Source organism: Ascaphus truei, chromosome 2 (genome assembly GCF_040206685.1).
Source record: "Ascaphus truei isolate aAscTru1 chromosome 2, aAscTru1.hap1, whole genome shotgun sequence".
Lineage (NCBI taxonomy): Eukaryota > Metazoa > Chordata > Amphibia > Anura > Ascaphidae > Ascaphus > Ascaphus truei.
The window spans coordinates 485,396,400-485,464,537 of record NC_134484.1 but is presented as its reverse complement, the minus strand read 5'-3'; the positions used below and the strand labels follow the sequence as shown (position 1 = coordinate 485,464,537).

Sequence of the window (68,138 nt, the reverse complement as noted above, 5' to 3'; positions counted from 1 at the left end):
AGTGTAATTGTGGGTTTCTTTTTCTAGCAAGGATTCTCATCCGGACTAGTTTTCTGTGCTAATGTATATTTATTCCCTATGCACCATGGGTTTTTATGTTATTAGAAGTAATTATGGAGAGCGATAAGCATTTCTCATGTTCTCACCTGTCTCCCCTATAATCTATCCTAAATGCTGCTGCCAGAATCATACTACTCATTCCTAAATCTGATTCAGTATCTTCCCTGCTGAAATCACTCTCCTAGCTGCCTATTAAATCCCGTATCACATACAATTCTCCTCCTCACTGTTAAAGCTTTACACTCTTCTGCTCTCCTTACAGCTGCGGCCACCTTTATCCTAGTGTGGCCGTAGCGGCGCAACTCTGATAACCGCGGGCAGATGCAGTATTTTTTTTTTCCCGGAATATGTTCCGGAATTTTAGCGCTCGTAATATTAGCATTTTATTAGCGCTGTCTGCAATACTGCAATACCGTCTAAAAACCCAGGGGGGCGTTCGCAAGCTGTTGTCTTCAAAGTCTAATACTTTAGCAGTTCAACCTATGTCAGTACAGTCTGCGTGTGCGCGCGCAGTAATTGTAAATTTGCAAAATTTATACATGCATGTGCAGTGTTGTATGTCTCATTTGAACATTGTTGAAATGCATAGGCGTGTTCTGTAACAGTATTACATTTCGACATATAAAGCACTCTCCCCTCGCTCGCCCCTGCACACACACAGGCTAATTTACTGCACTGCAGAATTTCAACTTCTTATCTTATCTACAGTACAGTACACCTCTCCCACATCATTCCTTTGAATGTGTCTTTCTGGTTTCAATCACATTCCTGCTTGCTACAGTAGCTGATGATTACTGCGCATGCGTCTATAACTTCACCACTGCTTGCTTGCGAAGTTCAAGAGTGAGTGACCAAAAAAAAAAAAAAAATTCTCGTCATTTTTTATTTTTATTTTCTCCACAAGCCTGCCTAAACCATTTTGAAATTACGATATTCAATCTGTGCTGTAGTTTTTGACTGCACATGGTTGATTTGTGTGGTTTTTATGTATTTTGGTGTGTGGGGTTCAAATTATTATGATAACATGCCTTTTGAAAATATGTCATGTCTTTGAACTACAGTACAACTAATCCTTCATGCAGCTGTACCCTGTACCCCCCTCCCCCACGCACACACACACAAGGCTCGGTCAAGGATTTAAACCTCTTATCGACACCTCTCCAGAACCATTCCGTTTCTAAAGCTTGTCATTGTGCTTTTAATCGTCCGTCCCTAGCCGAGCATCACCTCTCTCTTCGCCTACGTGTAATCCTCTTTGGGAAGGGAGCTACATAGCTGATGATTACTGTACTGCGCGTGCGTCTATAACTTCACCACTGCTTGCTTGCGAAGTTCAAGAGTGAGTGACTAAAAAAAAAAAAAAAAAATCTCGTCATTTTTTATTTTCTCCACAAGCCTGCCTAAACCATCTTGATATTACGATATTCAATCTGTGCTGTAGCTTTTGACTGCGACACTGTGCGTTTGACTGCACGTGGTTGATTTGTGTGTTTTTTTATGTATTTGGGGGTGTGGGGATCAAATTATTATAATGAAATGCCTTTTGAAAATATGTCATGTCTTTGAACTACAGTACAGCTAATCCTTCATGCAGTTGTACCCTGTACCCACCCCCCTCTTATCGACACCTCTCCAAAACCACTCATTAATTTTCCTATTGTTGGCTTTGAGTCACCTCTCTGTGATACTCTTTGGGAAGGGAGCTAGCTGATGATTACTGCGCATGACTCACCCATCCACCCCCCAACCCTTTGAGGCTTTGTTTACGGTAACGCTTGTGATAATCCCTTCTCAAATTTGTTATGTAAATCTGATTTGCACAGCACTGTGAAATTGAGAGTTAAAAAAACCATAATCTGATTCATGTTTTTCATGCAGTAAGTTACCACTTTTTGTCATTCTTTCTTTTTCTTTGGTGTGGGGGGGGGGTGTCAATGATTATGATAATCATGAATGTAAAGAAATATTTATTTTATCAAGAACAAAAAATACAAATATACAAATAATCATGAATAATGCAAAATGCAGTCTTTATTCAGTTCTTCTGTCAGTTGAAAATTGAGGGCCGGTGAATAATCATGAATAATGCACATTGATAATAATATTAATTAATAATATATAATAATATATATAATATACATTTTTCCGTCTTTATCTTCTTCCTCATTCTGTGTAGTTCATTGAGAGAGGGGAGGTTTTGTGTAAATCATGACTGCAGTTTAGATACACTTAACTGTACACACAGTTCACAAACTTTACACATGATACCCACCCTCTCCCCCAGTCCATCCTTTTCTTTCTGAAAAGCCAAGAAAATAAAAAATGAGTGCAGTTATGTGTATACTGTATTATGGCATTGTTTAACTACTGTTAAATACTTTGCATCCAGATGGCTAGTGCTGCTATCTCAGGAAAGAAAAAAATTGTGCAGTTAGGTGCATATTATGGCATTGTGCACTGTATAGCTACTCCATATTGGACTACAGTATGCAGTAGTCTATACTGGAACTACTGTATACTGTGACTACTGTTAAATACTTTGTAACCAGATGGCTAGTGCTGCTCTGTCAGGAAAGACAAAATCTGTGCCATACTTACCTGTATCATACTGTACTTGGTGTGCCTGTACTTACCATACTACAGTACAGTACTATACCATACTACCTTCCTGATGCTTGCCCATTACACTCAATCACAATGGGCAACACAGTCGCAATATGGTCAATATATTTACTGCATCATTCCACAGTGAGTACATCGTTCCAAAAACTCATTATGCCTTGCGCCAACTCATCCTTTTTGGAGGGTTTTATGACTTTTCAGATATGGTCCTTCAGCTGATGCCAGACCATTTGGATAGGATTGAAGTCTGGCGATCTGTCATTGGAGGGGAAAAAAAAGGACAATTAGTTAAAGAGATACAGAACACAGTAAAAACAGTGGGGAAAAATGAGACATGATTACCGCACTTACTCTGCTAGCGTCTTCACCCAGTTGATACCGCGCTTAAGAATATGCGCTGTTGACGCGGTGTGCTTCGGATCGTTGTCCTGGTAGATTGATATCCCCGGGAACTCTACTATGCTGGTAAAGATAGATCTTCTTTTAGAGACCATGCTAAATATGGATCAATGGAGGGGGAAGATGGATCAACGGATGGAGAAGATAGAGACTGACATAGCGGGGATACATAATTTGCTCGCTGTTCATGCCCCTGTATCCCCGACGCCGAAGCAGGAGGGTGGCATGGATGTGATGAATGGGACCTTCGACCACCTTCAAACACCAAGCGCACCCCCTCCACCAGAAGAATTTGTGTACATGTATGCCGTTGAGGATAACATGACAACACCGTCAAGACCACGCCAGGAGACAACACGGCGACCAAGACAGGAGGAAACCTTCCTCTCGGACAACCTACCCTCGCCCGCCGCCACAAGCACACCCGCTCCCAGAAGCACATTCGCTCCCAGAATCCAACCTACATACGCTTGCATCGATACGGTGCCCGACATCATCCTGCGCAAGATGTCACCGGTACTCAAGGAGAAGTATAGGGTGATGAGTGCTGGTTTACCCCAGAAGTATGGTATGTTAATTTTTAAGTACCACGTGTCCTACTTGATGTTCTGCGGGTGAGCCAAAAATGTAAACTACTAAGGAAATCGTGAAAAAAGGGCGCTTCCTGAAAATTTAAGAAGGACTATTGTGGAGGAATTGCAGCACTATTTTTCAATTTCATATCCTTTAATGAAAATCGTTCGAGACTCCATTAATGACATTTTGCGTCATACAAGGCATCGGCCCTGGAAGGAAAATCTGGTGGGGATCGAATTTGCGTGACTATTCAACTGTTGTTTATTTTTTTACTTATTGCTTGTTTTAACTTGTATTAATAAAGAAATGTTTTTACTTACACAAGACCTGCACAATTCCAGTCCTGGAGGGCCGCAAACAGGCCCGCTTTTCAGGATAAAACCGGGCTTGTTTGCGGCCCTCCGGGCAGTTGTGCAGGCCTGACTTACTGTACTGTACACCATCCTACCGTAAATATTTTGACTTTCTGTACTTTAATAAAGGAGATGTTGCGTGTTTTAAATTTTATTAATAAAGAATTTTTTTTACTAACACCATACTGTTGTAAAAGACAAGAAAAAAGCGCAAAACGCAAATAGCGAAGTATATCAAAAACGTGTTTAGTATAAAAAAGGGGTAAGTATTCTGCGTACATCAATATAAAAGAACATTCGCATGTACGTGTATCAATACATGAATTTACCACACAGCTGGCATCAGGATGGGTAATGGAAGGAGATCTCTCCGGTAAGTAGTCTTCCGCAGTTTCCAGATGTCATCTGGGTCTCTCACGGTGACTGAAGCCTGTAACCAGTATCCAGATCGTCAGAGGATCGCGAATAGCAGGCACTTCGTTGTCGTCTCAGTCACACTTGTGATGTTGGTGAAAAGAATCCTCAGTCCGATAAAACACACTATGTGTGTGATTGAGGAGAGTCTCTGTGACCCCTTGCCATTGCGTCAATAGCAGGGGAACACAGAACACAGAGAGGTGTTCACGTCCAAGTCGAAATGACCGACGGCTGGTAGTGACAGTTCACCTCAGTGTCCGCACATCTGTGTGACGTCACATGGGAGGCGTATCTCCAGCAGTATACACCCGAGCGGTATAACTTGAGAATGGTGCACAGAAAAATAGCCTGATAACAATCCTGTAAACCACCCTACAAGGTAGTTAAGGGAGGCGTAAAAGGTACCAGTTTAAAACAAACAAAGAAAGAATAATCCTACGCGTTTCATAGCTATGAGGTGCTACTTCTTCAGGGATAAATTCATTGCCATTCCCACATTGGTCAGCTAATTAAGACCGGGAACCAATTAGATGTGTCGAAACAGTCACTGGGGCATGATAGTGAATTAAACATATAAGTACATAACAATTACAGCTTTAATACAATATATTTATAATCTGCAAGAGAGAAAAAACAAAAGAAAAAAAGAAAGAGAATAATTAGATGAAGAACAACATCTATTAACAAATAACAATATTACAGAATATGTTACAAAATATGCTTGTTCAATGGAGCTAAATTGCTAAGAGAGCTATGAATTAGAACAATAACATAAAGCCTAATGTGCCATACATATCATGAGGCTTAATAAAATGCCCAAACTTACTTACTTACACAAGACCTGCACAATTTCAGTCCTCGAGGGCCGTAAACAGGCCCGGTTTTCAGGATAAAAACGTGCCTGTTTGTGGCCCTCGAGGACTGGAGTTGTGCAGGCCTGACTGACTGTGCTGTAGACCATCCTACTTTAAATGTTTTGACTTTCTGTACTTTAATAAAGGAGATGTTGCATGTTTTAACTTGTATTAATAAAGAAATGTTTTTACTTACTGTACACAAGACGGTTTTCAGGATAAAAACGGGCCTGTTTGCGGCCCTCGAGGACTGGAGTTGTGAAGGCCTAACTGACTGTACTGTCTGTACACCATCCTACTGTAAAAGTTTTGACTTTCTGTACATAAATGTTTTCACTAGCAGTAAACCATACACCTGTTAATGTTTTGAATTGCTGTACAAATACATGTTTTTGTACTTACTCCACCAATAAAAGAAAATGTTGATTTGTTTTAAATTGTTCCATTGTCTCCTTTTATACTGTAACAAAATACAGTGTTTCTAGAACATACAGTACTGTCCAGGCATACTGTACAGTACTGTGCTGTATACTGTAGGTATGCTCAGTACTGTACATCACAAGAGTATTAAAACAATACTGTACGGGTATAGAATACACATGTACTGGAATACATGTAGTATAAATGCATACTTTTCATTTTTCAGGTGTATTATACAGTATATATAAAAATGAATTGTATACGGTCTGAAAACAACAGCATACTGTTTCAGGTTTTCTATGAAGCTCTCAGTTACAGTATTATATCCTAATCAATAACAACGGCCACTAAACTGTAGACTCCGGTACGTGGTTTTTAAATCCGATTCAGCAATGTGCAGGCATTGTTACACAAAGCGATATTATCCATCGAAATCCCTCCATTTACCGTTTTCCGCATGAGATGGCAAAGTTTTCTTTTCTGAGGAAAAACAAAAGTACAAGTTTTACAGTAATGGTCAGTCAGTCGCAAACCCCTAAAGAAGTTCCCACAGTCTCACCAATAATTTTCTCGGTTGGCGTCTCCTGTTCACATGCGCATGCGCCTACTGTCGATGTGATGACACGCATATGCGTTTCAAGAAGGTTCCAATGCGCATGCGCCTAGCTTTCCACCAATTGTTCAGTATCTACTGTAGAAGCTGCTCAGCCAATGATATTGCTTACAGGAGATATTGCTTACAGGAGAATCGCTTGACTGCATTGAATTGATATTTCAAAAACAGAATAAAATACGGCAACATTACTCACCATAGACTTTGCCAATCAGCTGGCGCCGAACCACTGCCAGTCACGTATTCTTGATTATACACGTAGTTGACAGGTGACAGCGGGACTACTACACCTGTAGTCAGCTGAAAAGGCTGGAAATTGCTTAGGTACATGCAAGCTTGCTGGAATCTGTACGTGAAATCCGGCTCAGCCTGCAGGTATCCGGGCGGGGACAGACAGCAAGGGTTGCCGGTCACCAGGTTTTCACTGACGGTCGGACCGTTATTGGAAGCTGGTGCTGGCGCATTGCTTGCCTGCGACTGACGTTTCTTAGTTGGTTTTAACATGACCTTTCGCCTTTTGAAGTCTCCATGATCATAGATACGGGAAAAATCCGGTGATACACACCAATACCCTCCAATAACACCGGGATCAATACGAAAAAAACATGGATCGATACATAACTTTTTCCTTATTGCACGCTTCCACACATGAGCATCTGGTGAAAATTTGTAAAAGTCAGTTTTCGATAAAATACTGATAAATTTGACCAACAGTTGCCATCTTATCTGTTGCATTAATCGCGGCCCATATTAAATAAGCGTACGTTCTGTCGGGTTTTTGGAACACGGACTGCGGTGGTGCACTCATGTCTGGGCTCTCAGGACAATAAAACACCAGACACTGTCCATGTATTTTTTAATATGAAAAGCCTAAATTGATACATTATTGTAACTTCTTCAGTACCAAGGCCAATTTACAATAGACCACTGTGGTATTCTTTTAAACACCTGCAAGTCAACACATTACTGAAGCACATGCGCATTACAATTCATGAATATCTGCCACCTGGCGGATACGCGAAGAATTGCAACCAATTAAATCCGAACCATTATCAATAAACACATCAACCGCGGGTGTGAATGCAACATGAACGCGGTATGAATGCGGCATGAACGTGGTGAAGTGCGGTGAAGTGCGTGACATTTGGAAATAATCCCCGAGAAAATTTGGAGATATTGGAGAATAAAAGGGGCCGCGGCTGTACATCTCAGCCCTAATTTCTTGCTGTACACCATCCCAACTCTTGCGTTCTGCTCAAGGATGTCTTCTCTGTACCCCTTTCGTATCTAAAGTCCTCTCCTGCCTTGAACCTTTCTCACCGACTGCCCCACACCTCTGGAAGGCCCTACCCCGCAGTATCCGACTAGCACCCTCTCTATCCACCTTTAAGGCCCCCCTGCTTAAGGAAGCATGAGTAGCTCCATGGCTGATCATTTACAACACATACATAAACCTTGGCCCCTTGCAGACACACTTACCAGAACGCCCTCCTACTGTCTCTGTACGTTCTTCCTACCAACCAATTAGATTGTAACTCTTTGGAGCAGGGACTCATTTACCTAAATGTTACTTTAATGTATGAAGCACTTCTTCCAATTATATTTTATTTGTATTATTTGTTATTTATATGATTGTCACGCATATTAGTGCTGTGAAGCGCTATGTACACTAATGGCACTATGTAAATAAAGACATACTGTAGATACCTACCCTGTGTAAACACTTGGATGACAAAGTTTTCATACTGAGAAACATTTTATACACTCTGCACATGGGAAAGGTTTCTCCCCTGTGTAAATGCTCTGGTGCCTGAGGACTGTCCTCCTATTACAGAATTGATAATGATGTAATCCCCTTTTATGAATTGTCTGGTGTGTGTTGAGGTGTCTCTCAGTGCTGAAATGTTTCCCAAATTCTGTACAATTAAAATGTTGCTCCCTTGTGTAAATCTGCTGGTGTAACAAGAGGGCCCACTTTGTATAAAATGGTTTACCAAACTCTGAACAAGCAAATTATTTCCCTGTGAGAATCATGTGGTGTGTGAGGTCATTCATCCAAGAAATGTTTTTCCTATACTCTGTCCATGTGAAAGGCCTCTACCTGCATGAATTTGTAGGTTTCTGAAGAGGTGACCCTTAACCCTGAACTGTTTCCCACACTGAACAAGCAAATGGTTTCTCCACTGTAAATACTTGGGTGTGACAGGAGGTCACACTTTGTACTGAATTGTTTCCAACACCCTGAACTAGGGTTAGACAATAACAAAAATACTTCCCACCATAAGAGTATTAAGTAATTTATCGTGATAACAATATTCAGCAATATATAAACACCCAATAGAAAGCAAAAAAGCAAAAGTCCTCAAAATGTTCGTCATTTATTGTGGAACATATTTCTTATACAAATGCATTTCATTGTTAATAAAATGTAAAAAAGCAAATACATTTTAGTATATTTTAATTTTAAGAATAACAGATGTTTCAATAAAAATGTTACACTAACAACACCCACACTAAAGCCCATTTCTTCACCATTTTATTTTTATTTATTTATAAAATGTGTTACCAGAAAGTAATACATTGAGAGTTACCTCTCGTTTTCACGTATGTCCTGGGCATAGAGCTAAGATGTCAAATAATACATGGTTACAAACACAGGTACATAAGTGAACAGGGTATACATTATATAGAAGACATTGCATGCACAGTTAGAGAACATATATATTATAGGCGTATGTAACAGTTACAGACCAGATTAAAATGTGATACAGGGAGTTGGAAAAATACCCGGGCGCTATCTCTGTGTGGTGAGTGTATGAGTTAGTAGATAAATGAAATAAATAAAAAGGTAAAATACGGCCTTTAGAATTCACGTGTTTTCTTGTGATGCCCTCCTGTGACTCGGACCCTAACAGGATCTATCCAGGACCCTTAGTAGCAATGGAACACAGAAAGATGGGGGAGCACAGTGTGAGGGAGAGAATGAATTAAGGGAAATGAATCTTCTTAACTGGTGACCAATGGGGTGAAGTCACCTCAATTGGTTCATCAGATTAGGGATGGACTCAGTGAGCAGGAAAATACATATACGTATATATGCTAACATTTTCCTGGCAGATTGGGAGGAGATCAATATTTGGTCTACCCATCAATTAGGCGCAAACCTGGTCTCCTGGCATAGATACATAGATGACGTAGTCTTCATATGGAGGGGAAAAGAGGACAAATTGAAGGACTTCATTGGATATATAAATAACAACAATGTGAACTTAGAGTTCACATCGGAACACAGCCAGGTGAATATTAATTGCCTTGATCTCACGATCTACGTGGACAATTCAGTCATCAAGACGAAAACTTTTTTTAAACCAACAGATGCAAAAATGTTGTTACTCACATCCAATATACAATATACCGTATGGCCAATTCCGAAGAGTTAAAAGGAATTGTACGGAAGACAGTGTAATTCAAGATCAGGTTAACACACTACAGGGGAGGTTTTTAGAAAGGGGATACCAGCCAGAACTACTCGAGTCTGCAGTAGAAAAAAACAATTCAATACCACGTAGTAATTTGCTTAAATCAGGATCAAAAAACGATAATACAGACTTTAAAATACCATTTATTACCACATATAGTACAGACGCAACGAAAGTTCAGATTATAAAGTGACATTCTCCCCTGTATGAATTCGCTCGTGTTTGAGAAGCTCTGTCTTCAGAGAAAAGTTTTTACTACACTCTGCACATGTGAATGGTTTCTCTCCAGTATGAGTCATATGGTGTCTGAGGAAATTTTTCTGAGTACTGAATTGCTTCCCACACTCTGAACATGTGAATAGTTTTTCTCTTGTATGAATCATCTGGTGTCTGAGGAGACTGGGCTTAACTGTGAATTGTTTCCCACACTCTGTACATGTGAATGGTTTCTCCCCTGTATGAATCTGCTCATGGATGAGGAGTTCTTTCTTCACATAAAAGCTTTTACTACACTCTGTACATGTGAATGGTTTCTCTCCAGTATGAGTCATCTGGTGTATGAGGAGGTTACTCTTAATACTAAATTGTTTCCCACACTCTGAACATGTGAATGGTTTTTCTCCTGTATGAGTCATCTGGTGTATGAGGAGACTACTCTTAACTGTGAATTGTTTACTACACTCTGTACATGTGAATGGTTTCTCCCCTGTATGAATCCGCTCATGGATGAGGAGATCTGTCTTCATAGAAAAGCTTTTACTACACTCTGTACACGTGAATGGTTTATCTCCAGTATGAGTTATCTGGTGTCTGAGGAGGTGGTTCTTAGTACGGAATTGTTTCCCACACTCTGTACATGTGAATGGTTTCTCCCCTGTATGAATCCGTTCATGGTTGAGGAGCTCTGTCTTCCGAGAAAAGCTTTTACTACACTCTGTACATGTGAATGGTTTCTCCCCTGTATGAGTCATCTGGTGTCTGAGGAGGGTTCTCTTAATACTAAATTGTTTCCCACACTCTGTACATGTGAATGGTTTTTCTCCTGTATGAGTCATCTGGTGTATGAGGAGACTGTTTTTAACTGTGAATTGTTTCCCACACTCTGTACATGTGAATGGTTTCTCCCCTGTGTGAATCCGCTCATGTTTGAGGAGCTCTGACTTCATAGAAAAGCTTTTACTACACTCTGTACATGTGAATGGTTTCTCCCCTGTATGAGTCATCTGGTGTCTGAGGAGGGTTCTCTTAATACTAAATTGTTTCCCACACTCTGTACATGTGAATGGTTTTTCTCCTGTATGAGTCATCTGGTGACTGAGGAGGCTTTTCTTGATACTGAATTGTTTCCCACACTCTGTACATGTGAATGTTTTTTCTCCTGTATGAGTCATCTGGTGACGGAGGAGGTGGCTCTTAGTACTGAATTGTTTCCCACATTCTTTACATGGGAATGGTTTCTCCCCTGTATGAATCCGCTCATGTTTGAGGAGCCCAGTCTTATGAGAAAAGCTTTTACTACACTCTGAACATGTGAATGGTTTCTCCCCTGTATGAACCCTCTGATGATTGAGGAGTGTCCTCTTGGTACTTAACTGTTTCCCACACACTGTACAAGTAAATGGTTTCTCCCCTGTATGAACCCTCTGGTGAATGAGGAGGGTCCTCTTGGTACCTAATTGTTTCCCACACACTGTACAAGTAAACGGAGTCACTGCTGTCTGAATCATCTGGTGGGAAAGAAGTTTCCCCTTCAGTGAGAAACTGCTCCCACCATCTGTACATGTAAAGGTTTGCTCTCTAGCGGGGACACAAAGGTGTGTGAGCAGGTCCCTGTCCAGTGAGAAGCTTTTGCCACACTGACAACAGAGAAAAGGCTGAGCACTGTGGCTTCTTCTTAAATCTCTCGCATACCTTTTGCTGGACCCATATTTAGAGTCCGTCTCTACTGTGTGCTGTACAAGGTCTGTAAATTCACCATCATGTGGCACTGGTGGTTCCTTGCACGTGTCTAAAATGTGGCAGTTTTTTGGTACTTCTGGGTTGCGAGGAGTCAGCCAGCTTCTGGATGTATCAGAGCTCAAGTTCTGTTCCTCATTCTGGCCGTTCTCTAACAGAAGTAAAAAAAAAAGACAGAACAAATGTTTTCAATCTGTAAATCAAATTACTGAACACAAATTACAAATCCAAAACACTGAAGAATTTATTTCACCAATACTTAATTAACAAAATATTCTCTTCACCCAGGGTTTTAAAATTGTAGCACATGGACATCCAGTGGCCCCTAATGACTTTGGTGGTGGTCCCGAAGACATGAAATTTATTTGAAGCAGCTCTCACAGTGAAATCATACATATATAAGTTGTATTTATTACTGTATGCGTTATTTAAGGATACATGTACATCCGCCAAATAATTAACTTTGAAAATGTCCATGAGAAGTAAAGTTAAGGAACTCCTGGTCTATCATATTAGTGCATTAATAATATCCACTAAACCAGACAGCAACCTATAGTGTAAAGATACTGTAGATGCCCATGTATGTATGTCTTTATTTATATAAGGCCCTGCAGTGTCTTCAGTGCTTTACAGTAAAAACAATACATTACAGGGAATTATAATACAATAAGTGCAACAAACACAATCAGACAATAGGAACGGAAATCCCTGCCCTGGAGAGCTTACGATCTAAGTGATGCAGTGACTACACTGCCCATGTAATCTTCTGCCATAAGACTCACATAAACTAAACTGCTCCATTTTGTGTCATATTTGGTCAGTCACAAATACTATTCATATAATTTCCCAAGCACGCGGCCTTGGTGTAATATTTGACTCCTCTCTTTCCTTCTCCTCTCACATTCAAAATAAAGAAAAAAGGAACACTGCAGAAAAGAAGAACTGGAGGCAAAAGTAGAAAAAATAAAAGATTTATTGAGACACAGCCTAAGTTAAAAGAGAAACCTCTAACGCGTTTCTCGCCATGGGCGCTTTATGAAAGAGTGGTTTCCTGAGTCTAGAGAGTGTCACGTTATAGACACTCCGCGCCGGAAACACTGCCTACCTGTATCCCAGGTAAAAACGTCCCATGGGAACAAAACAGTAAGGGGAAAATGTAACCACGGAAAGAAGGCAGTATAACTGTGGGGGAGAAATTCAGCAAAAGGACACAATAAAGAATACAATAACAAACTTACATAGACTCATAAGGACAATACAAATTAAATGAAAAAGCATAACATTTAAAAATGGATGGGATGTGGAGGGAATAACATTATCTTAGATTAATTAAATTAACTGTAACACCAAATAATATAATCATGTAATAATATACATATAATAAATGTAAATTCAATTACCAAGGCAAAGAACAATTTGAATCTTGATAAAGGGAATATACAGTTATGTCCGGAAATAATTGGACACTGATACAAGTTTTATTAATTCGGCTGTGTACGAAAATAAATTCAAGTTACAGTTAAATAATGAATATGGGCTTAAAGTGCAGTAATATCAACTTTAATTTGAGGGTATTCACATCCAAATTGGAGGAAGGGTTTAGGAATTACATCTCTTTTTTTTTTCACATCAAATTTTTTATTGGATATCTGGTACAGACAGTAAGCAATCTTCCATCCCATTATCCTGTATTGGTGTTACCAAATATCCCTTTTTATACAGTTTTGTAAATTCGGGAAACAAACAGAGCCGACAAGACATCACATATAAAAATAACTCGACTCACTGAGGAGGCTCACAGACAAACTCTGACACACACCACAGAAGGAAGGGGGGTGGGGAGGATCATAATCATAGATGATTTTTAGTTTTTTGTTGTCTCTTCTTAGAACTCAGTTATCAGTTATTTCCTCCGTTTTGGTTATGGTTCTGTCCCAACCTGTCCTTGGTATCTTAATAGTCTGCCCTGTCGTCTTCTTTCACAACTGGTTTGTCAGAGGAGAATGCACTTACACCTATTACTGCCAGATAGTAGTAGCATCTACCCCAGGGATATCTGATTTGTCTAACCAAGGGGACCATATTTTGAGAAATTTTGTGCCGGTGTCGTTGACCAGACTTGTCAATTGTTCCCCTGATGAAATCCGTCAATCGGAAGAAACGCGTACACGTAGGGCACGTGGTTTCAAGGAGCTACGTTTGGTGGAATAGCTCGTGCGTCTGCTGCCAGGAGAGGGAGGACGTTCCCTGAGCCACACACAGCATCTAATGCTGGAACAACAGACTGTATACCTGAATTTCCAGAGGGACATCTGACTGTGATGCACCGGTAGCAGTGAGGTCTGATGTACTGAAGTAAACATTCGGCGAGCAGCTACTTGTTGGCGCATGGATTTACCCATACAATGCTTAATTTGCATTGACAAATTGTGAGTGTGCATTTGTCTTGTGATTTTTTATTAAACTTTTGTTACCAGATTTTACACATGGATCGGGCGCTTTTTCTCTTGTTTCTCCAATATATATACATATATACACACATATATATATATATATATATATACATATATATACACATATATATCTATATATATATATCTATATATATATATATATCTATCTATATATATCTATATATCTATATATATATATATATATATATATATATATATATACACACACACACACACATATATATATATATATATATATATAACTGTAACTTGAATTAATGTTCGTAAACAGCCGAAATAACAAAAACTTGTACAAATTTTATTATTTCGGGCTGTTTACCAACATTAATTCAAGTTACAGTTAAAGAATGAATATGGGCTTTAATTTGAGGGTATTCACATCCAAATTGGAGGAAGGGTTTAGGAATTACATCTCTTTAATATGTAGCCCCCTCTTTTTCAAGGGACCAAAAGTAATTGGACAATTGACTCAAAAGCTGTTTCATGGACAGGTGTGGGCTATTCCTTCATTATTTCATCATCAATTAAGCAGGTAAAAGGTCTGGAGTTGATTCCCGGTGTGGCATTCTCATTTGGAAGCTGTTGCTGTGAACCCACAACATGCGGTCAAAGGAGCGCTCAATGCAAGTGAAACAGGGCATACTTAGGCAAAAAAAAAAGAAAATCCATCAGAGAGATAGCAGGAACATTAGGAGTGGCCAAATCAACAGTTTGGTACATTTGGAGAAAAAAAGAACGCACTGGTGAGCTCTGCAACCCAAAAAGGCCTGGACGTCCACGAAAGACAACAGTGGTGGATGATCGTAGGAACCTTTCCATGGTAAAGAAAAACCCCTTCACAACATCAAGCCACGTGAAGAACACTCTCCAGGAGGAAGGCATATCATTATCCAAGTCTACCATAAAGAGAAGACTTCACGAGAGCAAATACAGAGGGTTCACCACAAGATGCAAACCATTCATAATCTTCAAGAATAGAAAGGCCAGATTAGACATTGCCAAAAAATATCTAAAAAAGCCAGCCCAGTTCTGGAAAAGCATTCTTTGGACAGATGAAACTAAGATCAACCTGTACCAGAATGATGGGAAGAAAAAAGTATGGAGAAGGCTTGGAACGGGTCATGATCCGAAGCATACCACATCATCTGTAAAACACGGTGGAGGCAGTGTGATGGTATGGGCATGCATGACTTACAATGGCACTGGGTCAATAGTGTTTATTGATGATGTGACAGAAGACAGAAGCAGCTGGATGAATTCTGAAGTGTATAGGGATATATTGTCTGCTCAGATTCAGCCAAATACAGATGGACAATGACCCAAATATATTGCGAAAGCAACCCAGGAGTTTTTTGAGGCAAAGAAGTGGAATATTCTGCAATGGCCGAGTCAATCACCTGATCTCAACCCAATCGAGCATTCATTTAACTTGCTGAAGGCAAAAATTAAGGCAGAAAAACGCACGAACAAACAACAACTGAAGACAGCTGCAGTAAAGGCCTGGCAAAGCATCACAAAGGAGGGAACCCAGCGTTTGGTAATGTCCATGCGTTCCAGACTTCAAGCAGTCATTGCCTGCAAAGAATTCTCGACAAAGTATTAAAAACGAACATTTTATTTACGATTGTGTTAATTTGTCCAATTACATTTGAGCCCCTGAAATAAGGGGACTGTGAATGAAAATGGTTGAACTCCTAAACGTTTCATACAATATTTTTGTTCAACCCCTTGAATTAAAGCTGAAAGTCTGCACTTCTATTGCATCTCGGTTGTTTCATTTTAAAATCCATTGTGGTGGCGTACAGAGCCAAAATTATGAAACTTGTGTCAGTGTCCAATTATTTCCGGACATAACTGGACATAATGAATAAGATGTAAATAAATAAACCACACTGAGAAAATTGCCACAGTAAGGATACAATACTACTCATCAAATGTGACAAGAGAGAGACACATACTGTATGTATCTCAATGATAGAAACAAATGTATATGAAAAATACATAGGGGCTTATGCAGAGAGGATAGAGATTAACAGGGAAAACGGCAATGAAATATCCACAAATTTGGGATAAATTTCTGGCCGTATGCAGAAAGCGCCTTTACCTTCTTTTAGCAGATGGTAGTAAAATAGCCAAGTTTTTCTGGCTAACTGGAACACGCCATAGTAAAGGGCAGAATGGCGCGTTCCAGCGCTTCGGTCCTTCTGGCATTGCACGCTAAAATAGCATGGCGAGTTCCAGGTTCTCGCCACGAGTGTGGCGACTTTTACACTTTACAAAACTGTTCTGGCGGATTTTAAAAATCGCGCCATTTTCTCCTGACAAAAAGGTTTTCTGGCAAGTTATTTGGCCAGAAGATGGCACAATTCCCTTTCCGATCCTCTCTGCATAAGCCCCATAGTATTTTATATAACCTGAGAATGGCAAAGGAATAATATAGCTTAGAGAAAATGTTTTAGGCCCCATTCTGTATTAATCCCAAAAGGGGATAGAGTATTAAGTGAGTGGATCCAAAACATCTCACGCTGATTAAGCTGTTTAATTCCATCACCCCCTCGTGTAGGGACAGGTATAGATTCAATCCCCTTGTGTAGGAACAGGTATAGATTCAATCCCCTCATGTAAGAACAGGTAGAGATTCAATCGCTGAAAAATGAAAGGTGGACAAGTTTCCCAATGTACAATGTGTAAAATGTTTGGAAACTGGGAGCATCTGATCTAGTTTTTTAATAGAACGAATGTGCTCCATAATTCTGACCTTCACTGGTCTGATTGTCCGCCCAACGAATCCTCGACCACAACCGCAGGTTAAGTAATAAATCACAAAATTACAATGAATAAAAACTGGAATTGTGTGTGTTTTCTTACTGTGTACAATATCAATAGATTTGATAGGCTTGGCATAGCAACAAATACACATTTACCACATTTGAAAAAACACTGTGTATTAAGTTTGATTCATGAACACTGTCTGACCTGGAGGTAAATAAACTAGGCGAAAGATAGTTTGCCAAGGATTTAGCCTTTCTAAATGCAAATTTTGGTCCCTGTTCAATTGGCTCTAAGGTGTTCCTCCAAGGTTTCCCAATGTTTCTGGATGATAGTGTGGATTGGATCTATGCCGTGTAATAAACAGCGGATTGGACCCTTCGGGAGTGCCCTGGTCTCTCCTTGATTTAAAGCCCCCTGCCTAGAACCATTCGAACCATAAGACAGTAACTCAGCATGAGTACAGAGTTTGGCATTCATGTAAGCCTCCTCTGTATCCCCTGTTCTGTAGCCCGACAGAAAATCTGTTTGCCAATTCGGGGGCCTGTTGATCAAAAGAATCCTTGCTAGAGCAAAGCCGCCTTATGCGGAGGAATTGGCCCTTGGGTATACCACGGATGAGTGACCTGGGGTGATTGCTATCCGCTTTAAGAAAGGTATTCCTGGAATTCTGTTTCCTGTAAATGTAAGTCTGTATTTCTCGTGTAATGTTAATAAACAAAGTGATATCTAAATAATTAATGTGATTAATATGGTGTTCATAAGTAAAGTTAAGATTCAACATATTGGAATTAAGTGTATTAATGAAGGTGTCCAGTGAATGTGAATCCCCTTCCCAAATCATAATCAGGTCATCAATATAACGCTTGTAAAAAAATGCCAAAAAGGATTAAAATCACCAAAAATAAATGTGGATTCCCAGAGACCCATAAAAAGATTAGCATACGACGGGGCAAAGGAGGTACCCATAGCCGTACCCCGTGTCTGCAAGTAAAACTGCGACTCAAATAAAAAATAATTGTGAGTCAATAAAAATGTGATGGAATCTAAAAGAAAAGTGCGACGTGAAATAGATAACGAGGAGGACTGAAGGAAAAATGGATTAGCCTTAATACCCTAGTCATGATCAATGATGGAGTATAACGACATAACGTCCATCGTAACCCATCTATAGTTCTTATGCCATTTAACAGCTTTTATAGCACATAACAGACCTGGAGAGTGTCTCAAAAGGATGGTAAATTTGTACCTGTTGGTTGTAACAAACCATCAACATATCGCAACAAACTATGTGTAAGGAATCCGGTTCTGCTTTTGGTTATAGCCTTGCAGAATTGTGCAGTTTCTAATCACTCACTCTGGCAATCTATAAGCACCTGTGCTAGCTATCTCTGCTGCCCTAGCCGGTGCTCCGTCATTGGAGGAATTCTCACACACCTCCCTCCTGTGATTGGCTCACGGACCTTTATATACTAGGATTTAGCACTGATTCAGTGCCGAGCATAAATCCTTTATGGACGTTACATGTGTTCAGCCACAAGCCCTCTGACTTGTCTCGTGTGTTACTAACAATTTCGCTACGCTTTAGTTCCTGTCTCTAGTCCTGGATCCGAAGGCTTGCTGTTGCTCTCTACGCAGAGGCCTGTTTTCCTGCTTCCCTCTATGCAGAGGCCTGAGTTCTGTCTGCCTGTATTCTGCAACCTGCTGCACTCTTCCCTAGCAGAGGTTACCATTTGGATCCAGTGGCCTGCTGCTCTCTCCCTTCGCAGCGGCCAGCTTTGGACTTCTGTGCTGAAGCACTGGTTTACCAGTGCTGCCTGGCGGTGTGCCCACTCCGGTTAGCCTTCTCCTTGCTGAGACCGACCGGTACCATGGGTCGTGGTCGCCACTCGCGCAGAACCCGCTCCTGCCCTGCAGCTATTACGCTGAAGCGGGACCTATTTGACTTTCTGTTGCCGATACTCCGCTCGGATAACGTTGACCCTGATGTCTCCAATCCTGACCCTGGCTCGTCCACTGACTATGCTGCCTTCTCCAGTCCTGACCCTGCTATGTACGACTACGAACTGCGTGATCCGACTACGTGGTCTCAGGTCGGTGATTATATAATCCCACATCAGCCCTGCGGTTCGGTCACAACCGTGACACCATGTCCCAAAGATCCAAAGCTAGCCACAATGGGCCGCCTTACACTTTAATCTCCAGGACAACCACTGGAAAACATGGCAACAAGAATAGGAAAAGCCATCATGTAAAGCTGGGAGTGGGGGCTTTTCTTGTGATGTCACCTCCTCTGATATTGGTATAATATAATACCTCTTGTAAAGAAATGTATTACTAGCCCTTACAGCAGAAAATGACTTAAAGCGTTGAAGATATATTATCTTCTTACCTACTGATGGTCATGTTATAGAAAACAAAAAAGGCGCTCCAAGAAGGAGGTGATAATAAATGTTCTAAATAATCTTAACTTAATAAAGTGAAAAACGTGATAAATTCTGTAACTTAGTCCCAGGATATTAGGCAGCTTTCTGCCTGATTTAGGTCAGAAAGTGCAGGAATAGTGCAAAAGGATCCATCCCACAGCTTCACATTGACTCAGGCAGGTGGATGGAAAGTCCAGGCCACAGTTTACAATGGGTCTAGTTCTTCCTCACCTGCTCTCCTAATTACAGAAACAGGTATATATGGCGGCTAGCCGTGCTGCTTCCTTCTCTCTTCTAGAGCCTGGGGGCTGGGGGCACGCTGCGTCCCTGTATCCAGTTCGGGTAGAATGCCCCCATCATGACTTTCACTGTCCGGAAGAATTGCCTGGACTCTTGGGACGCTGTCCCCATCTATCAATTAAGCTATGTCTAAAGACTGGATATTATTGTGTATCTAGTTACCCAAAATGAGAGGGTATTGTTTAAGCTGGGGAACCAGGTTAGTTGGTCCAGCAACTGTTAGAGAGGCTGATACTACTGTATAGTTAGATCCCTAAAAAAGGGATAGGTGTTACTTTTATGGTTTCTTTAGTTTCTTAAAGTGACTGTTTGAAATGTTTAGTGTCACTTATTTATTATTCATTTATAAAACATTTTACCAGGAAGTAATACATTGAGAGTTACCTCGCGTTTTCAAGTATATCTTGGGCATAGAGTTAAGACATTAATATGAGTAAACCGCTGAAGGTTAATGGCTGAGTGCCTCCAACATGTATCTATTGAATCTGTAGTCCCTTATTGGGACGAAATAAAACAGGCAGAAGCCTGGAGTTACGCACTATACTGCTACCTCTTATTCTTGTGTTTTTTCTAAATAAACCCTAGAAGACTCGTAAGAGTCCAGACAGACGTCAGCGCTACGCAAGGGTGGCGTTTATCACTTATGGTGGAGAATGTGGGTCGACACTAAAAAGTCTGTGGGTTTGCAAATAAATGCGGGGGTTTAAAATGGCCACCCAGCCGAAGTAACATGCAGACTCTGTGAGTAAAGTCTGTCCTACTGTGTATGACTACCAGCTCTGCATACAGCATACACAGGGAAAAGTGTGAAAAGTATTGACGCAATAGCACCTCCAGAGGTCAGGGTGAAGAACACACATTAAAGTGCAAAAATGGAGGAAAAAATGTGTTTAATGTGTCATGTGTCTGACCACATAAAGTGGTGTCCTTTCAGGAATGAGTGTCTGAGTACCCAGTGTGTCCCCTCAGAGCAGTATGAGAGGGAGCACGAGAAGGTCCAGAAACTGAAGCAAGCGCTAGAGGAGCAGAGACGCTGCTCCATCTCCAACAGTCAGGATGACCAGGAGAAAGAAACCTGGGAAAGGTAAGCTGATGGGACCCTAGCAACGGGATTTGTAGAGGCCCTAGACGTAATGATGGCAGAGTTCATAAATGTAATGAGGGATGCGTTCATGCACACAGAGCCAGCGCCAGGAAGAGATGGAGGCTCTGAGAGCAGAATTGCGAGATGTACACAAGGAACAGGATTCTCTCACAAGTGGACTAAACATATTAAGGGAGCAAATCATTCAAATTATTCAAAAGCCCTGCAAATCTCTTATCCAAGGAAGAAGGGAAAGAGAAAATTATCGGCGTATACGCGTCACAACTGTCGTCCTACAGGCTGCCTACAGAGGGATGAAAACTTGTCAGTTTAATCATCTAGTTCTCCCTCAGCTGCTATCCTAATTAAGGAACAGGTATGTAGACGGACGTTCACAGAGGTACACAATTGGAGACTTTATAAGGTGACATTATAATGAGGGTTTATTGTGCCTTTTCCTTAACATCAGGAAACCATCCAAACAAGGGGGAAACACAGCTTCTATTCACTTGTAGTTTGGAGGGAAAATCTTCTCTGTCCCTGGTTGCTACCTTTTCTTCAGGGTTTGTCAGCATTCAGGTTTAGAAGTTTCCCCTGTGTCTTGGAAGCAGCTCTGCTGTGTCTTCTGGCAGAGCTCAAGACATGGTCAGCTCCAGAGATCTGTGTTCTCTTGGTCAGTCTCTCCTGGGAGACTCAAGAACCTCTGCTCTGTCTCCAAAGTTCAGCTCACACGTGAGCTAAGGAGTCACTTCCTGTCTCAAAGACAGGCTTTTTCTAAGCCATCTAAATCAGGCAGGTGGTGTTAGTTAATTGCCTACCAGCAGTTAACCACCACACTGCTGGATTAGAGGCACATTTGTGAACAGGGATAAGTCCCCTGTTACAAGGTATTTATGGCAGCTAGGTTTGCTGCTTCATTTTCTCTCCTAGAGCTTGGAGGCTGGGAGCACGCTGCTCCCCTGTATGCAGTTCGGGGAGGACACCCACATCATGATTTTCACTGTCCGGAAGAATTGCCTGGACTCTTGGGACGCTGTCCCCATCTATCACTTAAGCTATGTCTAAAGACTGTGGCTATTATTGCGTATCTAATGACCCTGAATGAGAGGGTATTGTTTAAGCTGGGGAACCAGGTTAGTTAGGGAAGGGTCCCTTGAATTTGTTTTCCCAAATGTGTTTTATCGCATTTATTGATGGTCAGATACCCATAACTCTCATTTCCAACCTTTATACGTGTTTGAGAGCCATATTGCACTTTTAACTCTGCTGCATGTGGCTTGTCCCAGAACACCCAGCAGGCCTGGGGACTTCCAATGAGAGGCAATGAACCATGAATATTCCCTAAATGTGACCATGCTCTTTGTAACAAGATAACACTCCTTTGTGCAGACAAAGGGGAAAAGGTACTCACCAGAGACAGGAAATGGAACAGTTTCACTCTTTATTGGGGTCAGATGTTCCTCAGTGTTCGTTTCTTCTTTCTCCGACTTAATCTCTAAACTCTCCGGTACAACCACAGGGAAACCTGGCAACAAGAAAAGGAAAATCCATCATGTAAAACTGGGAGTGGGGGCGCTTCTTGTGACATCAGAATACAGAAATACTCTATACTGCTTCCTATGGGGGAGGGGTGAAGTGATTGATTTTACTTTGTTATTAACCCTTTGAGTGCTGAAGAAGTTTTTACCCCCGAATGCTGAAAACATTTTGGAGCTACCAATGTTCAAACCACAACAACAATAATATCCTCAATATAACCTTAGACAATTTAAAAAAAAATTATTATTAGAAATGTATTACTAGCTATTCTGGACCCAGGGTCATGTCTAGGGTATGAATGGACCCAGATAGCTTCAACTCAGCCCCCTTTCTAAAGCACACCAAGTCGTGTTATATTTTCTTCACTTTATTAGGAAAGCAGCAGTAAATACAGGCACTTGTGGATGTTATTTAGTTGTGAGTTTGAAGTTAAGGGCAGGTGAAAAGGATAAGGCCTTGCCGGGAGGAGTGTAACAGAGAGGGGTACTCACTCAGCCAGTGGTCAGGAAGTAAAAGACTGTGGGTACTGCTTGTGACACAGGGATAGGGGTTAAGCCAAATCAACTGTCAGCAGGGACAGGGGGGAGGGCAGAATAGCCCATTCTGAGAAAAATCTCAGAGGTTGCTATAGCAACTCACAGACCTCATGAACAGAGGCAGGAATAGCAACATTGTATAAATCACAGGGGCACAGTGTGTGTGTTCAGAGCAAATATACATGCAGCTGAAATAAGGAACTGACAGGCAAAAGCTGCAAAGAAGGGGGGGTGCACGGAGAGAGCAAAAATGGGATTAATTGTTCCATGACACTCCCTGTCTGGTATCTGGAGATACCACTATATTGAATTATGTGGAACATATGTGCAATGCAAACATACCATAATAATGCAAAAGTCCATGTCCACATAGCGAGGCGATACCGGCTGGTATCACTGGCGTCAAAGTCCTTTGGCCAAAATCTTCTGGTAAGGGAGGCCAGGTGGATGCACTGCTCTAGATTAGCTAGTTGCACCACAATGTCTGTGTGCAAGTCTCCGTGCAAAATTTGTAATCCTTCACGTGGCCCAAAGAAATTGGTTCCCCAGTCAGAGCATATGTCTGGCTGGTCCTCTGATGGCAAAGAATCTTCTGAGGGCGTTTCTGGGATATACTCGTGAGTAACACGGATACTTGAGGCCTTGTCTCTATGTCTTCCTCTGGATCCACAAGTTCAGAGTCGTCGACTGGGGTTGATGGCGTTTCCGCGGGCTGCGTAAGAAACGTTTGTCCTGTGAGTCACGACGTGTTTTGGAGTTGCGCTGCGAACACTGATCTGGTGGCATGATCTGCAGGATTTTGGTCTGTGGGTACATGGTACCATTGTTCTGGTTGGGTTGGCTTCCTGATTCTTTCTACGCGGTTGGCCACGTATACATGGAGTCTTCGTTTCTCGTTGCTTATGCAACCCAGTACCACCTTGTTATCTGTGTAGAGCCTGTCAGCATCTGGTTTGCAGTCCATTTCATTTTTGACGAGTTCTGCCAGTTCTACCGCTGATACCGCGCCACATAGCTCGTCTGGGTATAGTGTGGTAGTGTTGTGGCGCCACTTTAGCCTTGCCGAGGATGAACCTGACATGGTCGCCTCCATCCGCATCCGTGATTGTTAAGTAGGCTACTGCTGCTATGGCCTTTGTAGAGGCGCCTTGGAACACACAAAGCTCTTTGCTGTGTGCAGCAGTGAGAGATGTGGGTGAGTAGGGGCGTGGGATCTGAAGCTGCTCTAGGATCTTCAAAGAATCCTTCCACGTTTCCCACTCTTTCCGGAGGAAGTGGGGTGTCCCAGTCCTGCTTCTCTAAGGACATTTCTCTGAGAAGAGACTTCCCTTGTATGGCGATTGGAGCCACGAATCCCAGCGAGTCGTAAAGACTATTGACCGTGGACAGGGCCCTGCGTCGGGTGTAGGGTTTTCCCCTCGATGGCCACCTGGAATGTTAATGTGTCCATTTTGAAATTCCAACTTATCCCCAGACTCCGCTGTATGGGAGGCGTGTCGGTCCCTGGATCCAAGTCCCTAAGGTTGCTTGCATGGTCGTCGCTTGTTGTTTGGGACGTCGTACACCCCAAGTCATCAGTGCATTCCTCTTGCACGAGAACGTCTCCACGTATTTTGGTGATACGCCTTTGTGTCTTTTTGTTAACTGCTCTCAGGAGGTTGTTTTCTCCTGGACATGACGAAGAACAGTCTCTTTTGTCCTTGTAAATCCTTTTGTGGAATGTCTCTGCGACTGTCTCTTTTTAGGCGTGTGAGAGGACAGTCTTTTTGCCCCTGTAGTTTCACCTGCAGGGCGCAATCTTTTGCGTCTATGCCAGCCGTGGCAGCTGGCTGCTTTGCCACTTGGTATTCCGTGGAGAGGAATGACAGTACGTCTTAGCTGTGCCATTGCACGCAGGAGGACCATCCGATTGTTTCTTTTCCTTTGGACGATCCTTTTGTCTGTCACCTTCAGGAGGTTACTTTCTTCCTTGAGTGGAGTCGACTCATCATCCTTAGTGGTCTGGACTACTGAGCATCATAGGCCATTGTCAAATTCCCCTGATGCGAAGATGGTTTTGTTGATCTCAGGGGTATGACCTTGTCTCTTCTCCTCACTTGGCCTTCCTGTCACTTGGAGATGGCCAAGACATGGTTCAGAGAGGGATGTGTGTCCGCATTCTGTTATCACCGTTCTGCGGGCGTCAACATAGTCTGGTTCGTGTCCTTTATCAGTACACACGTTGCCCACTATCACCCATCCTAGGTCAAGTATTTGGGCGAATGATGCGTTGTTGGGTCCGTTGCGCTGTTTACGGACATTGTGCACCCTCAAGATGTCCCTACTGAGCAGCAAGATCTTGGCGCCTTGTTCTACCGGCGGGATGTAGTTGGCTATTCCTCTGAGGTGTGGGTGATGGCGTGCTACGTCTGGTGTGGGAATCTCGTCCCTGTTTGCAGCCATGTAGTTGCACTCGATGAGTGTGGGGAGAGCTATCTTCACTCTGTTGTTCACTGAACATATAATGTAGCCATTCGCTCTTCTCCCTGTTGTCTCAGTTAACCCTGCACAGGTTCTGAGGGTGTAGGGTGAGGCATTGTCTTGTGCGTTGAATAAGTTGAAGAATTCCATCTTCGCCAATGATCTGTTACTTTGCTCGTCGAGGATTGCATACATCCGGATAGCCCTCTCAGGTTGTCCCTGGGGGTGCACTGCAACGAGGCATATTTTGAAGCAGGACCCTTGTCACATCCTTTTCTGCAAACCTTGGTGCATTGAGACGTGACAGATGTTGGCTCTCCTTCTCCTTCCTCCCCGCCATACTCCGCTATGGAGGACGGGTTGTTGAGTTGGTGAAGTGTCACCGCCTCTGGATGTAGCGATGTTACGTGCTGGTCACTTTTGTACACTACGCATTTGATAGCTTCTTTACAGTCTTTGGCTAGGTGAGTTGTGGAATCGCAGCACCTGAAGCAAACTCCGAATTCTCTGAGTAACTTCTTGCGTTCCTCTAGGGACTTCATCCTGAACCCAAAGCACCTGTTAAGTGGGTGTGGCTTCTTGTGTATGGGACATTCCGTTTGGGTCCCTTGGTTTCTTGTCTCCTGCGACCGATTGGTCGGGAGTTGTTTGGGTCGTGGGGGACACGTCCTGTGGACCGAGATAGGTGTTCTAGCATTACCGTATCTCGCCGCTGGCCTTTCATTCCTCAGGTTGCTTGCACTGTGTGTGATCTGCGCACCCAAGATGAAACTGGGATCGTTTCTTGTCCTTGCCGCTTCGGGGATGAAGCTCAAGAAGAATGAGAAGGGAGGGAAGGCGACTTGCTTCTCCCTTTTGTATTTTGAGCCTTGTGACATCCATCTTTCTTGGAGGTTGTAGTGTAGCTTCTCCAAGATTGGTCTCACTCCACGAGCTGAGTCTAGGACGTTAAGACCTGTTAGGGACTGGTCTGTTCTTGCAAACTCCAACTCCTGCAGCAGATCCCCGAGTTCTCGTAACTTCGAGTAGTCCTTGACTGTGATTCTAGGGAAGTCGTCGACTCTTTTGAAGAGTGCGTCTTCGACCACTTCAGGGCTACCGTGGCACTCTCCTAGCCGTTCCCATACCAAGTCGAGACCTACTTGGGGGTGGTTCACGTTCGCTGCCCTGAGTCTCTTCGCATGCTCTATAGATTCTTTCCCCAGCCATTTTGTTAGCAGGCTGAGTTCTTCCCTTGCGGAGAAGTCCAGACTGTTGATTGCGTCTTTGAATGTGGACTTACATATTCAGTAGTTCTCGGAACGGTCGTCAAAGTTGGTAAGTCCTGTTTGTACCATGTCACGCCGGATCATGTACTTGCCCATGTCTGTTAGGCCTGATGCATCGGTCTGTTGGTCGCATTCTGAGGTAGTTGCCGGGAGGGTCCTTGCGGTCGCCTCTTCCTTGGCGTGGACGTGTGATGACTGCCGGTCAGTGTGAGGGGCTACGTTTTCCCGTGTGGGTGTACCTGGATTGCGAGCCTGTTGTAGTGCATCCGTGTGCGCGCTGGTGTGTGGATCACTGTTGCGGCTGTGGCTATCCCAGGTAGCGCGTACCCTTGAAGGAACAGCGTCTTCTCCACGTGGAACTAGCAAGTCTTCAGTGTCTGTGGAGTCACTCCCGTCGTGTTGAGATGGCGCGCTGGTGTTTACGCTGAAGAGGCTCTGACAGTGAGCAGTGCTGCTCTGGAGGTGCTGACAGTGGGCAGTGCTGCTCTGGAGGTGCTGACAGTGGGCAGTGCTGCTCTGGAGGTGACAAGATAACATCCCTTTGTGCAGACAAAGGGGAAAAGGTACTAACCAGAGACAGGAAATGGAACAGTTTCACTCTTTATTGGGGTCAGATGTTCCCCAGTGTCCGGCTTTTCCTTCTCTGACTTAATCTCTAACCTCTCCGGTACAACCACTGGGAAACCTGTCAATAAGAAAAGGGAAATCCATCATGTAAAGCTGGGAGTGGGGGGCGCTTCTTGTGATATCAGTATACAGAAAAACTCTATATGGATTCCTATGGGGGAGGGGTGAAGTGATTGATTTTACTTTGTTATTAACCCTTTGAGTGCTGAAGAAGTTTTTACCCCCGAGTGCTGAAAACATTTTGGAGCTACCAATGTTCAAACCACAATAACAATAATATTCCCAATATAACCTTAGATAAATCATTTTTTTAAATTAGAAATGTATTACTAGCCCTTCTGGCAGAACATGACAGAGGTGAAGATATATTACCTTCTTACCTGCTGATGGTTGTATAAGAAAACAAGATTAGTTTGGGTGTTTGACTCACATAACTGCAAAATATTCAGATATTCCCCTCTTGCATATTCCAAAGACACCAAATTATCTCCTCTACTCACTTAACAAGCGTGGATCCATGCTGGGAGTGGGCAGCGCTGCTCTGGGAGGTGCTGGCAGTGGGCTGTGCTGCTCTGGGAGGTGCTGGCAGTGGGCAGTGCTGCTCTGGAGGTGCTAGCAGTGGGCAGTGCTGCTCTGGAGGTGCTGGATGTGGGCAGTGCTGCTCTGGAGATGCTGACCGGAGGTTACTTAATCTATGTGTGTTGGATTTTAGAATGTGCCTGTATATAAAACAGAATTGGAATGATCAGTTTTTTTTGGACAAATATACAGCATTTAGTATCAGCTTTTTCAAACCTAAATCATTAACCCCAAAGGAGTCGGAGAAGACAGGGGCACCAAAAAACACATATGGTCCATTCGCAAACAGGAACTTCATTTCAAACACTGCAAAACTTTAATGGCTCAGGATTGTGTCCCAACATAACTATCTAGAAAAGCATAAAGAGAGTCGGAGATTAGCAGCCAAAAGACCAGTAAAGTCCCCATAGTGTAACATAGTAACATACTGTACAGTTCCATAGTATGAATAAAAAGCAGATACAGTACGAGTGAGACTTTGATAAATGCTCCCGATACTCTCCCAGGTCCAGCAGTTCTGCTCCATACTGACACAGTCTCACTTTCCTATTTCATACGGTGAGAAGTGGGTAATGCAGAGGAACCAGTGCAGTAACTTCCCCTCACATTACCCCACCATAATAAATAGGGGGGTTTGATCCCTCACACCCTCATTAATTTGTTCCTCGATCACCTCCCGTTTCTCACATTCAGCTCATTTGTTGTAACTGTATTTGTAACCATGTATTATTTGTCATATTAACTATGTCCAGGACATACTTGAAAACGAGAGGTAACTCTCAATGTATTACTTCCTGGTAAAACATTTTATAAATAAAATAAATTTGTAACCTGGAAGGATATTATTATATAAAGGAGGGCCTGGGGAAACATTGACATTTTACTCGCTGATTATTTATTTTGTGTATGTGTGAGAGAGAGAAAAAGAGAAAAAAAAAGGGGGTTTTTCACAATGGCTGTGCTGAAGCAGGGAAACTAATACAGACAGTGACCCACGAGCTGTACTGATTCTGGAAGTAAAGACTGCCACACCACATGACACCAGATGTTATTAGAGTATATGCAGGAAAGTTGATGCCAAGCTGCGCTGAAGCAGAGTTAAGAATACCGCATGTGACCTATGTGAGTTACTGATTCTGGAAGAAAAGGTGGATGAAACGTTTTAACTGATGGTTTGCTGGAGTCCAGGCTGCACAGTGACAGTGAGACGCAAAAGCAAAATGCCAATAGGATGTACTGCACCGACACACTTTATTCGAGCAAATACCCAGTATGTACCTGGCAGATACCTGGAATGCGCCGCTCCTCACCTCTGACAAGCCCCGTTGCGTTTGCCTTCCCAGCCTGGGTTCATGCCTGGCTGACGGGCGGCTGATCTGTTAAATGATAATGATTAGGATTTAATAGGCTGCAATGCTTCGCGTGTCTACCAGATGGCATAAATTCATGAATTGTAATGCAGTATATATATATATACTGTGCAGTATTGCAGCCAGCGGGAATAAAATGCTTCAATCCCTGCCTGGAAAATACCTCAATGCACTCGGGCAGAAAACAGTCACAAACCTCAATACACCCGGGTATACCCGAATTCGTGGGACTAGCCGAGCTCGAATAAAGTGTGTCGCCAGTGTATGGAGTGCGAGGACCCAGGGCACTCGGAAGAGGCGCGTCCATACGTTCCAGTATGAACAGTACCGGCAGTATGAGGAAGATTGTCTACAGCGACAGCGAGCAATGCGTGGTGGGCGAGGAGAAAATACAGAAGTTTTGAGCAAAGAAAGTGAGTTCAGTACTGCTCACGCCTCAGAGCTACCAAAACAAAGAAAGAAAAGAGAAAAAAGAAAAGAAGTTTGCAACTGACAGCGGAAGTTACAGAAATGGTTAATGATGAGCCTGCGACATCAGGAACTCGCAATTCCGAAGGGAACCGAGAAGTTCTGCAGCCTATAGGGACTGGCGAATCCTCCAGTGAATGGCAAAATATCCAGTGGTGAAGGCGTGGGTTCAAAAGGAGACGGCAAAGGAAACAGATGAGAAAAAGGCTGATGATTCCTTGAGTCAGGTTAAAGCTGCATTGCGAAGTGCCAAGCATGACTATGATCTCCTCCACGAACAGTTCGTTAAGGAGCAAGAAGGTACGACAGATACAGAGCGGTCTGTCCGTAGCGATCACCAAGTATGTATATCTTTGTCTTCTCCAAAGCGTCACTTGCAGAGCGAGTTCCAGGACATGAGGACTAACCTTGAGCGGTCAAATGCAGCTGCTGCCATCAGGGATGAAGAGGCAAAGGCTGAATTGGAAATCTCTCAGAAGGAGATTCACCGTCTCACCGCAGAGCTGAATTTATATGATTACGCTCTTGAAGAGGTCGGGCAAAGTATAGATACTATAAGACAGGCCTGCACAACTCGTAAAGCGAGAATGGCCGAAATGCTCCAAGGAAAAACATTTTGGGCCGCACTGGTAAAATCATCATCATCATCGTCGTCATCATCTCTCCTCCAGCACCTCTCATCATCATCATCTCTCCTCCAGCACCTCTCATCATCATCCTCATATCTCCCCCAGAACCCCTCACTATCAACCTTTGCGATACTCCCCATCTATCTCTCATACCCCCATCTCTCCCCCTCACATAATACTCCTTCTCCACAAACACACAATACCCCATTGCACACCACACACATCCCACCCCCCCTGCACCTCACATCCTTCTCCCCCCTGCACCTCACATCACTCTCCCCCCCCTGCACCTCACACCACTCTCCCCCCCTGCACCTCACATCACTCTCCCCCCCTGCACCTCACATCACTCTCCCCTCCTGCACCTCACATCACTCTCCCCCCTTGCACCTCCAATCATCCCCCCCTGCACCTCCAATCATCCCCTCTGCACCTCCAACCACCCTCCCCGGCACCTCCAACCACCCTCCCCTGCACCTCCAATGACCCCCTCTGCACCTCCAATGACCCCCCCTGCACCTCCAATGACCCCCCCTGCACCTCCAATGACCCCCCCTACACCTCCAATCACCCCCTGCACCTCCAATCACCTACCCTGCACCTCCAATCACCCCCCCCGCACCTCCAATGACCCCCCTGCACCTCCAATGACCCCCCTGCACCTCCAATGACCCCCCTGCACCTCCAATGACCCCCCACACCTCCAATCACCCCCCCTGCACCTCCAATCACCCCCCCTGCACCTCCAATCACCCCCCCTTCACCTCCAATCACCCCCTGCACCTCCAATCACCCCCCCTTCACCTCCAATCACCCCCCCTTCACCTCCAATCACCCCCCCTGCACCTCCAATCACCCCCCCTGCACCTCCAATCACCCCCCCCTGCAACTCCAATCACCCCCCCTGCACCTCCAATCATCACCCCCCTGCACCTCCAATCACCCCCCCTGCACCTCCAATCACCCCTGCACCTCACATCACCCTTCCTGCACCTCACCTCCCCTGCACCTCACATCGCCCCCGGGACCGCGGGGAATCGCCGCCATTTTTTTTTTTTAATCTCATCGTGGGCCGCACAGAGAGGCCGGGCGGGCCATATGTTGTGCAGGCCTGCTGTAAGAGAAGAGAAGACACCACGTGGTGGGATCACTGTATCCCTGACACTATGCAGTAATGGGGAAGCGTCCCTACCTATGGGCCTTCCCTTGCAGCACACACAACTACAGTGAGTCGGGGCCTAGCTGGGACCTGCGGGAAATTTGGCCCAGTCAACCCCTTATATGCTACAGACATGGGACTACCACATGCTTGGGTTTCTATATGGAGGCGCATACAGAGACCCAGACACAGCACCCACCCCTATGCCTGGGGTCACCCTGCTCTCCCTCAGCTGTAGTTCTGCACTGCAGATTGGGGGAGGGAAGAGAGCTCTGTGTCTCACTTCTACAGCTCTGCACAGACCTCCCCTCTCTCTCTCCTCTGCACAGACCTCCCCCCTCTCTCCTCTGCACAGACCTCCCCCCTCTCTCCTCTGCACAGACCTCCCCTATCCCCCAGTGTCCCAGAAACATTATTTAAAACTAGGACATGAGGGAATGCAGCAGATATTTGGGACATCAGAACATACTGTCAGACCAGTTTAAAAAGGGAAGACAACTGTATTACCTAACAGATATTATCTTATTCTTCTCAGGTATGTTTGATTGGACCCCCTCTTTTAAATTAAGCCCATCTGCAATTGATCTGTATTTAACTTCTACTTGGTCAACACCCTCTTTAGAAAATCCCTCTGGTTAATGTCCCTCACATGTGCTAATTAAGTTGCCTGGGCTGTACTTAAGTCAGGTGACATTTTAGAGCTATAAAACCAGTCAGCATCGCAGCCTCTTGTCAAGTAGCAAGCAAACTGGAGTTCAAAAAGGAGTCAACAAAGTGGGCAGCACCTGCTGGTTCTGATTTCTGCATTAGAACTACGCTGGAAAGGAGGATATCATCTATCCCAGACTGCACCTCTCAGCACGTTGCTATTGTTGTGATGCCGCCTTTACTTTTTATATTCGCTGTGACCTCACTTATTTTCAAATTACGCACTTCTTCCACCAGCCTCTTTATGTCTCTAATGCTATTCATATATCTCCATCTCTCCTTCCTTCACCGCGTCTCAGTTCACATGAACTCCTTTCTTACCTGCGTCTTCTGACACCACACAGCTATACCCCCAGCAATAAAGCACACCCCTACAAATCATCCTCACACACACTCTTTCTATCCATGCTTCCTCTCATTGCTTCTGGAGATATTTCTCCCAATCCTGGTCCCTGCCTTATTTTTTTTTTTTTTTTGTAACACAAATTTTATTAGGTTTTTCTCTTTTTGATATCTTAACATGGTCTAGCAACACATTGTCTTGTACATTCAAATAAAACCTGTTTCGTAACATCCATATATAGAAGAAAACATTTACCACGAACAAGACGAACTGACAAACACACTTATCCACTAGACATGGGAAGGAAGGGTGGGAAACAACAGGCATTGTTATTCTGCCTACACGTATCTGACTTCGTTCTTTCGTCTCTTGTATTTGCCGATCTAACTTGTCTTAATGCAACTCGTCGTGTCGGTTGTCATAGGAGAACGCATTTGCGTTTATCAAAGCAAAGCCTTATTTTCCATGCTTTCGTCCTCGCTTCCCACATACAAATTCCACTCATTTTGGTGTCAACCACTCTAACCTCATACCCATCCCGCCACCCTCCCTCCTCTCTACCTTTCTCCTGTGCCCTTTGGAATGCTCGCTCCCTCTCTAACAATTCCGCTCTGTGCATGACTTTCTCACTCTCTGCTCCTATTTGCTATAACTGAGACCTGGCTCGCTCGCTCACTCAGTCTGACTCTGCTCTGGAAGCTGCCCTCTCTTATGGTGGCCTCTCTCCCACACTCCGCACCCTGATGGCAAGGGTGGAGGCGTGGGGCTCCTGCTCTCCTCTATCTGCCGTTACCGAACCCTTCCAATTCCTCCCTCTCTTGCTTTTCCCTCCTTTGAGGCTCACACTGTCCAGATCTTCTCTCTTCTCCCTGTCCACGTGGCGGTCATCTATCACCCACCCACCTCTACTCATCCCCCTTCTTCCTTTTTCTCTCACTTTGAATCCTGGCTCTCTATCTTTCTCTCTTCAGACTCCCCTGTTCTTCTCCTTGGGACTTCAACTGCCACATTGATGATCCCTCTCTCCCTTGGGCTTCCCACTTTCTCTCTCTAACCTCTTCTTTTGGCCTCCAACAGTGGACTGCAGCCAGCACCCACAAGGATGGCCACTACCTAGTCCTGGTTTTCACTAAAAACTTCTCTCACTGATTTCTCCATTTCCCCCTTTCCTCTCTCTGACCATCACCTCCTCTCATTTTCTCCATCTCGCTTCTCCCCTTCTCCGTCTCCATCTAGCCCTCGTTTCTGTAGAAACCTGCGCTCTATTAACCTACCAGCTTTTGATTCCACTTTACGCTCCTCCCTCTCCTCGCTCAGGCCTGCTTCAGACCCTGACAACCTGGTCAGTAACTTCAACTCTGCCTTATCCTCCTGTCTTGATCTACATGCCCCGCTTTCTCTCTACTGTCCTCGCCCTTCTAACCCCAGACCCTGAATAAATTGCCACACGTGCATGCTGCGTTCCTCCTCTCGTTCCTCTGAACGCCTCTGGAGGAAATCTCATAGAGCTACGGCCCACTTTATCCTAATGCGTCCGTAGTGGCGTAACTCTGATAACCGCGGGCAGAAGCATTATATTTTTTTTTTCCGAAATATATTCCGGTATTTTAGCGCTCGTATTATTAGCGCTGTCTGCAATACTACAATACCGTCTAAAAACTCAGGTGTGCGTTCGCGAGCTGTCGTCTTCATAGTCTAATACTGTAGCAGTTCAACCTACATCAGTAAACAGTCTGTGTGCGCGCGAGCAGTAATTGTACATTTGCATATTTATACATGCATGTACAGTACTATATGTCTCATTTGAACAGGGTTGAAACGCATAGGCGTGTACTGTAACAGTATCACATTTCGGCGTACACAGCGCTCTCCCCTTGCTCGCCCCCGCAGACACAGGCTAATGTACTGCACTGCAGTATTTCAACTTCTATCTTATCTACAGTACACCTCTCCCACACCATTCCTTTGAATGGATGGCTTTGTGTCTTCAATCACATTCCTGCGTATATAACGTGCAGCGCAGTGCAGAGCCTGGTTTGATTTATTCTTCGGTGTTGATTATTAATGCTCATTGTGGGAAAAAAAATTCAAGACTGACCAAAAAAAAAAAAAAAAATTCTCGTCATTTTTTATTTTTATTTTCTCAACATGTGCCTGCCTAAACCATCTTGATATTACGATATTCAATCGGTGCTGTAGCTTTTGACTGCGACACTGTGCGTTTGACTGCACATGATTTGTGTGATTTTTATGTATTTGGGGGGTGTGGGGATCAAATCATTATGATGACCTGTTGAAAATATGTAATGTCTTTGAACTACAGTACAGCAAATCCTTCATGCAGCTTTATCCCCCTTCCCCCGCAGACACACACAAGGCTCGCTCAAGGATTTCAACCTCTTATCGACATCTCTCTCAGAGCATTCGGTAATTTTTGCTATTGTTGGCTTTGTGTAATCCTCTTTGGGAAGGGAGCCAGTTGATGATTAATGCGCATGCGTGTATAACTTCACATTCGTTTTCAAATGCTTGGCTAATCCCTTATGTTAATCTGATTATGTAACCAATTAATAAAAATGTAACCAATTAATAAAACTGTATGTCTTCTTGAAGAATCCCCTCCACACACATTCACAGTGAATTTAAAGTTCAAAGAAAAATAATCTGAATTAAATATGTATTTTATTTTATCAGGAAAGAAAAATACAAATAATCATTGAGAGAGGGGGGGGGGGTTGTGTAAATCATGACTGGAGATACACTATTGAAGTATGCAGAAGAGAAATAACAAAATAGTACAGCACAGTTGAAAATTGAGGGCCGGTGAATAATCATGAATAATGCACATTGATAATAATAAAAACAGTTATACAAATTTTCCGTCTTTATCTTCTTCCTCATTCTGTGTAGTTCATTGAGAGAGGGGAGGTTTTGTGTAAATCATGACTGCACTTTAGATACACTTTATGTGTACACAGTTCACACAATTTACACATGATACCCACCTCCCCCTGCCCGTCCTTTTTTCTCTGAAAAAACAAAAGAAAAAATTAGTGCAGTTATGTGCATATTATGGCATTATGTGTAGTATAGCTACTCCATATTGGACTATGCAGTTAGTACTGTCAAACTAGTCTATACTGGAACTACTGTATACTGTAACTACTGTACTGTTAAATACTTTGTAACCAGATGGCTAGTGCTGCTCTCTCAGGTAAGAAAAAAATAGTGCAGTTAGGAGCATACAGTATTATGGCATTGTGTACTGTATAGCTACTCCATATTGGACTATAATGTTAGTACTGTCAAACTAGTCTATACTGTAACTACTGTACTGTATACTGTAACTACTGTTAAATACTTTAACAAGATGGCTAGTGCTGCTCTCTCGGGAAAGAAAACATTTGTGCAGTTATAGTAGGTGCATGCTGTATACTGAAAAAGAATCTGCGCCATACTTACCTGTATCATACTGTACTTGGTGTGTCTGTACTTACCATACTACAGTACAGTACTGTACTATACTACCTTCCTGATGCTTGCCCATTACGCTCAATCACAATGGGCAACACAGTCGCAGTATGGTCAATATATTTATTGCATCGTTCCACAGTGAGTACATCGTTCCAAAAACTCATTATGGCTTGCGCCAACTCATCCTTTTTGGAGGGTTTCACGACTTTTCGGATATGGTCCTTCAGCTGATGCCAGACCATTTCAATAGGATTGAAGTCTGGCGATCTGTCATTGGAGGGGGAAAAAAAGGAGAATTAGTTAAAGAGATACACAGTAAACAGTGGGGAAAAATGAGACACGGTTACCGCCCTTACTCTGCTGGTGTCTTTACCCAGTTGATACCGCGCTCAAGAATATGCGCTGTTGACGCGGTGTGCTTTGGATCGTTGTCCTGATAGAAACGGTGACCATCTGGGAACTCACGTGTGATGTATTCCACAATCTCAGGCACAATTTGCTCTTGGAAAAAAGCTTTATTCATGATACCTATAACAAGAAAAGAAAAGTGCTCAAAATACTGCACACTAATACAGTACAGTGCATAAGGCAAAAGCGTGTGATTTATTTTACCTTCAAAGATGACAATGCATCCTGGTCCACGACTAGAGATGGCACCCCACACATGCATCTTCACTGGGTGTTTTGGACGCGGCTTCATAGATATGCGACCTTTTTTGTGGAATGCAAAGGTGACAAATCTCTCCAGCGAAACAGTAGACTCGTCAGTGAAGATGCAATCCTGAAAAGTTTCTCCACTGTCGATCCATGCCTGGGCCTGGACCACTCTCTTGATCTTGTTGACGTCCCTTATCATAGGGTACGCTCTGTAATGACAAAGAATAATTTTATAGGTACAGTACAGTTTCTTAAACAACACTTTAACCTCCTGTACTGTCCAGTACTAACCTCACACGTCCATATTTCCATCCAATTCTGCGTCTCATCTTCTTTATGCTGGTCTCGGATACAGTGAGATTGTGATTTTTCAGCAGAGTGTATTTGACCCTTAAGGCAATCTTCTCCTCATTCTCTTCACTTATTTTGTCGACCAGAAGAGTTGTCTCCCTACAGTGTAAAGAAAAACAACAATCCTCTAAGTTACAGTGCAGTAGGCCACAAGTACAGCACATCATTTACAGTACACAATATTAGATACATTTACTGTATTTTATAAATATACTGCGATATAAACAATAATAGATATACTGTGTTTTATAAAGATACTGCGATAAACAATAATAGAGATATACTGTGTTTTATAAATATACTGCGAAATAAACAATAATAGATACAGTGTATCCTGTGTTTTATAGTTTTATAAATATATACTGCGATATAAACAATAATAGATAGATAGTGTATACAGGCATACCCCGCTTTAACATACACAATGGGACCGGAGCATGTATGTAAAGTGAAAATGTACTTAAAGTGAAGCACTACCTTTTTTCCACTTTACAATGCATGTACTGTACTGCAAACATCATATACGTGCATAACTGAAGTAAATAATGCATTTGTAACCAAAATAAATACAGTAGGCTTTATTCAAATAAAATGAATGGGAGCAAGCAAGGAGGTGAGAGGCGCGCACGCGGGTCAGTACTGTATAGCAGCTCTCTCCTTCTCGCAGTCTCTCTCTTCTACACACACACACACACACTCTCTCTCAGTCAGTCACACACTCTCTCTCTGTCAGTCACACACACACACACACACACACACACCCACTGACACACACACACACCCACTGACACATACTGACACACACACGCACACCCACACACACACCCACACTGACACATACTGACACACACACTGACACACACACACACACCCACACTGACACATATTGACACACACACACACCCACACTGACACATACTGACACACACACACACACCCACACTGACACCCACACCCATTGACACCCACACCGACACCCACACCCACCCCCACCGACACCCACACCCACACTGACACACACACCCACACCCACACTGACACACACCCACACCCACACCCCCACACACCCACACTGACACACCCACACCGACACACACACACACAGTGACACACACACACACACCCAAACTGACACCCACACCCACACTGACACACACACCCACACTGACACACACACCCACACTGACACACACACCCACACTGACACCCACCCACACTGACACACTGACACACACACACCCCCACACTGACACACACACCCCCCCACACTGACACACACACACCCCCACACTGACACACACACGCACCCCCACACTGACACACACCCACACACATCCACACTGACACACACACACCACCCACACACCCCCACACTGACACACACACCCACACTGACACACACACACACAGTCACACAAGCAAGCAAAGAAGGCAGTAGAAGAGCCCCTCTTCCTCCCCGTAACTCACATGCAAAGATTCACTCTACAGCATCAGGCAGAACTCTGAGGAGGGAGGAGGGGGGGGGGGGGAGAAAGGCAGAAGAGCCAGGAGCTGCGGTGCAGAATCAATGGTATAGTTGCTGATTTATTGCAACAATGTCCCCGTTCCCCCTACCTTCCCCCTCCCACCTGTCCCCGTTACTCCTTCTATCTGCACTCCCGCTCCGTTAGGGACCACAATGAAGGAGGTTGCAGTATTGATGGAGGCGCGCACGCTGCCGCCACATGCGCACGCCGCCCCCTGGTGTCCGTACTCGCGAAGCACGCCTACGTACACAGGGGTATGGTGCAATTAAAAATAAATGTACGTACTTGCGAGTGTACGTATAGCGGGTGTACTTAACACGGGGTATGCCTGTACTGTGTTTTATAGTTTTAAAAATATACTGCGATAACAATAATAGATAGATCTATAATATATAGTTATATTAATATGCAGCAATATAAACAATAATATATACACAGTATAATATACTTACACGTTAGTTACCGTTGGTGTCCTCGTGCGTTTTTTTGGTCTTTCCGTGTGCATTATAGCTCATGGTGGTTGCTGGTACGAGGCCAGAAGCACCTAACCAGCGTTGGATATCTGCAATTCGTTGTCTGCTCGTGTACATCTCCTTAATTCTCATGCTGAGATCCTTTGAAATCTTTTTAACAGGCATTGCTGCGAGTAGAAAGAAATACAAGCACAAGAATGTATATTCGATGTGTATTCAATGTGCAGTGAATCCACAAAATGGATGGTGTATTTATACGTTAATGACTCACATTAGAGTACGCCCACTTTTAACACCTGGACCTCGTCGCCTTGCATAAAAGGTTACACACTTTGCATAGCCTCCCACTCGATGATCTGTATCTGAACTTTCCCTTGTACAGATACTGCATTGTGCGATATGCTTCCATGGATCAACCCCGATTCTACGGACGCAGGAAGCCACTCGCCTTTGCCGTGCCTGTCACGCAGAAAAAGCGAAAGGCGGGAGCCATTTCCAAGCCAAAGCAAAAGGCTAAGGCTAATAAAGAAAACCTTCTGCTGACCCCAAAGGCTAAGGGTTTAAATACACGTAAGCCTTATTATGTCAAGAAGAAATTCGGTGATGTAAACTCAAAGCAAAACAAATGGCAGCCAACCCATCAAACCCGCAAGCCACTTCCTCCATTACGCTTAGATGACTGCCGCTGCTCTCCTGGAAACCCACAGCCCATCTTCTCCACTACTCATCCACAACGCTGCCGCTTCCCTCCCGGAAATCCACCAGTCACCTCCTCCATCCCTCTTCGACGATGCTGCCGCTACTCTCCAGTGAACCCCCATCTCATCCTCCGTAGCACCCATCCACCCAGATGTCCACAGCACCCCATGCACAAGACCCAGATCGTTAGACCGCATGCTGAATGGGTTAAGTGTCGATATCCCCAGGAACTCGACTATGCTGGTAAAGATAGATCGTCTTTTAGAGACCATGCTAAATATGGATCAACGGATGGAGAAGATAGAGACTGACATAGCGGGGATACATAATTTGCTCGGAGTTCATGCCCTTGTATCTCTGACGACGGAGCAGGAGGGTGGCATGGATGGGATGAATGGGACCTTCGACCGGCTTCCATCACCAAGCACACCCCCTCCACCAGAAGAATATGTGTACATGTATGCCGTTGACAAGGATGACATGACAACCCTGTGAAGACCACGCCAGGAGACAACACGGCGACCAAGACAGGAGGAAAGCATCCTCCCAGACAACCTACCCTCGCCCGCCGCCACAAGCACACCCGCTCCCAGAAGAAAACCCGCTCCCAGAATCCAACCCACATACGCTTTCATTGATACGGTTACCGACATCATCCTGTGCGAGCTGCCACCGGCACTCAGGGAGAAGTATAGGATGATGAGTGCTGGTTTACCCCAGAAGTATGGCATGTTAATTTTCAAGCACCATGTGTCCTACTTGGTGTACTGCGGGTGGGCCAACAATGTAAACTACGAAGGAAATCGCGAAAAAAGGGCGCTTCCTGAAAATGTAAGGACTATTGTGGAGGAATTGCGGTGCTATTTTTCAATTACAGATCCTGTAATGAAAATCGTGCGAGACTCCATTAATGGCATTTTGCATCATACAAGGCATCGGCCCTGGAAGGACAATCTGATGGGGATCGAATTTGCGTGACTGTTCAACTGTTGATTAATTTTTGACTTGTTGCTTGTTTTAAATTGTATGAATAAAGAAATGTTTTTAATTACACAAGACCTGCACAACTCCTGACCTCGAAGGCCGCAAACAGGCCCGGCTCAAAACCGGGCCTGTTTGCGGCCCTTGAGGACTGGAATCGTGCAGGTCTGACTTACTGTATTCATAAATTGTATTCTTAACTTAATTGAATTCATAAATAAATGTTTTTACTAACACCATACTGTACACCAGTGCTGTAAATGTTTTGACTTTTTGTACCTCAATAAAGGAAATGTTGCTTGTTTTAAATTGTATCTTATCATTAAAGAAATGTTTTGACTTACACAAGACCTGCACAACTCCTGACCTCGAGGGTCGCAAACAGGTCTGGTTTGCGGCCCTCAAGAACTGGAGTTGTGCAGGCCTGACTTGCGCACACCATCCTACTGTAAATGTTTTGACTTTCTGCACTTCAATAAAGGAAATTGAATAGTTTGAAATTGTATTCATACTGTACATAAATGTTTTTACTAGCAGTACACCATACACCTGTAAATGTTTTGAATTGCTGTACACTTCAAATGTTTTTAAATTGTATTTTTAAATAAATGTTTTTACTTACTCCATAAATGTTTTTGTACTTAATCCACCAATAAAAGAAAACGTTGATTTGTTTTAAATTGTTCCATTGACTCCTTTTATACTGTAACAAAATACAGTGTTTCTAGAACATACAGTACAGTACTGTCCAGGCATACTGTACAGTACTGTATACTGTAGGCATGCTCAGTACATCACAAGAGTATTAAAACAATACATGCTGTACGGGTATAGAATACACATATGTACTGGAATACATGTAGAATAAATGCATACTTTTTATTTTTCGGGTTTATTATACAGTATGTATATAAAAAAGTATTGTATACAGTAAAAATAACAGCATACTGTTTCAGGTTTTCTATGAAGCTCTCAGTTACAGTATTCTATCCTAACAACGGCCACTAAACTATAGACTCTGGTACGTGTTTTTTTTAAATCCGATTCAGCAATGTGCAGGCATTGTTACACAAAGCGATATTATCCATCGAAATCCATCCATTTGCCGTTTTCCACATGAGATGACAAAGTTTTCTTTTCTGAGGAAAAACAAACGTACAAGTTTTACTGTAATGGTCAGTCCCCTAAAGAAGTTCCCACAGTCAGTCCCACCAATAATTTTCTCGGGGGGCATCTCCTGTTCACAAGTGCATGCGCCTACTGTAGATGTGATGACACGCATATGCGTTTCAAGAAGGTTCCAATGCGCATGCGCCTAGCTTTCCACCAATTGTTCAGTATCTACTGTATAAGCTGCTCAGCCAATGATATTGCTTACAGGAGAATCGCTTGACTGCATTGAATTGATATTTCAAAAACAGAATAAAATACGGCAACATTACTCACCATAGACTTTGCCAATCAGCTGGCGCCGAGCCACTGCCAGTCCTGTATTCTTGATTATACACATAGTGGACAGGTGACAGCGGGACTACTACACCTGTAGTTGACAGCTGATGAGGCTGGAAATCGCTTTGGTACGTGCAAGCTTGCTGGAATCTGTACACGAAATCCGGCTCAGGTTGCAGGTATCCGGGCGGTGACAGACCGCAAGGGTTGCCGGTCACCAGGTTTTCACTGACGGTCGGACCGTTATTGGAAGCCGGTGCTGGCGCATTGCTTGCCTGCGACTGACTTTTCTTAATTGGTTTTAACATGACCTTTCGCCTTTTAAAGTCTCCATGATCAAAGATACGGGAAAAATCTGGTGATACACACCAATACCCTCATTTAACACCGCAATCAATACGAAAAAAACACGGACCGATACATAACTTTTTGCTTATTGCACGCTTCCACACATGAGCATCTGGTGAAAATTTGTAAAAGTCATAGTTTTCGACAAAATACTGATAAATTTGACCAACTTGCCATCTTATCTGTTGCATTAATCGCGGCCCATATTAAATAAGCGTACGTTATGTCGGGTTTTTGGAACACGGACTGCAGTGGTGCACTCATGTCAGGACTCTCAGGACAATAAAACAACACCAGACACTGTGCATTTATTTTTTAATATGAAAAACCTAAATTGATATATTATTGTAACTTCTTCAGTACCAAGGTCAATTTACAATGGACCACTGTGGTTTTGAACACCTGCAAGCCGACACATTACTGAAGCGCATGCGCATTGCAATTCATGAATATCTGCCACCTGGCGGATACACGAAGAATTGCAACCAATTAAATCCGAACCATTATCAATAAACACATCAACCGCGGGTGACGCCGGCATGAATGCAACATGAATGCGGCATGAACGCGGTGAAGTGCGTGGCATTTGGAAAAAATCCCTGAAAAAAAAAAATCGGAGATGACGGAGAATAACAGGGGCCGCGGCTGTACCCTCGCAGATTTCCTTCACTACAAAAATATATGCTGTTCTGTTTCAATTCTGCCCTCTCTCAGGCTAAACAAAACCTACTTTTCATCACTAATCAACAAGCACAAGTTTAACCCACGCCGACTCTTCTCTGTCATTGACTCTCTATTCAGACCACCCTCAGCTGCCTCTTCTTCTTCCATCTATGCTCAGGACTTTGCTGACTATTTTAAGGAAAAGGTGGAATCCATACGTCAGAACATCCCCTTTGTTGCCACCTTCCATCCCACAGCGCTTCCTAACGCTCCTCCTGTCTTCATTGACTCTTTTTCCGCTGTATCGGAGGAGGATGTGTCACTGCTGATCTCCTATTCTCCCTCTACCACCTGCCCTCTTGATCCCATTCCCTCCCATCGCCTAAAACCTCTTGCTCCTACTATAATCCCTACGCTCACACAGATTTTTAACTCTTCCCTCTACTCTGGTACCTTTCCCTTCTCCTTCAAAACATCCAACAGTTATAACTTTACTCAAAAACAACAAGCTTGACCCTACCCGTCTTTCCAACTATCGACCCGTCTCCCTCCTGCCTTTTGCCTCTAAACTCCTTGAACGTCTTGTATTCTCTCAACTGCTACATTTTCTCAACACCAATTCTCTCCTAGACTCTCTTCAATCTGACTTCCGCACTGCTCACTCCATGGAAACAGCCCTCACTAAAATAACTTATGACCTCCATGCTGCCAAGGACAGAGGTCATTACATTCTGCTCATATTACTCGACCTCTCTGCAGCATTTGACACCGTGGACCACCCTCTTCTCCTTCACATTTTCCATACTTTTGGTATTCATAAAGCTCTATCCTGATCTCCTCTTACCTCTCCCATCGTACTTTCAGTGTCTCTTTTGCTAACTCCTCCGCCTCCTCTATCGATCGATCTCTCTGTGGGGGTACCCCAAGGCTCTGTCCTGGGACCGCTTCTATTTTCTCTGTACATACTTTCTCTAGGTGACCCAATTACATCTTTTGGGTTTAAATATCACCTCTATGCTGACGACACAAAATGTACCTTTCAACCCCTGACATTACACCTGCTGTACAGATCAAAGTTTCTGAATGTCTCTCAGGGATATCATCCTGGATGGCCCTCCGCCGACTTAAAACATGGCAAAAACAGAGCTCCTTATACTTGATCCCAAACCTGGCCCTATTACCAACTTCCACATTACTGTTGGAAGTACCATCATTCACCCAGTAGCCCAAGCACGCTGCCGACTCCTCTCTCGCATTCAAAACGTATCTAAAACCTGTCACTTTTTCCTCCGAAATATAACAAAGATACGCCCTTTCCTCTGTTGCTCGACTGCTAAAACTCTGACTCAGGCCCTCATTCTCTCCCGTCTCGATTACTGTAACCTCCTGCTGTCCGGCCTTCCTGCCTCTTCTCACCTGTCTCCCCTACACGCTGCTGCCAGAATCACTACTCTTTCCTAAATTTGTCTCGGTGTCTCCCCTGCTAAAATCACTCTCCTCGCACTCAATTCTCCTCACTTTTAAAGCTTTACACTCTTCTGCCCCTCCTTACATCTCAGCCCTAATTTCACGCTATGCACCATCCCGACTCTTGCGTTCTGCGCAAGGATGTCTTCTCTCTACCCCCTTTGTATCTAAATCACTCTCCTGCCTTAAACCTTTCGCACTGACTGCCCCACACCTCTGGAATGGCCTTCACCTCAATACCCGACTAGCACTCTCTTTATCCACCTTTAAGACCCACTTGTTTAAAGAAGAATATGGAGTAGAACCGTGGCTAGTACTATACACGATACATAAAGCTTGGGCCCCTGCAGATGCACTTACCCGAATGCCCTCCTCCTGTCTTTGTACATTCTCCCCAACAATTAGATTGTAAGCTCTCTGGAGCAGGGACTCCTTTTCTACAATATTACTTTTATGTCTGAAGCTCTTATTCCCATGATCTGTTATTTGTACTATTCGTTATTTATACGATTGTCACGTGTATTACTAATGTGAAGCCCTATGTATATTAATGGCGCTATATAGATAAAGACATACATACGAGAGAAAGGGAGGTGCGCAAATATATCTAACAAACAGTATTAATATGTATCTGTGGATGCTGCCACAATGTAAAGGAAACACACAGTTACAATATATATCATGGGGAGAGAAAAAACAAAAAAGGCGCAAACCACTGACCACAATGTTTAAATTACTAAACACTAATAAAGTTGCAGTGCAATCTGTAGAATCCTGGGTGATACCTTTTGATAAAGTATTTTTAGATGAAACGCGCAGGGCTACGGTAGTCTTGTCCCTTGAATTTTACTAGCTTGCTGGAGTATATGCCTTATTCAAGGCAATTGGAACTTAAAAACCACTATTAACGGCATTTCCGAACGAGTTTACCCACAGAGGAGCTTCTGTCTATCTGAAGTGAAAGCGGAGCGTCATCAAGCTGACATCGCGAGATTTCTGCGGCTAACGGTTTCCGTATTATAGTTCCAGACAAGGATTTTATCCTGACATGCCCATTTTTATCTGTGATTTCGTAAGTAGGATCTGTGCTTACGTTGTCAATAATACATAAATAATGTGTCAATAATACATAAATACTTCACCATATCTGGCTATCTTCTCATTTATAGATCCCACTCAATCCAAAATTCTACAGATTGGACTTTCATTGCATTACAATCTTATTAGTGTTTAGTAATTTAAGGGTAGCCCTCTTTCCCCCCTCCCTAAGTGAGATTGGGGTGGGTGGTGTATCTGACTACTTCTCAGTGTGGTGCGATACCTGTTTGGCAACCAGGAGAGCTGAGATTCCGCCACGGGGAACCTGGGGTATGTACTTACACTCTGTGCTGCGCCTCCACCTGCGATGGTTCCCAGCAGAGCGGGAATAGTTCCTCGCAAGACACATGCAAATAACCACATACACTGTATGTATAATAACCAACACCTTTACTCGGGAGCATATGAACCATATAACATTCACAGAATAACAGGTGTCCCTCTCTAGAGGAGACACTAACTAAGGCGTCTCACAGGACACTTCCCCTACACCGGGTGATCCCACCCCGTGTCCAATAATCCCACACAATGTCCCGCACTCTTACAGAGAGAGGATGTGTGTGACTGCGCAGTCACTGATGGCTAATAGGATTGTTGGTGCACTTGTTGATAAAGGGGTTACCTGTCGAGCACTCCAGTGCTCAGGCCTGCAACGGGCTTCACAAAGGATCAGACTAGTTCCTTCACGACATCCAGGATCCACCATCCGGGGGATCACACCAGGATGGCCTTTGCAGCCACAATGAATATCTGCGCCCAACCTTCTGAACGGATGCGCAGCGTCTGCTGAGTTCCTAACTGACTATGAACTACGGTGATGCTCGCTGTACTATAGGCCGTCCCTACAGCACAGCAACCTTGAATGGCTTCAGGGAGAAATCTCCTATGGGCCTACGGGGAACCTTTCCTATGCAAGTGGGTCTTTGACCCCCTGCAACCGCACTACCTCTTCCCGTACCGCCCGAGTCCCCTCTGCCTCACTCCTACCTAACCCTTCCAACCCCTGTAGCAACGTACTGAAACCTTGCACGGTGCCCGCTTGTCAGCCCTCACAGCACTGACCGCTGTGACCTGACAAGAATGCACACCACGAACCTAAGGGCAGGGTCCCTAACTTGTGGCCGTCCTTTATCACTTACCCACTAACCTGGTGGGGAGTTGGGGCCTATCTGGGACCTGGGGGAACCTTACCTGGTGCAGGAGCTTCACTTGCTCCTTACACCCTTCCTTCCAGCTCCAACTGACGTTCTCAGTGCGCGAAATGTATCTATATCCCTGCCTGGGAATCCTTGGCCCTCATTGGCCACTATCAGGCACCTGGTGTCTCCCTCGCTATGCCCCATGGGAATTGTAGTCCTGGGGAGCTTGTCTGAGCATTGGGGTCGCGTGCGCGATTCTCCTGCGCATGCGCGAACACCTAATGGCCGCCGCAACTTTTCCCTGCCTGGTCCCGCACTCGCGCGACTTCTCCCTGGCTCCTGTGAGCTTTCTGCACATGCGCGATCACTGCGCATGCGCGAGTATCTGCAATGGCGGCCCCCGCTAGCCGGGTGCGCCGCCAAGCCTCCCAAGGCTCTCACCGCTCCCTGCTCCAGCCCCCACCCTTGGAAGCAGCCGGCGGGTCCGTCGCTGGCTCCGGCGACACCCGCGACCGCGCTGTCCCAAGGGAGGGGGGTCTCTAGGAGCCACTGGAGACCAGGGCTACACAAGCATTGTGGTCAGTGGTTTGAGCCTTTTGTTTTTCCTCTCCCCTTGATACATACATACCAGGATTGTCCCCTGTCCCAGACACATTATTTAAAACAAGAACATGAGAGAATACAGCAGATATTTGGGACATCAGAACATACTGTCAGACCAGGACTGTCCCCGGGCAAACGTGTCAGCCTCACACAGAGAAGCTATAGCCCATAACACACACAGGATGCTGGCCCCTGTGGTAATGAAGGAGTTAAACTCCAACCAATACTCCCTCAATCTAATTACTTTCTAACTCTATTTAATAACTTTCCCAATCTTATCCTCACTGATCCCTAATGTTAATTCCCAATGTAAAATAACCCCCATTATCTCCCAGTCCCTGTGATACAAGGAGGAGTAACCCCCCCAGTGCCAGAGGCTCCCCCTCACTATCAGAGGCTCAGCCTCTCAGGCTCCTGTGTGTTAGGAAGCTCAGAGCAGCACTGGGATAATGTGCACAGGTCACACAAGGGAGGGGAAGGGAGGAGGAGGAAAGCACTTACCCAATAACACAGGCTGAAGGTCTCTGTGCAGCAGGGGTGGGCAATGTGAGGGGGACACAGGAAAAGGGACTTAGAGGCTGCAGAGCCTATTCCTCAGTGTGTCCCCCCCCTCAGTGCCTGAGATGTGCACTTTATCCCCCCCTCACTGTGTGTGTACTTCCTATGGAGGGTGGGGGGAGCCCCTGTGATCTCTCAGTCCTTCCCTGTGGGAGTGACCTGGATTCCCCCCTCAGGATGTGGGACAGTCTGTGCTCAGGATCAGTGTTTCCTGCCGGAATCAGATCTCACACACCAGGACATCCGGCTGCAGCAGCGGGACCATAGAGAGGGAAGAGGGGAGGCCAGAGCGCCTCTAACCAGCTCCTCCTGAGCTCCTGTGGAACAGTGACCCCTGGTGGGCTCCCAAGCAAGGTGCGGTGAGTGCCCCCTGGTGAGAGCTGCACGTGGTGCTGGCTGTGGGCTGGTGAGAAACATAGTGACAATCTCACCCCCATCTCCCACCGTATATAGTGCGGTCTGGTCATATACTCTGTGCTGTGTGTCTGGTGATATACTCTGTCACCTGTGTGTAGTGACGTCTGGTGATATACTCTGTGCTCGTGTGTGTAGTGACGTCTGGTGATATATTGTGTACCCGTGTGTGTAGTGACGTCTGGTGATATACTCTGTTGCCGTGTATAGTGACGTCTGGTGATATACTCTGTTGCCGTGTGTAGTGACGTCTGGTGATATACTCTGTGCCGTGTGTGTAGTGCTGTCTGGTGATGTACTTTGTGCCCGTGTGTGTAGTGCTGTCTGGTGATATACTCTGTGCTGTGTGTGTAGTGATGTCTGGTGATATACTCTGTGCCCGTGTGTGTAGTGACGTCTGGTGATATACTCTGTGCCCCTGCTAGCTGTGATCTTCTTTCTGTGCTCACGCCTCCCCCTGCCACTTATTTCCTCTTTCTGCTTCAGCACGGACGATACTTCCTCTTTTACATGTCAGCCTCACACAGAGAAGCTATAGCCCATAACACACACATGATTTATTTATTTATAACATGTGTTACCAGGAAGTAATACATTGAGAGTTACCTCTCGTTTTCACGTATGTCCTGGGCACAGAGTTAAGACAAATAATACATGTGTAAAAACCGCAACCCGCAACCAGCTAATATTTCCCGCGGAACGGGGTCTCAAAATAGCCCAATTGGGCGGGAAACTAGCGGACCTGGCAACACTGACTAGCTAACTCACACTGAACTGACTGAACCACTGAATAGGAAATGACACTGCCCTAAGTAGCTTCAGCAGGCACCGCCCCTGTGTCTCTTGATTGGACACAGGGTCAGATGACCTACCTTCGATGACTCAGTGCAATGTCTGAAGCAGGGGAAATCCATGATAACTCCTGGCAACCCTGCACTTACACATGAATTACTGCCAGGAGGAAAGCAGAAATATAGCCCAAACCACACAGGGCTACACATGGTTACAAATAAAGTTACATAAGAACAGGGTATACATTATAGATGTAGCCAGGTCCTTCCTCTACGCAGGGCCGCCGAGGGAGTGAGGGGGCAGATGCGTGAGCCGTGCGTTACCTAGAGTTGCGGGCCGGTTGCCGGGGACGCGATCGGGCCGTTGTTAAGGCCGCGGTCGCGTTGCTGCGGTCCCGGCGGCTCGCGCAGCAGGGCGCCGCCATTGTTAGGTGCGTTGTGCATGCGCAGGGGCTAGGAGCGCCGGGAGGACTCCAGGGAGATCGTGCATGCGCAAGAGGGAGCAAAGAAAGCCCGCGAAGCCCTAGCCTAGCAGGGAAGGCTCTTGGAGGGGACTACAAGTCCCATGAGCCCCAGCAGCGCCCCACGTGACGCCAGGGAGCCAATAGGGCTGAAGAATCTCCCTGCAAGGGAGATTTAGATACATTTCGCGGGCTGGCAGCATGTTAGTTGGCGACCGGAGCAGCTAGGGGAAGGAGGTAGGGTGCAGGAGTCAGTGACTCCCTGCACTAGGCCAGCAATCCCCTAGGCCCCAGATAGCCCTGAGTCATCCTAGCTGAGTGTTGTAGGGACAGGCCATAGGTTAGGGACTCTGCCCCATTATCTATTTGTTAGTAGTGAACAAAGAATATTGCTTGTTTGCTGGGAGAGAGCTGGACTGTTTCCAGAGGGAGATCGCCCCTGAGGGATCATCTTGTGGTGGATCACGGATATCGTGTAGGAGCTCGTCTGGACCCTTTGTGAAGACCGTTGCAGGCCCGAGTACTGGAGTGCTCGGCAGGTAATCCATAACATCAAGTGCACCAACAAGGCCTATCACCAGACATAGTGACTGCGCAGTCACACACGCACATGTATATGACTTGGTAGTGTGAGACATTGGGGTTACTGGACACGGGGTGGGATCATTCCGTGGGAGGTGGCACATAAAGTGTTAGTGTCCGCCGTGGCGCATAAAGTGTTGGCGTCTGCCGTGGCGCAAGATAGCGTTAGCGTCTTACGAGACATGGTTAGTGTCCTCTAGGGAGGGACACAGGTTAATGTGGTATGCACGTATGTTCTATGTTCATAAGTAAACTGTATTGGTTATTATACATACAGTCTATGTGTTCTTTGTGTGATGTCCTGCGAGGAACAATTCCTGCTCTGCTAGGAACCGTCGCAGGTGGAGGCGCTGCACCAAGTACAAGAGTACTACTAGTCTTAATATATTGCCCCAGGTTCCCCGTGGCGGAAGCTCAGCCCTCCTGTGAGCCAACAGGTAAAGCACCCCACCCTGGTAACATTGTATGTCCTTTGCACCCACACTATAATCTGCGATTGGGTGGGGGAATACCCGTTACATTTGGAGGCGCTGCTGAGAGTCAGACCTGGGGTGCCCTGTTCCAATTTTTTTTGCAAATTGCCCGATTTTGCCGCCATCATGTCCGTGCCGTCAAAGCAAGACGTCCATGACTGGGCCGTAGCACGCCGCATGTCCCCAAGGCGCGTGGTTGCCGTGGTGGGCATATCCAGGAATACCGACTACCTCGCCGTACGCACCCAAGTACGAGAGTGTCCGGGGCTGGCCACGGCCCTGATGATAGACTATAGACTTGATAATGCCCGTGGCCGAGGAATCACTTACCTCATGGGCACAGAATATGACATATGCTCAAAGACTAGTCCCCATGTATTGAACCTGCCCGAGCCCTCAGCCAAGGAAGGTATCATGATCTATCCTGACCCCCAGGCTTCCGAAGAAGCCTCAGCCCCTACTGAACCCATCGCGAGCCACTGGGCCATCAGTACCCCTCATGGATCAGGCCCCCTCAGAGTCTCCTTCACCGCGAGTGGTGCCGGGGGAAACAGCAGCTGGTCAGGGAGCCCACCCACCTCACCTACTCCTGATAGACGGTCCGGCGGCGGGCCTTCAACCATGCCTAGTGTAGGAGCCGGACACAGTAGTGGCGACCTTTCCTTGAATCTGCTCGCCTCCCAACTAGTAGAAGCTGTCACCATCTCGACCCAAGCCCAGCACTACCGGAAGCTAAAGGCTTTTTCCGGGATTCTGCCGACTCCGGCGGGAGAAGAAGGGATCGAGGCCTGGAGGGAACATACGCTCCCAGCCATAGCGGAGTGGTCGTGTTCTGAAGCCAGCAAAAGACAAAGGCTGGTCGAGTGCCTCCGAGGCCCCGCCGCCCGGCTGGTACGGACGCACCGAAACGTGGAAGGAGAAGTTACTGCACAGGAACTAGTGGAAATGCTAATTCAGTCCTTTGCCCGAAAAGACGACGAGGATGAACTAATGGCTCAGTTCAAAGCTCTTCGCCAAAAGGAAGGACAGGATTTATCGGCCTTCGTTTGCGATCTACAGCTGTCCCTGGGGACTCTTCTGGACAAACATGTCATTTCCGCGGCCGAGGCGGATCAATACCGACTCAAACAGTTACTCAAGGGGTCGCTACCGGATCAGAACATAGCTATAATGATGTGGGCGGCACCGACCGTTGTAGTACCCCCCAAATACGGAGAATTAATGGAGTACATCAGAGAACATGAAGTGCAGCGACATTTCCATGAACTAAAGAAACCCAAAGCTACCATCAAGGGAAAATCGTGTTCCTGAGAGGTCATCACCCGTGTACAAGGGGCGCCCTGAGCGTCGTGAAGTAGTTTGCTACAACTGCGGGAAGAAGGGCCACGTCTCTTACAACTGTCCAGAGAGGGAGGACTCTCCAGAAGAAAAACCGCCTGACCGAAGAAACCCAGCCCAGTCGATGGTATGCCTAGTACAAACTGCCGAGTCGGACCCGGAAACCCATTCGGGAGCCACCGATGTCCCGGCTGACGCCAGCCCCGGGGATGATGCCCCCACCCGGGAAGCTCTTAGCCAAGTAGGTCCCGCGGCTATCGTACGGGTGTTACTGGAAGGGATCTATGCGTCGGCCCTACTGGACACGGGATCGCAAGTGACCATCATATACCGCCTGTTTTACGACCAGCACCTCAGACACTGCCCTCTGAGAGCGGCCGATCATGTGAAAGTATGGGGGTTAAGCAATGAAGACTACCCCATCGATGGGATTGTAAGGGTTGAAATAGAAATACCCCGGCTGAACACCGGCAAGAGACACCCCATGCATGTAGCGGCCCTGGTGTGTCCGGAGCCTCAAGACCAGTACAAATACCCGATCATCTTGGGCACCAACGCTGATATAGTACAAGCGGTGATCCGAGCGTATCTGAAAGAGACTAACGAGTTGCCGCTAGCCACCTCTCTCCTAGATCCGGTCCTACGAGAAGAGTGCAAACGGGTATATGCCCTGGAGCGCCACGTGGATCTCTACAGCCGTCAACGCGGACTGACGCCCATATTACCAGGGGGAGTGCAAAAGATGGCCGTCTGGTGTTGTTATCCCGAACGAGATGAGAGCGAGCAGCTGTTCTCTCTGGAGAGTTCGCCTGAAGAAGAAGAGGTTCAGAGAGGGTATAGGGTACTACCTGAAGTGAGGGAGTGGACGTCTAAGATCCCTCTACGAACCCATGTGTATGTGCAGAATCTTTCCCTCTTTCCGATGGAATTTGGTGCCGACCAGAAGTTGGGTTGCATATATCCGGTCAGCCCTGTAGAAAACACGCCTCAGGTGAAGGCGGCGGCCGTGGAAGAGCGGTTAGTCGATCTGGATTTCAACTTCGGTGAGTCGACGCTGTCCAGCAAGTGGAAAGAATGGCTGACAACCCAGCTGCTTCAACGACGACATGTGTTCTCCACGAGTGAGATGGATATGGGGTGCAGTCGCAGTGCCCAACATACCATTCGACTGAGTGATGCCACTCCGTTCCGGGAACGCTCTCGTCGCATCGCCCCATGGGATGTGGACGATGTGAGGAACGCCATACAAGACATGGAAACCGCTGGGATTGTGACGGAGTCCCGGGGACCCTACACGTCCCCCATAGTGGTGGTGCGCAAAAAAGAACGGGTCCATGTGACTGTGTGTCGACTATCGAACCCTTAACAATCGTACGATACCGGATCAGTACAACCTTCCGCGCATTGAAGAGATCGTGAATGCGCTGAATGGAAGTCAATGGTTTAGCGTGCTCGACCTCCGATCCGGGTACTATCAGGTACCTATGACTGTGGAAGATCAGGAGAAAACAGCTTTCGTCTGCCCCTTGGGATTCTACCAATTTACACGTATGCCCCAAGGTATATGTGGGGCGCCTGCTACCTTCCAACGGCTGATGGAGAAGACTATCGGGGACATGAGCCCGCGGGAGTGTCTTGTATACCTGGATGACATCATTGTCTTCGGAAGAACTCTAGAAGAACACGAAGAGCGGTTACTCAAAGTGATAGACTGTCTGGGGAATGAAGGGTTGAAATTGTTCCTAGACAAGTGCCGGTTTTGCCATACCTCAGTGACCTACGTGGGACACATAGTGTCCGCCCAAGGGATCGCCACCGACCCCGCCAAGGTAGAAGCAGTCGTGAACTGGCCTCGTCCCGAGAATGTCACGGAGCTGCGATCCTTCCTGGGATTCTGTGGGTACTACCGTCGTTTCGTGGAAGGGTACTCTAGTAGGGCGAAACCCCTGAACAATCTGTTGAAGATATACCCCGAGGAAACCGGGAGGAAGGCTGTATCTGCTCGCCAACCGTTTGGTGATAAATGGACGTCTGAGTGTCAACAGGCCTTCTCGAAATTGAAGAAATGTCTGACCGAAGCGCCGGTGCTTGCGTATGCTGATCCCGAACAACCATACGTTCTGCATGTGGATGCCAGTCTCAATGGACTGGGCGCCGTCCTACACCAGAAGCACCCAGAGGGCCTTCAGCCTGTCGCCTACATCAGTCGCAGTCTAACCCCCAGTGAACAGAGGTACCCCGTCCACAAGTTGGAGTTTCTGGCCCTCAAGTGGGCTATCACCGAGAAGCTCCACGATTACCTGTACGGTGTTACCTTCGAGGTAAGGACGGATAACAATCCCCTCACATACGTCAATACCTCGGCCAAATTGGACGCCGCCGGGCACCGCTGGCTGGCCGCCCTAAGCAACTACAGTTTCTCCATGAAGTATAAGCCGGGACCTTTGAAAATAGGGGCTGACGCTCTATCCAGACGGCCCGGGTTAAGTGCTATTCCAGATGATGAGGAATGGGAGGAACTCCCAGGACCCGGAGTGCGAGCTACGTGTAGCATGGCCGCCATCGTCAACGACCAAGTGGCCTTTTCAGAATTAAGAGTGGCCGATTCATTGGGATGCCGGTCGCAGGCTGTCCCAGCCGCCTACTGCGACCCAAAAGGGATGAACATCACGCATGACAAGGTGTTACGGTGGAAAGATCTGGTAGACTATCAAATACGAGATCCTGTTGTCAGTATCATCCGACAAGCCGTTGCCCGGAGGAATCCAGCCCTTCTGAAGCGTACACCAAATGACTTAGTGGCTTTGCTCATGCGGGAATGGGACAAATTTGAAATAGACAATGGCTTACTATATCGGGTGGTGCAATACCACAACCACCCGGATAGGCGACAACTAGTTCTCCCTAAGAACTTACAATACCTAGTGTTAAGGTCCCTACATGATGATCATGGACATCCTGGGATAGAAAAGACCTTTGGGTTGGTCAGGGATCGCTTTTTCTGGCCCAATATGCGAGAGGCCGTTGAACGACACTGTCGCCGCTGTACCAGGTGTATACAGCGCAAGACCCTGCCTACCTGAGCAGCCCCCATGGGCCATCTAAAAAGTTCTGGCCCCATGGACCTTGTGTGTATGGACTTTCTGTGCATTGAGCCTGATAGCCGGGGAATATGCAACGTGTTGGTCATCACGGACCATTACACCCGGTATGCCCAAGCCTTCCCCACGAAAGATCAGAAAGCCATCACAGTGGCAAAAATATTATGGCAGAAGTACTTCGTGCACTATGTTCTCCCCAACCGCCTTCACTCTGACCAATGGCGGGACTTTGAGAGCAGCGATGTACAAGAAAGCCCGGGCGCTACCCTAAAGAAATAAGTTGTGGGGTGATATAATTCTTATGATAGAACAATACAACCTTAAAGAGTACTTAAGGGTCCTCTCTACTTCCGAAACTCTTCCTGCTGCTCAAGACCCCAAAAAGGACCTATCCAGGATCCTTGATTGTACAGAAAAACAAACGAAAATGGGGGAGCACAGGTTGAGGGACTAGACAGACGTTTCAAACACTATGATGGTTAATGACTGTGATGTGAAATAAAGTGTAAAATAACGTGAACACTTACACGGCCTTGTGTAAATGCTTCACATCAAGGTGTCTTTACTTTTGCTGCTTTCTTTTCTGTGTTCTCTCCGCTTGTACTTTTCTTCTCCTCTGGTCTGAAGTAAAGCCTCTCAGGTCTTCTCTGCAGGAATGGCTTAAGATGTTGTCCTCAGAGTGAAATGAAATAAAAACAAATATGTAAGGGACAAGACAGAATATATATATAATTCTGGGGTAGACGATTGTATTTAAATCAAAAACGCAGAGGAATACTGCGTGCACTCACACGGGCAAGCGTGAGTGACCTCTGGAGGGAGGTGTCTTTGATGGCACCTCACTACAGGGCTGTCAAGCGCCCTTCCTGTTTTACACACTAAACAATAGGGGGAAAAGGGTGAAGGGGCAGAGGTAGGTTAAAATATAGCCATGTAATGTTAAAAGGAAACTCACACGGCCATGTGTGAGTGAGGACTGTAATGGGTATCTTTTCTCCCCTCTGTGGAACTCCAAATCCAAAACTTCAGCTGAGTGTGTTAGTCACTCAAATAGTGCCTGGTTCACACGGTGGTACAAACGGGTACACGGGTGAAGTAATCTTGATCTTTATTGAACACCAACAGAACAAAAGCCCCAACAAAACATTTAAAAGCACTTAGTCAAAACGACTAAGAGCTGGATAAGCATAAAAACAGCCAGTTTATCAGAAAAAGTTTGTGTAGGATACTCAAGTGTATTGAGCATCACCAAGTCACGAACGATCCCGTATCACCCCGAAGGAGATGCACTGCCCGAGCGCTTTAATCGAACCTTACTGGACATGCTCAGAACACTACAGAGTGCTCAGAAAACTGAATGGAGTCGACACGTGGAGGCCCTGGTGCATGCGTACAATTGCACCAGGCACGAGTCAACGGGATTCTCCCCATACTTCCTCATGTTTGGGCGAGAGGCGAGACTGCCAGTGGACGTACGTCTTAGAGTCTCGACGGATGGGATACACAATGCTACCCATTTCAAATACGTGCAAAGACTTAAAGACAGTTTACAGCAGGCCTATCAACAAGCTGAGAAGGCTACAGCTAAGTTGAATACTGGAAATAAAAGACGATACGACCATAAGGTCAAATATCGGGAACTCCGTCCTGGGGACGCTGTGTTGCTTAGAAATCTGGGAGTCCCGGGAAAACACAAGTTAGCTGACCGATGGAGAGATGGGGTGTATGAAATAGAGTCTCAGATGCCTGGCCTCCCGGTCTATCGCATCAAAGACACTGAAGGCTGGGTATAGGTATGGCACCGAAATCATCTTCTTCCCATCCCACAAGTGGGAGAGGAGGATGCAGAAATACTGGCCACACCGCTCAACGGTGAGTCCGACGTACCAGAGATGGGTCAAGAGACTGTCCATAACGAGACCCCCTCTGAAACGCCTGAAGACCCTATGGAAGGACCCTCTCAAAGGGACTACCCTGCAGATGGGGCATCTCCCGGAGGAGCTACGGGTAAAGGGCCCCGTAGGCCAATGCCTACTAAGGTGGCACCAACAGGCCAGCCTTTGTATGTACAGAGCCCGTGCTTTGTGCCTAACAGAGACTGTTCAGAGACATTTCTCCCCTCAAGGGAAGAGGCTGAGCCTCAGGACTGTGTTTATTATCCCCCAGAGGGAGTTGCGGAAGAACAGCTTCGTCGGAGTCAAAGAGTCAGGTACCCTCCAACTCGGGTAACCTATGATCAAATTGGGGCACCCCATTATGAGGCTTAGCAGTGGGCTCGTAGCAGAGTGCAGTCCGTCATTGTGATGTTCACTGAAATGTGCAATCTGATCTAGAGATAGTACGTGGTTGTTGCATTTTTTTATTATATAATAGTGTTGTGCATTTTCATTATATAACTTCTGTACATAGTTATATCGAGTCGTGTCCCAAGCGAGGACGTTGGGGATTTCACCAGGGGGAGGATGTAGCCAGGTCCCCCTTGTCATACTGACCCCCCCCCCTCCTTCCTCTACGCAGGGCCGCCGAGGACGAGGGAGTGAGGGGGCAGGTGCGCGAGCCGCTCGTTACCTAGAGTTGCGGGCCGGTTGCCGGGGACGCGATCGGGCCATTGTTAAGGCCGCGGTCGCGTTGCTGCGGTCCCGGCGGCTCGCGGAGCAGGGCGCCGGCATTGTTAAGTGCGTTGCGCATGCGCAGGGGCTAGGAGCGCCAGGAGGACTCCAGGGAGATTGCGCATGCGCAAGAGGGAGCAAAGAAAGCCCGTGAAGCCCTAGCCTATCAGGGAAGGCTCTTGGAGGGGACTTGCCAGGGTCGCCTAGACCTCCTGCCTAGCCATAGCTTCCTTGTCCACTGGGTGTGCTGCTGCTTTCTGTTGGCTCTGGGTTCCTCTGTCTGTCTGTCTTCTTGTTGCTCCTGTCTCTGTCCTTTATAGCTTGCTTCCTGTCTGTTGCTTTTGCCTTTGCTTCTAGTCAGACTCCTATGCACATGCCTGTCTTTGATCCTGATCTGTTTATGTACCTGTACCTGTATTAAAGTCTGTTCACAGTAAAGGCCCTTGCTAGTAATCTGGCTTGTCCCTGTTTGTTCCTTGCTCCCCGGTCTCAGTCCCTGCTCCCCGGTCTCAGTCCCTGCTCCCCGTTCTCAGTCCCTGCTCCCGGACCTGTCCTGCCCCGCCTGTCCTGTTCCAGTCTCCTCGTTGCCGACCTCTGCTTGTTACCTGACTTCGCTACCTGCCGCCTGCCTCGGACCCTTGCTTGTTACCTGACTTCGCTACCTGCCACCTGCCTTGGACCCCTGCTTGTGACCCCTACTACGCTCGTGCTGTTCTGGCTACCGAGATCCTACCCGCCACAGGAGTCTCCCGTGACAGGACTACAAGTCCCATGAGCCCCAGCAGCGCCCCACGTGACGCCAGGGAGCCAATAGGGCTGAAGAATCTCCCTGCAAGGGAGATTTAGATACATTTCGCGGGCTGGCAGCACATTAGTTGGCGACCGGAGCAGCTAGGGGAAGGAGGTAGGGTGCAGGAGTCAGTGACTCCCTGCACTAGGCCAGCAATCCCCTAGGCCCCAGATAGCCCTGAGTCATCCTAGCTGAGTGTTGTAGGGACAGGCCCTAGGTTAGGGACTCTGCCCCATTATCTATTTGTTAGTAGTGAACAAAGAATATTGCTTGTTTGCTGGGAGAGAGCGGGACTGTTTCCAGAGGGGGATCGCCCCTGAGGGATCATCTTGTGGTGGATCACGGATATCGTGTAGGAGCTCGTCTGGACCCTTTGTGAAGACCATTGCAGGCCCGAGTACTGGAGTGCTCGGCCAGGTAATCCATAACATTAAGTGCACCAACAAGGCCTATCACCAGACATAGTGACTGCGCAGTCACACACGCACATGTATATGACTTGGTAGTGTGAGACATTGGGGTTACTGGACACGGGGTGGGATCATTCCGTGGGAGGTGGCACAATAGAGCAACACCGGGTCTAAGCAAAGCTGGTAACAAACTGGTTGCTCATTTGCAACAGCCACGCGGTGCGAGATCGCAGCATTATGGAAACAGACCGAAATTCCACCAATTCCCAAGATCAGGAACAGAATTTGGTTTATGTGCCAGATGGAAAAATGAACAAGTTTAGTTAATGACACCGGAATTTTTTTTCTAAAAACCTGGATGCCATGGCTGGCCCAGACGGACATTCCCGGGATAGAAAGAGATACAATTTGGCTTTGACAGTAGCAGATGCGGTCTCTCTGGATGGAGGCCCGGCCGAGAGGATATGGAAAATAGAATAGAGGATGGACACTCTTAGGGCCTAGAAAAGCTCAGAACCTAAAACACTCACTCCACGACTCTGTGGTCTTAGGCCATAACTGCACGGATGGTAGATGTTTGATCCATAGAGATGGAAATAACCTTGCATCGAGGGGCAGACCCCCACACCCCCTCTTGTCTTCCCTTCCCCCCTCTACCCATTGTTGACTGGTGACTGGTGTTAATGCTAGAACAACTTCAATGTAAAAACTGTACTGGATGTCATAACCATTCCTGTATTGCATCATAAAACCAATAAAACCAACGTTATTAAAAAAAACAAACAAAAAAACATTCGGGATGCATATTGATACCCTGACATCCAAATCATTTGCTAAACTAGGTGTACTTTACAGGAACAAATCCTCCCTACGTCTGCTGGTCAGAAAGCATATCGCACAGCAGATGCTAATGCCAATTTTCGACTATGGAGACATAGTATACGGCTCGGCACCCCAAACCCACCTTAGCAAACTTGACACCCCTACAATTCAATATGCCGTTTTGTTCCCCAATGCAACTGGCACATATTATCTCTAACTGTGCATGCAATCTCTTGTATATGTAACGGGTATTCCCCCACCCAATCGCAGATTATAGTGTGGGTGCAAAGGACATACAATGTTACCAGGGCGTGGTGCTTTACCTGTTGGCTCATAGGAGGGCTGAGCTTCCGCCACGGGGAACTTGGGGCAATATATTAAGACTAGTAGTACTCTTGTACTTGGTGCAGCGCCTCCACCTGCGACGGTTCCTAGCAGAGCAGGAATTGTTCCTCGCAGGACATCACACAAAGAACACATAGACTGTATGTATAATAACCAATACCGTTTACTTATGAACATAGAACATACGTGCATACCACATTAACCTGCGTCCCTCCCTAGAGGACACTAACCACAACGTCTCGTAAGACGCTAACGCTATCTTGCGCCACGGCAGATACCAACACTTTATGCGCCACGGCGGATGCTAACACTTTATGTGTTTTTTGGGGCTGCGAGAACTGCTTGACTAAGGGAGATGTGAATTATTATAATTTATTATAATTTCACATTATAAACGACTCCAAGTGTGTACCTCTGTGAACGTCCGTCCACACTCCTATTATTTGGTTTGTAGTGACCCGACCTATCCAAATGTGGATTATGGGGCGTAGATTGTAGCTATCAGCTATAAGTTTTGTGGTGCTACGTGGTGCCGTTTGTAAGATTTCGATGCTTCTGACATACAAATAAACGGAAAACGAAATCCAACTTAGAATTATAGTATAGATTTGGGGGCGCTTTTGTGCTAAAATGTGTTTCTTGGAGTAACACTACATCAGCCTGTTTTCGTTTATAGTCTGCCAGTGCTATTCTTCGCTTGCCCGGACTCTTCAGTCCCTTTGCGTTATGCGAAACTATGATCACCGACATTGTGTCATCCGGGTGACTATCACATAGCCCATCTCAATTAGAGGGAACCCCCATTGGGTGGCCAGTTGGCCTGGTTCTAACTTCCAGGAACAGACCCAGCGCCACTGGGACAAGGACGGGATGGGACAAGGACGGGATGGAACAGGAAGGGAGGGTAAGTAACTGTGAGGGGACAATCCGGGAAGGACACCCCGGGCACCGCGTCACATCGGTGAGCAGGCTCCCTAGGGACTTGGTTGTGCACTAGGTGGAAACCCCAAGTACATATCCTGGGTCGCAGGCAATCGGCCAAGGTGGTGCCTGTGCCGGCACCTTTGTAGTTTTAACTTTGCTTAGTATACATGTAATGACTTATAACTCTATATACATAGTCCGGCGTATTTACTCTAGTCCAGTATTATAACTCTCTGGCAATCATCCCCAAGTATCTTCCCAGTCCTTGGTAGTCCGGATCACAGTATTTGTACCTCCTTGGCAGGCCCTAATGGGTCTGTGTGACAAGGGAAGGGGGGCTGGCCCGGTAATAAATGGGTTACACCCCAGCTGGCCACCCCTACACTCGTGTGGGAGGCGAGGAGTTAACTGCCATAATGCTTATATGTGTTTTTATTCCCCTGCCTCAGTACAATATGTGTTTCCACCTTTTGGTTGAATGTAGCCCACTGATTACATGTGTTTTTACCCTTACAGTATGTACACCAAGCACATACACTGGGATAAGGTCAGGAGGGAAAGGGTTAACTGTGTTGGTATGTTTATGGCCCTTTGTTCCCCTTCCCGCCTTTTTAACCCCCATTTGCAGCCCTATCCCATAGGTCGCCACTGGAGCTCCATAGAAGTCTATGGAGATTTCTAGGTTTTTGGCCCTATATCAAGGAAGACCAGCAGATGGCGCCCGAGAGGATGAGCGAAGCTTCCCCATTGAAATTAATGGCGTAATGCAGTGGTTCCCAAACTTTTTCCGCTCAAGGCTCCCCAAGGCGATCAGGATTTTTCCGCGGCACCCAAAGTTAAAACAAAGTTGTATATACATACCTAACAGTTGCAGTGCGCAGTTGGTGTCTCTCTCAGACACACTCACACACTCTCTCTCTCACACTCACACACACTCTCTCTCACACTCACACACACTCTCTCTCACACTCACACACACTCTCTCTCACACTCACACACACTCTCTCTCACACTCACTCTCTCTCACACTCACACACTCTCTCTCTCTCACACTCACACACACTCTCTCTCTCACACTCACACACACTCTCTCTCTCACACTCACACACACTCTCTCTCTCACACTCACACACACTCTCTCTCTCACACTCACACACACTCTCTCTCACACTCACACTCTCTCACAGACACTCACACTCTCTCACAGACACTCACACTCTCTCACAGACACTCACACTCTCTCACAGACACTCACACTCTCTCACAGACACTCACACTCTCTCACAGACACTCACACTCTCTCACAGACACTCACACTCTCTCACAGACACTCACACTCTCTCACAGACACTCACACTCTCTCACAGACACTCACACTCTCTCACAGACACTCACACTCTCTCACAGACACTCACTCTCTCACAGACACTCCCTCTCACAGACACTCTCTCTCACACACAAATTACCCCCACACCCACAATACATTTAAAAATTACCCCCACACCCCCAATACATTTAAAAGTTACCCACACACCCGAAATACATTTAAAAATTACCCCCACACCCCCAATACATTTAAAAATTACCCCCAATACATTTAAAAATTACCCCCACACCCCCAATACATTTAAAAATTACCCCCACACCCCCAATACATTTAAAAATTACCCCCACACCCCCAATACATTTAAAAATTACCCCCACACCCCCAATACATTTAAAAATTACCCCCAATACATTTAAAATTACCCCCACACCCCCAATACATTTAAAAATTACCCCCACACCCCCAATACATTTAAAAATTACCCCACACCCCCAATACATTTTAAAAAAATTACCCCAATACATATATGGGAACCACTGGCGTAATGCATTTCAATGGAGAATACCTCGAGCCCGCTCTCCAAGAACGGAGTTGGATGCCTGCCACACTGCAGTATCCGAAAATAGCTACAATCTCAAAGAAAGGCTTTGATCCATAAATTACCGTGGGAACTCGGTCACGGTCAAGTGTAAACCTATTAAAAATCCTAACTTTCTTTCTGCCCCTACCTCATGGGAACCCCCGCACTCGGCCCCAACAGGGTCCGACGGGCAATGGCCGTGAGAAAGGGCCGCGCCCGCCACGAGGGTTGCCGCTATTGACCACAATGGTGGAGGAAAGCCGCTAGTTTTAAAACGCGAAGTGCAAAAGTGCATAAATCTGATACCATTATCTCCGGTTCGATAAGGACTAGAGGACTGGGATTTGGCCACCATGCAGTCACAGCTCTGGCATGATTGCATGGCAATTTCCAACCCTCTCCGATCAACCGAACGGAGTAATGTGAACTGTCTAAATTGTGTTTCTGCCATTGACTCCAATAGCGGAGAAATGCAATCTGTGAAACATGTGGTTTTAAAATCTAATATTATATCTCCGGTTCGGTGGGTCGCAGCGGTCTGAAAATTGGCCACTATAGAGAGTCCCCTCCAGCATGAGGGCAGGGCAATTTGTAGCCCGCTCGGCCCAACCGAACGGAATATTTTTATATATATAAATTGTTGTAGATGTACTGTCTTTTGTGAATACGGTAAAGCCCGCAAAGTTACTGGCCCATAAGATATGTTAATGGCCAGGGGGTGACAGTGTGTCTACAGAAAGATCCCTGATCAAAGGCTCCCCCACCCTGATTAAGTATTCTAGGGTGGGGAAGAGCAGGACGTGGGTACTTGTAGTAAGTGTCACACCTTTGGTCGGAGTTTCCCGGACCAAAATCCCAAATTGCAGACTAGGAGACGCCAACCTTTTAGTGTGGGGTTCAGGAAATGGGACTCTTACTAGAGAATTGTGCGCATGTGCCAGGTACCTGAGTGCTTCCCACATTAGCTGGCAAAAGGCAATTGGGTGTATGTAATTGGCATCCAATAACTGAGACCCAATGTTAGAGTATAGAGCCCAAATCACATATAACCGATTGTAAGCTCTATGCCCAGTGTCTTCGTTACTTTACCTGAATGATAACTGATGAACATTCCAATATTTTACGGCAAGACCCCAACACACATATATATATATATATATATATATATATATATATATATATATATATATATATATATATATATATATATATATATATATATATATAAAAAACAGAGAGCGTACGCCCCATAGTGTAACACTGTAACATTTAATGTAGGGGAAGGGTGGATGGAGGGATTAAAAACACTCACAAGGTAAAGGTATATATTAAGCAATTTGTGATATATAATCACCACCAGGCATGTCCAAACTGCAGCAGGGAGTCCAAGATTCGCTGGACTAGGTCACTCAAACAGCGCTGTCCCTCCGGTTCACTTGAAATCTTCCAAAGTCATTTGGTATCAGAGTTGGCCTTGAATTCACTGCATGTGCTCCCCGGCCGTAAAGGAGCACACAACGTGACAGCTAGTCTTGGCTGAGTGGCGGGTGGCAACCTCCTACCTAATTGTAGCTCACCCCCTCCCACATTTAAATGGTTAAGGGCTCACTACATAGCATCTTCCACTCAGGGGAACTTGCTGGCTTGCAGTATGGTTGTGACAACTCTATTACAGAGTGCTTTTCCTGGAAATGTACAGGTTATTAAAAGCTTCAATCAGACTTAGAACTTTGCAACTAATATTGACAGATTTACTATAAATCATTTTTCCTGTTACTACACAGGTTATTAAGAATTTATATTAGCATTAGGGACCCCTGAATTGTGGTCTGCCGTGCAGTTGGCTCAGGGGCTTACAACAATTTTGGCCAAAAATGTTAAACTAAAAGACCATTTTACTCGATATTTATACATATATATTTAGGCACTGTACCGTGTATGAGTTTCACTGGATGTGCTAAAAACTGAGCTCTGTCTTTGTTTTATGTTCTGTCTCTGATTTTAAATATATATTGCCATGCTCAGTAGCACTCCTCTGTGACACTCATATGCTTATATATATGTTGTGGTTATTTTGGGGGTTCAATAGGAGCTTGTTGGGTGTCCAGTACATATACAAATGAACACATACACTAGATGTAAAATAGCAACGGTCTTTACTATATGCAGAATGTAACTTAACACATACATCAGAAATCCACAACAAGATATATGTACCACCCTCTGCCACAAGCTGGCAACTATAACCGTGCCCCTAACTGGGCTATAACCTCCTTCCCAACCCCGTGTCCAAAGAGTCCAAGCCCACCCAAGTGTGTGAACAGGCCTGTCACATGTGAGGAGCAGGTTAAAGTTGGTGCACGTGTGGAAGGTTGTAAATACCTGCCCAGGTGTCTCTACACCTGGGTGTCTTCGCAAAGGGTCTACCGGCGCCGCTTGGTCCAGCGCTGATCTGTACCTCCGCGTGGGATGGGGTCCAGCTGGACGTCACACCGTAAGGACAGTGTCTGGATCAGCAACGCAGCATACAGGAACATGCAGCATACACTATACTGGGTCCCTGTACCAAAGATCTGCACAGTGTCTCTCCCTCTCCATACACTAATGAACTGCACAGGGTCTGTCACTAGGTCCCTGCCTAGCACACAGCTGAAGGGGCACAGGGTCCTTACCTAAGGCCCTGTCCCTGTGACCAACCACCCTCACTAGTGGGGAGTCAGGGCCTCAAATCTAGCCTGGGGATTTCTGGCCTAGGGCAGAAGCTTGCAGCTCTCTGCCCCCTTCTTTCCCCCTCTGTATCCTCAGCCTGACTGACTCATGTGCTTCACAGTCTGCTTCCTGACTCTGCACACAACAATGTATCCAATTCCCTGCTGCAGAGAATCTGCAAGTCTCAGTGGCTGGCTGCAGGTGACAGGGATCATAGGGCATTCCCAAGAGGCTGCTGGGAGATGTAGTCCACTCAGGACCTCTTTCCTATGGGGACCGCGTGCGCGATCTCTACTGCGCCTGTGCAAAGCTATAATGGCTGCCGCTACGCTTAACTGCGCCTGCGCAACCTCACAGAGCTCCAGCACACTTGTAATGGCCACCGCTACCCTTGCCAACCTCTGTGCATTGCGCAAACCTCGCGCGACCCACAACATGGCCACCGCGGCTATCTGCGCATGCGCAACCCTTCGTGCATGCGCGAGAATCAGGACCCCGACGGCGCCGGCCCAGATGGCGGCGCCAACCGGGAGAAGTCGCCGTCCCCTTCTCCCACTGCCACAGGGGTAAGGCAGGGGGCAAAGGAAGATCAGGGGAACCGGGGGTGACGCCCTTACACTCTCCCCCTGGTTGAAACACCAAAGCCCCCGCTTGGAGAACAACGTCACATTACAGAAAGTTACACAATAAAAATGTATTGCATAAATTGTACAACTTAACATGTTCACTTTAACATCATTGGTACATGGCATATCACACACAGTAATACCTGAGGCCAGCTGAATGTTAGCTGTTTGCTGAAACCAATTGTGGGGTGCCCCTAACTGATAATGTGGGGGTACCTCACTTTGACTTTTGTGAGCCTCCGCCTGGGTAGTCTCCGTTACCGAAACTGGAGTCTCTGTAGACGCTTTGAGATTGTGGTCATGTGCAACAATCACTGGTTCCATATTACTTCCTCCCCCTGGTGGAAGGAATAGCACAGTGTCTCTTGGCCAGACCTTTACCCGGCCATCCGCGGCATGGATGCGGTAGGCCAGGAGATCTTGACCTTTTCCGCGGTCCATCACATGGCGAATGAAACGCTCCATGTCGCACTTAGAGGACGCAAATTTCACTGGATCACTCACAACACAGTCCTTGCCCGTAAGCACTTGAGTGGCTTCCACTGGGGAGCGATCAATGAGCAAAGTCTCTGTACTCAATGTTTTTAGCACATCTTGCATGGGGTAAAGGGTTGATACCTTACCACTGCGGTGATTCACGGTGGCCAACAGGTCCTCGGGGACGCTGTCAGTTCCCACCTCGGCTGTCTTGGGACCTGTCCCCGGCTCTTCTGGGGCAGTCCACTAACTTTCTGGAAACTCAGGAGCGTTGGATCCCAGTCCTGGGACCATTTGGGTTGGAGCGCATGGGCTCACACTCAGGTCATGAGCCTTAGTTGGGGCCTTTTCCACGGCCGCCTCTATCGGAGCCTGTGGGGAGTAAGGAGGTTCCTCACCACTTCGCTGGCTTACGATGGGTTCCTCTTCCTCCGGTGCTGTCTCCGGATGTCCCTCCGACACACTGGGAGTCGCCACGGCCGTGGGACTCTTCCACGGCTCCGGCCGCACCAGCGCTTTCTGCCGAGGGATGTCGATGTGCAGCGGGCCCACAGCAGGGTGCGCAGCAGATGCTTCAGCTTCACTTGGGTGGTCCGCCGGCTGGCGCATCACCACGGCTGGTTGGCTGCTGTCATCAGTAGACAAGGATGGGGGTAGGGACACCTCCGCAGGTGGTTATGTCCCTCGGGGTGTCCCCAGGTTGGGGCTTTGATCGGAGTGCCCTGTGACATCTGTCATAGAGGAGTTCTGCTTCTGTTTTATCAGGCAGCAAGTGTGCCATCCATTTTGAGGCGAACTCCTCTGGGTCCATTACAGTTTCAGGCACCCCCCGCAGGCGTATGTTATTGCGCCTATCGTGATTTACCACATCTTCTTGCCTGTCACTTAGCTCCACAATCAGATTGTGCAGATGGGCTGTGGCTTTTTTTTTTTTTTTTTTAGGGCTTTAATGGTGGTATCATATATATATATATATATATGGTATATATATATATATATATATATATATATATATATATATATATGGTATATATATATATATATATATATATATATATATGGTATATATATATATATATATATATATATATATATATATGTAACCCTTTTTGTGAACCGGCCGACCCACCCAATCTCACATTGGCCCCTCGTGGTCTAACCGGTTCCTTTCCCTGCAACACACCTGCTCAAAAGGGCTACTGGTACTGCATAACACCTGTGGCTCCAGGAGATATCTGAGCCTCCGCTAGCTGGGAGCCTGGGGAAACCCTTACCATTACCTGGTGCAGCGCCTCCACTTACCCAGGATCCCCCCGTTAAGAAAGATAGCCCTGGGTAAGAAATACAATAACACACGTATACGATAAACCAATAACTAACACTTT

At 45.9% G+C, this 68,138-nt stretch overlaps 1 protein-coding gene across 2 annotated transcripts; it reads right to left on the bottom strand.

Moving 5' to 3' along the window:
- Positions 1–8,680: 8,680 nt before the first annotated feature.
- On the bottom strand, positions 8,681–48,180 carry LOC142488053 (uncharacterized). Of its 2 annotated transcripts, XM_075588417.1 has the most exons (5): positions 47,918–48,180; positions 27,733–27,951; positions 27,177–27,290; positions 22,214–22,327; positions 8,681–11,900 (listed from the first exon to the last, which is right to left on the bottom strand). In XM_075588417.1, the coding sequence occupies exons 2-5, from the start codon at positions 27,749–27,751 to the stop codon at positions 9,976–9,978; spliced, it is 2,172 nt and encodes a 723-aa protein (XP_075444532.1). In that variant the 5' UTR covers positions 27,752–27,951; positions 47,918–48,180; the 3' UTR covers positions 8,681–9,975. The 2 variants fall into 2 exon arrangements, with proteins under 2 accessions (XP_075444532.1, XP_075444533.1); XM_075588418.1 differs by lacking the exon at positions 22,214–22,327.
- Positions 48,181–68,138: the final 19,958 nt, after the last annotated feature.

Excerpts from the sequence above, each read along its gene's own strand:
- LOC142488053 (XM_075588417.1), bottom strand. Across the intron at positions 22,328-27,176 it reads TGTTCCATTTCCTGTCTCTG|GTTTCCCTGTGGTTGTACCG; the intron begins GTTAGTACCTTT and ends TCTTGTTGCCAG. Across the intron at positions 11,901-22,213 it reads TGTTCCATTTCCTGTCTCTG|AGAACGGCCAGAATGAGGAA; the intron begins GTGAGTACCTTT and ends TACTTCTGTTAG.